Source organism: Lineus longissimus, chromosome 16 (assembly GCF_910592395.1).
Source record: "Lineus longissimus chromosome 16, tnLinLong1.2, whole genome shotgun sequence".
Classification (NCBI taxonomy): Eukaryota; Metazoa; Nemertea; class Pilidiophora; order Heteronemertea; family Lineidae; genus Lineus; species Lineus longissimus.
Window position 1 is genome coordinate 8,685,036 of NC_088323.1, and position 72,089 is coordinate 8,757,124.

The window sequence follows — 72,089 nt, forward strand, 5'->3', positions numbered from 1 at the left end:
AGAGGCCATCACCGGCAATAGAAGAAGATGCAAGCTGAAACCCCCGAATAACGCTTTCTTTCGCTTTCAATTTCCAACTATTGCGTAGTAATGCAATAACAGTTTAGTGTTCGATCTGACTCTTTCCAGACTCTCATCTGAAAGATGATCTCTAAAATACCGCGACCGTCACTCAAAGGAAAAATGTGTCCTCGACTTGCTCAACGTGTTTTTCATATCGTTATATCTGGCCAAGGGCACTTAGTTGAACTCCCGAATATGACAACATCTCATTAACCAAAATATAGTGGTGTTGCACAAAACTAGAGTAGGGGCCTACTTATTATCATTGGGGTTGGCCTAACCAATGCTTCTTTATGGTGTCAACTATCAAATATGTGACACCGGCTGCCTAAGGCTGTGCAACACAACTATAATATTTCTGATCATACTATCACAGTTTAGTGACAACAGACGTGCCACGTAAATATGGCCAGAACTAATGAATCCAAAAAACACTTTACTGCATGTGTACTTACTTTTCCTCACAATACTTATTGCGACAATCATATCTCCCGGAATATCAATGAATTTATTAATGCAATACGGCAATGCCTTACGGTGGAGAGTGAAATGCTACGCTGTCTGCTTTGATCTTGCATACATATAAGGATTTAAAGAACGATTCTGGTGTGAAAGTTCCAAAAAATGATTGATAGTAATGAATTATAAGACCTATTAGCAGTCTGATATATTGCATCCAAAGCTGTGCCGTATCCGTCTCACCTTCATTTCTTAATCAGCTACTGTGACATTTATTCGTACAGTTCAGCTTTAAAAACAATATAATAAGCCCATGCCCACCCGAGTACTTTTTTTACAGAGTAAATACCTTTGCGGTCATTTGCTTACCAGTACCGTATTTGGGCCAGGCAAATAATCTTTCATTCGCACCAACAATTAACCAATGATTAGAGACAAAAGGGTCACGTAACGTCATCAATAACGTATTCTTAGCTTCCACCTCGGATTCATCCAGGCATGGCCCCAATTTCAACCTAAACAGAAATAGAGCGTGATTTTTGGGATTCAGCTTGAAGCTCTCCTCAGGAGCCCCAATTATATTCATGGCAACTAATTTCGACCGATGAACCTCAACGACGACATTATATGATCCGAGCAAGGAAACAATTGCGGAGTCTCCCAATTTTCTGAACAAATCATCACGAAAGATAATCGACGTGGATTTATCATACTCGTATTCTTTTTCCAAGATGGCGATGGAGTGTGTTCTGGCTGATGATTTATAGAGATAACCATTAAAATCACATCGAATATTCTCTAACATAATGTTATCCATATCAAATGATTCAACCCTTTCGACTGCAGGCATAAGAGAGTAGTGCACCTCTTTTAGGCTTTCAACATACCGAAGTTTAAGAACGATTCCTACGTTTACCATTGTATACCAATCTAACCAAGACATTGACAGGGTTTTTCCCCTGTTCTTGTGCTTCTGAAATTTGCATCGAAAGGTCAACTCCAAGAAAACATTCTCACCGCATGAAACCATTTTAAAGTATTCGAACCTCGAATTCTTTGGACCGAGGCTTTTCTTAAGTTCACCATACGGTAGAATCAACTCTCGGCAATTGCCACTTCCATTCAAATCGACTTAAAATGCTCGAAACTTTTCAGAGACAGATTTCCGTCCACGACGAGTGCTAACACCTATGAAATTATTGCCATATTCGCCAGCAATGTATGTGAGCTCTTTAGAATGAAAATGATACGACAGTTTAAAATCTCCGCTTACATCATCTTGGCTGTAGACGTAGACATTACGATGAGGTGTCATGGAGTAATGAAAAAGAGCCACTGTGACTATGACACTTAGCCCTGTGTGGTAAAATACCGATGTCGCCCACGGTTGGAACTGGCCATAGATCCTTACATCGCGGTACGACCAATAGGTGCCCCTCTGCTAGTTCGACGTTTTGGTTGAGTATGTTCAAATTATAAAGTTAATAGATTGCATGTTGGAGATGAAAGGCTGTCGCTCCCTCTTGACGCAAGGGCCCAAAGCGCCGCGTAGCGGCAAAAAATCGATGCTGGCGAAACATTTATAACGGGTCACCGTCACTTATATTGGACTTATAGCGCATTTACGGGGTTGCAACTATTTTGCTTTATAGTGTCACCAGGAAAGAAAAGCATGCGACCTAACGCCGATCTATTTGTATGAAGTGATAATTGGAAGGTATATAGTAGAAAATATCAATAAAATAATCATTCCATGTCGTCTTTTGAGGGCATTTTTGATTGTAAAAAATATATGTGTACGTCACCGGAGTCTCTGCAATGATAATTTTATCACAGCAGTCTCGCGCAAGTAGAAGTTCTTTACCTATTAGTTCTTCACTTATTAGTCTCAATGTCTGGCGCAAAGCCATACGTTTTCCATTACAATTTCACTACGATGTTTGACAAGAAGGAGCAGTGCGCGAGATATGCAAATAAGCAGACTTCCCTTGCTTGAGTTTCGGAAGAATGTTCCATATCGCGCTAAGCTGACCACTGCTGACCATGACAGGCGTGCATTGGACTGGTACAGGTTGGAACTGAACATTGAATATGCTGGTGGTGACGCTTTCTGATGAGAAGTTGGTCGTGACTGATGCAGTATCCTTGGACTTGTCCACAGCATCGTTCAATCATTGCTCTCTGAGCTGCCTTGATTCTGTACTTACCCAAATACTGAGACCAAATGCCTGTTGACTGTGCTTTAAGAGAGACTGGCGCCATGCCTAGTCTCTCTTAAAGCACAGTCAACAGACACCAACCCCCTCAGACTCCGAAACCACAAACGCCCAACCCGTCCTGCTACCTTAATACTTCTGGATTAGACAATCGTCATAAATAATGCATCTTTATTATGTAAACCAATTATTAACGTCAAGGCTTATAATGCCTCTTTAGGATACCCTGTATATATAATAGAGAGGTTGAGCTCCACCATGCATCTCATCTCGACGACTAGGGCAGTTCAGCGGAATCTACGAAAACTGCGGAATCTGGAAAAAAAGGTGGGCCCAAACACCCTAGTGAAAATAAAAAGATCGATATTACATATATGATATTTATTTGTAAAGATTGCTTCGTTTTTCCTTCTCCCCACCACGACCGATAGGGAAATAGACCGCGAGAAAAATAATGCAGATCATTGTTGTCATGCATGTTGGTTTTTTTCCTCAGTCACCAAATACTGAGGTTTGAACAATTTGATACTGATGCTGAAACATTTCAAATATTTATTGCATATTTCGAAGATATGCAGTAAATATTTGTAATATTCCATAAGTATCAGAGTGTTGATATAAGATATCGATATCCTCATACCGTTTTTAGGCAGTTTCCGCAGATTCCGCTAAATCGGAGCCATGGCCCGTCCGAGTCCCACTCCGACTTCATCTGCGAGGTTGGATTACGTACAGGTATCTAGAAATACATGTATATTCAGTTAATCGGGGAACGTTTTCATAGTGCCATTTTATCTGGATTTTGTCAGAAATTGTTTTACTATCAATTTGGATCGGTGCATAAGATGGTTATCCAAATTGCGGTCCACAACTTGGAATATGACTTTGTTATATACGCCTAAGACTCAGGCCGGTTTGGAATTCAGAGTAGTATTGTGCAGTTTTACGTAATTTATCAATGTGAATGTTTACCGTTCAGTTGAACCGATAAGTTATCATCAGACGACTGCAATTCAGGTACATACTGTACGCCGTGCTTTCGCACGAGAATTTTGTTTCTGTTTTAACAGCTGCTTAATGTTGAATATTCCAGTCTAATCTGGGACCTGGTTTTATAAGGACTAGTCCTACCAGCAGTTGCCCATCTGATTTCATGACTAGTCATATCAGCTTGCTCGTGGTTACCGAAAAAAGGTTTTGCACAGCTTGCCCAAACTACCAAATAATACACTTACCGCTGGTTAAGGCAGCATGCTAGGCCTATATGAACATTTGCAAAGAGGCAAATCCAGATTTATTTAATGAAATACATGTTGAGTCATTAAAGGGACAACTTGCATGGGCGTGAGATTTACCTAGCTAGGACCGGAGGATACGCCAGTAAGAGGCTTTTTCCGACTTATTAGCGGTTTCTCTACCTTTTTCCTGATTTATCCGACATTTCTCCGACATTGTCCGACTTTTTTCCGACTTTGTCAAAAAGGTTTGATTTCCAGAAAACCTGTGAAAAATACTAGCTAGGGCTTCCCAAAATAGGCCAATAGAGATCAAAGGCCTTAGTTGAATAGGATTGATGAGGTGTGATGCATACACCCAGAGTGAACCTAAGTGTAAATAGTAATTAGCTCATCTCCTTCGACCCTTTTCATGTGATGAAGTTTAATACAAAACACCTGTTTCACAGATGGTATCCAACATACATGTATGAATTGGTCTGTATTATGCATGAATATCCTGTGAACTAGGTTGACCTCACGCTGTATCATTTAAAGAGGCATCTTGCAGGAAGTTAAATTGTTGTTAAATGGTAATGATGCTGTTAACTTCCTGCTATAGGTGGCGCTTGACTAGGCTGAAATCACGATATATCTCGATCGATCAAAATATTACTAGTAGTATCTTGGATGGGCGATCGAGATATTATCGCAGGCGATCGAGTTTCGAAATCAACATGTATACCACCGTGAAAAGTCTATTCCATCTCGGGCTTAGTCAAGCTGAAATGTGCTCTGTTCTCGCTCAGAGATTCGATTATAATGTAAGTAAATGACAATTACGTAGAGTTTTTTCAAGGCTTCGTTTGTAAAGGCGGAAATATTTTCTGATTTAGATTGAGATGAGGTCGACTTTCTTGGCTACCGATTCATGCAATTGAAGTGCATTACCGTGTAGTTAAGAAGCTGTTCAAAAAATTCTGAAGCTTCTTGATCCAGAGGGTGTTGGGTTGAGAAGGCGCAGAAGACTTGTGAAAAGGAGGTATCGTGTAAAGGGGCCAAATTATGTATGGCACCTTGATCGCTATGATAAACGGAAGCCATTTGGTATATGTTTACATGGCTGTGTTGACCGGTTTTCAAGGAACATTTTGTGGCTTAAAGCATATAAGACGAACACGGATCCCGCCGCCAAAAGGGTTGACCTAAAAGCATTCGAGCCGACCGTGGAACGGAAAATGGGCATGCAGAACACATGCAAACGTTTCTTCGAGAGAACAACGTAAACGACCCTCATGAGCGCTATTTTCAGTACGGAAAAAGTACTTCAAATCAGGGTATTGAGTCATTTTGGGGATTCTGCGAAGGCAAAATGCTGAATATTGGATCGCCTTACTTTAAAGGAACTGGAAGGACAAGGCCATTTCAGTGGCAACTAGAAAGACAAGGAGATGGTACGATTCTGCTTCATGAATCTGATGCAGGTAACGATTGTAGCGTAAAACCGGGTCGAGCGGTAAGGCGTCAGCTTTAAAGAACAAAGACCATGTTACAACCCTGGGCATCCAAATATCGACGACATTAACTTGTTCATCGAGTACTATGTCACCAATGGTTTGTCACCAATCTTATCCTAACGGACCAAGGAACTAAGAAACAGACGACTAAGACTTCATATCTAATCAATACGTTTTAATGATAAACTGAGTTAGTAACTACTTACACATTTCTACAGCATCATAATTCCAAGCAAAACACTTACGCACACTGATATCTCCCTCATAATCACCAAAAAATTGTCCTTTCGGAAGAACGCTCGCAAACAAGGTGGCAAAACATTAGTCCCAACAGGCTCGCTCGTGAGGCCTTATATAGTTACAAGAGCCCATTAGGAGGAGCTGCGGGATGAATAGCTGGCGAGTGCCCGTGGTCAACTGTCCTGATATGTTTCATGGCTAAAATACTCTCATCTTAATTGCATAAAAGTGTGGACGTGCAAATCATGTTCTGATTACCTCATGTTTATTTGAAGAGACAGTAACATCGTTAATGTCATCAAAAGAATAACCAATAATCAAGGCCCTGATAAAAACCACATACATACGTAAGAGGCCATATTCCTAGTTCAGTGTATTACACATACCTCAATCATCATCCCCGGATTCTATACAGGAGGTAGTAAAACAGTCAAGCAGTCTCAAGTTACATAATTCAATACTCACTTGATCTCTCAATGTATGTGCATGACCCATGTAGATGGAGACAAAAAATAATGACCTGAAGATTTTAACCAGATTGTTCAAAATAATGTGTTGCACTTAATACAACCGATTTTACACGGGCAGACAAGCCATCCCCAAACACGAAAACCAGACCGACCACAGTTAAGCCTTATCAACACGTTTTGTCCAATCAAGCTAAATCCTGATCAGATACTCTATACTATCTCTTTCGCTATCGTTCTAGCGTGCACTAATTATTTCGGATAACGTGTTTTGCCAATGTCCCTGTGACTGTGTGAATTTCGTGACTGAGACACACAAAGATGTAAGTTGTTGTCATGAAGTTGAGCAATGGTTGGCCGGGGATAAGAACGAGGACACCCTTAGAGTCAGCGGAAAGCCAGACGTGGTACTGCGTTATGAATAACTGAAAAGAGACATAATAATTGTGTGACTAATAGTTTAGGGAGGATACCAACAAATATCACGTCGTGCTCTTATATCATGTAAAATATAATCATAGTCACGTGCAAGCTGTGTTCATTTTATCCCAAACATACCTAGGTGGAGGATGATGTGTTCCAGCTTAACGCTTGGTTGACTTAGGTGGTTCTTTCCATAAAAACCATACACGTAGAAAAAATGCCGTTTTTGACAGATTTGCGACGAATGAAACAAGATACACTTTGTACCTTTTGGTATTTTCATATGACAAACCCAGTGTCCCCAAAGCCTAAATTAACATGCAGCAATCGGGGAACATCTTGCATGCACCAATTGTATGCAAATAACACATGAGCTTGCATTATGACTGAAGGGCGCTGCCGTTCGTACGAAATAGAAACGATGTTTAATATGAACCAACAGTAAACGTATGTGAACAAATGCAGTGCTTTGAAAGGGCATCGGCTGAGAGTATTAGCGTCCAGCCCTATTGCTGATAGGAAATTTAGTGTCACACAGTATGGCCTCTAGACAACGTGGAGAAGGCGTTGGATTCAACAGCAGTATATCTTTTGAAGTGAATTCGGATCGGAGCACCTTTTTGCAGATTGGCGCAGAATTTGGTCTTGATATCATTGCAAAGTATTATGATTGTTGGTAGTGAAGTGATGTTGTAGCCAATGTACGCTGGTATTTTTCGATAGAATGAGTGACAGAGTTGCCGTATAATGTTGCGGCTAAGGTATTCATACAGTCCTCGCAGTGTCGAGGAAATGCTCGGATTCAACATGTTGATTGGATATAGTGATAACAATGACAACTTACCTCTAGTGATATCTTCCCGACCCAGGCAAAAGCAGCACTATATTTCCTCCGGATGACATAAAACGTATTTCTTAATAATATAAAGGAAAGTATCTGGAGAAAAAACAAGGAATATTACAAGTCAGTTACGGTTTTTCATCCTCCATATAGCAGGCCTCGGATCGTAACTGAAATGTACCCATCCCCCATTGACATTTGACTAGTACACGAGCTCGTGGTGGTCAGAAAGTCGTTTTCCTATTAGAAGGCTCGATCAACAAACAACATTTTATCACAGCCTAAGAAAGTGCATGCCACACGTCAATCTGGCCAATGGTGGTGTCAACCATGTAAACGACAAGTTGACGTCGCCTCTCTGTCGACGTGCACCTTATAGAATGGAAGTAATTTGCCAACTGGCACATACAAAATTTGATCATCAGAGTTGCTGCGCTAGTAACTAAATTTATCAAAACTTGATGCATGTTTGAAATATTTCAATTACAGACCTGAGCATTGGACGTAGGGTAGTGCAAATTTGTTGTAGCGGAGGACCTTGTGGGATCGTTCAATCGTTAGGAACGATAGAAAGGCCTGCTGTGTAAGGTAATTTTACCTATCATGATCAATCCCATCATGCGCGTCTCTGATGGGTCTAGTACTGCAGCCAGCAACTAACTCCATCCCCATGGTTGCTATGAATACATGTTGCTTACTATTTGCCCTTGAGCATTTTTTGAGTAGTCATGAAATAATGCACCTCATTAAGGCAGCCTAAACGTGGTGATGACTTACTGGTACGAATGTTATGTAGGGGTGAATTCTATTGCATTCCTCTTTAGTATGACAGAATGAAACGAGAATGGCGTAACTCTGAAATGAAGAAAAATAATCAGCAACATAAAGATACAATTTATTTACGTTCTATATAACATGTATGAGATAGAATGGGGGTATTTGTAGCCAAGGTCTAATTTTCTGCATATGATATTGATTGATATCCCCATGCATAAAATAATGCAAGGGCTACAAATAAAACGGGGTTTCAAATACCGCATTTTACACTTTTTTTCACCCCGCTCAACTACGATGGGGTTGCATCTAAATTTCTCCTTCAATAAACAGCCTCTCATCACAAATATTTAAAGGGAATACGTAAGTAGTCGTTTCAAACAGCACCTACTTAATATCAAGCACTATGATATCAGACCTCACACTGCAAAAAGCGTCATTTTAAAAATATTTTGAGAGCATAAGACATTTAGCTAGAATTGATAGACACTTACAAATATACCAAAGACAGATAATACTGTCACAAAACAAGATATACATTTTGAGAACAGCATATTTTCTTCGCTGTCAGTAAGAACTTTGAGTTTCTTGAGCAGAGCACAACAGAAGGCAAATATCATGCCGTAGATGGCACTCTGAAATGACAAGATAAGTACATATATATATCACAAGTAAAATCGCTATTCGTATGCAATGAAATTCGCGTATGGTGCGCAATATATGACGGATTAACTGTATTGTTGAATATATTCATGGGAATGAAAACAGCTCGCTTGAACCATGCGCAATAATACTGATTTTAAAATGACATGTCAAAATATGTATTGTCCAAATTTCACAAAATCCCTCAAAGACCAAATGGTCTCGCGATGTCCAAATATCACAAACATCGTTAAAGACCAGATGTTCTCGCAAATTCAGAGCGCTGGAATCAAAGAGACCAGGTAAATCCGTATAAAAATTCATACATTTCTTAACCTATATTTTTCCTTTAGTGCGTGTTAATTTCATCATGATATTTTTATGGGTATTTAGTAAAGTCAAATAAAAGAGTCGGCCTTTCTAAATGCCAAAATCATGGGCAAAGGCTCCTTAGAAATCACCAAAGACGTGTTTTCGACCATGATTTTGGCCGAAAGAAATTCAAGAAGTGTCATTCTGAACCCCGCCTTTTTCCCACATACATGACACCTGCATGCAGCGTCTCGGTGACCGTTATGGACATTGCAGTTTTTTACGAGCATTCTTCAATCGGGGGCCAAACAGAATATCACAACTTTTAGCGCTAAATTGAGCAAAACAAATCCTTAACTTATTGGTGGATAAAATTTATTACCGTGCAAGAAAATTATCAGAGGTTATCAACCCTTCACGAAGTTTTGCGGGTTTTTTTATCCACCCAATGCAATCATTGTCACGTCATGATGGAGGTGACGATAATCCCATACGACTTGGCGAGGCCTCAATCCGCCATAATTGCATTATACATGTTATAACCCAAATAAATTTACTCACGTATCTGTCCAGCTGCAACCGGAACATCCACTCCCTAACAGAGTTTTTTCCAAGCACGAACAATGTCCTAATAGGCGGTAACAGAAATATCTTCTCAGTTGCGGCCTGGAAAGATCAGGTTATGAGTAAAACAAAACAACGCAAATGAAAAACTAACTGTTGCAGTTTTTGCGTCGTATAATACATTCAGAACTTATCAGTTTATTCCGAGGCGAATGTTGTGCCACGACGAAATGCTGACAGTGGCCAATCACCGCCACCCATTGCCACCTGTGGAACATAATGGTTGAATGACTCTGGCTAAATATATAACAATGTACTTACCGAGGTTAGAAACATGCCTGACACAGCCATTATGAGAATAACCAACTTGACTGTTACATACATGTACTGACGGCTATTTGCTGGAATGAAACATTGGCAATAATTAAGATACTAGGTTACATGTAGTTCACTGACCCGATGTCCGATGCCAATAATGGGGAGGCTTGGCAAAAACTGTTTGGTTTTACGTACTCGGGTTCGTTATCCCTAAGATTCTAGATTAAACAAAAAGTAGTTGTTTTTCTTTTCTGCAATTAAGATCATAAAATTGAGTGCAAAAACTAATCTAAATTATCAACCAATGCCGCAGAAGATTTAAACCATAAAACAATGGTCTGCTGCTGTAGCTGTTACTCGCAACACTATAGACTCTTGCGTTAATAATGAACGCTCGGGGGTTATTTTTTCCTGACCCAGGAGTGCCCGGCTTCACGGCAAAACGCATTCATTGTTCGTCAATACGCCTGCAGAAAAACTATTTTTTGTGCTCCTTCGCGAGTGATAAGCATTTTCCACCGGCTTATCGTGTTGTATATTTATCACAATATACATGATGGGCCAACAACGATACATGCTTCAATATTATCAATTAATGCGAACCAACATTTCGGGTTGCAGACATGACGTGATCGGTAATGGCACTGAACTGTTTTCGTCCCGCTTAAGCTTTGTTTCATTTAAACCGATATTCTTATCAAATGTATAATATTGGAAAATATGTGGATGTTACACATGTGATAATTAGAGAACAGAATAAACTTGTTGGAGTACTAACAACCAGTAAGGAGATACCGGAAATTTGAGAATTTGTGAGGGAGTGAAAAAATGCTACTCGTTTTACTTAAGACCGGGGTAGTCTGGGCTATTTCAAATTGGAGGCAATCTTTTTCGCTGGGCGTATATTGCCATTGGCAACTAGTCGTCGTCTGACTTAATACTCTTTCTGCAACTCTAGAATCAAACCAGAGAATCGCATGCGCATACAAAGCTTACCGTCTGCTTCTGTTACCGTTTGCTTACCTTCTGCTGGCGTTGCTGTCGCACGCGGCCATACTGCCATGGTGGCACAAATAACAAGAAACCAGAACGAGATGAGTGGAACAAAGTAGTAGTGTTGATACGACCGGTTCATCGTAAAGCACAGACATACCGTCAACAGGTTGAGGCGGAATAAGACCTAAAATTTGAAATCATGATGGTCTTTATCATGATAGGCAGCTGGTTGTACTGGTTGTACTCGTATGTGCTTTTTGCACGTCTAGTATTATTAATAATTTTAATGAAAATAGCTGATAGCTTGCACTCCTTGAATGAAAGTGATAAGATCGTCATCAACTAAACCAAAATATCCAAGTGCAGCTGCTTTTAGAAATGCCGTTTTCCAGGATTATTGGCAAAAAAATGATGATCTATATGTGGTACTTATATACACACGTAAGCAAAGGTAGCATCTCCAAAGTCCAATCAGTAATTCGGTACACCGATGATAAAAAACAGCATGCTGTTTTTTTGCGGTCGTGACCAAAATGCATTTAAACTAAAACCGAAAATAGATTTAGACAAGCGTTGATGTTAATAGCCAATTTATGTTATCCACGTCGCATCGGTCTCTGGAGCGCTAAGTGTTGGTGGGATTCAATCACGGTTTTTTGGCTCTTTAATTAACGACCAAAAACAATATTTGTCTTCAAAGAATGCATGTGATATGATGTCGTTACTATTTCCACCGATACCAACCTGAAAAACGCGGTGAAACTCGTACGTTCCCTTGTTCCAAAAAAATGAGAAATGGCCGTATCCTGACAGAAAAAGATATGCAGCAACCAGTACTCGGATATGCATGTAAATAGGTAGTATCTATAATAAAGTGAAGAAGAAGAAAAATTAAATAAAGTGGAAAAGAACGGGTAGCGTTACAATTTTCAAACTACTGTTCAGCATTGGGTGGCTTTACAATTTTCTTCGACCAAACTAAGGTTCAGCATTGGGTGGCAATACAATCTTCTTTGACAAAACTACTGTTCAGCATTATTAATAAAAAATCCCAAACAAACCCTAAAAAGACGCGGAAATTTCACACTTTCAACATTCATTACCGTTTCTAAAATATATATAATTGCTTACCAATAGAGGACTCTACCAGCTAGGAGACGCGCATAATTTGCACTTGAGTTGGGTATTTTGCCTGCTCAAGCAAACCGAAGTAGGTACGGCGTACCCAATCAGCAAGTATAGTGATCGATACAGGAAATCTCAGTGAAGTTGATACAAGAATAATCATAAACATAGATTGATTTCAACAACTTCACCTGCCAAGGGTCAGGACAGACGAGTCAGCGTTGAGATTATTAGCACGACAATTTGCTGTTTTCTCTATGGTCAACTTACTTTACTCGCGCCAGTGATGTGGTAGATGAGAATAATCAACTGCATCCAGCCCTTCCATTCATCGGTTTGGTCTCGATGCAGCAAAGTTGTATGTCGTGAATTGCTTGTGAATAATAGGCCAAGTGCCATCACAATACCCAATAGTACGAGGAAGGTAACAAAACTAAAGTATTTGCTCTCGTTCATGAAGAGCGTCGTTCTGAAACAAGCAACTCTGCATTCAAAGATTACTTCGCCAAATATATATAAACGATGTTAATATGCTTTTGCTTGGGGAGACGGTCGCTGCATGGCCTCCTTAACCTAGGTGAAGGCAACAAGTCTAGGGGAGACAATTCTAAAATTAAACCGGGAAAACTGGGCTCGCGATCGTCAGCCAGGAATTGGCAGCCAGACTATAAGGAGACGTAATCTCCTATAATCAAACTTGACAGTAGATCGACGAAGCACCGTACACCGGCCATACTGACATCCAACTGGGTTGGGGGCAGAACAAGAAATGGAATTTAGGAATGTTTCGCCAACTTTCATTAGAGATTCGAGTCGGGAGGTTTATCTGAGCCTCATTATACTTATCGATCGCATCTTACCTGTCGCAAATAAAGAAATACATCATAATCAGCCCAAGTTTGGCCAATGCTAATGATATTACGTAATAGCAGTCATCATCGCACTTTTTTGGCTTCGGTTTTTCGTGGATAATCGGAATTTCTTCTGAATGGAGAGAAAATAAGACTACATTAAGTTGAAAATGGGTTTCATATCCATTAACAATTATTTGCAGAAAAACAAACAAAAGGTTTTAATGTTATAGAGAAGGGATATCGGATGCTCTTATAAGATTTGGAATTTTGGTTGGCCTTGTGAAAAAGGTTTGAATTAGCTTTCATTGGTACATCTTAAAAATTTAAGGACCCAAAATGACCAGTTGTAAGTTTTAAGGAATACTGGACAAGTGATTTATTGGTTTACGTTTGCGTATAATTTACATCACTTGCATGTTGAACAAAATTACAATATGTCGATCACGCCGGGTAACTGACCTTTTTCAACAGAATTGCTGAGCAGATGGCATATTTTACGATACATCCACATCAATGAAAAATGGAGACAACTGCAAAAAAGAATGACGGTTCAAGATAGAATTCGAATGTGTGTTAATCTAATTATACCCCGATCAACTAGAAGAGTATGTCCCTATATAAAGGATTGGACAATGTATCAGTAAAGGCTGCCGCTATGAACTCTAAACCAATCGCTATAGAAACATGACAGTTCCTATACCCTCGTCAAATATTCAATTACCAACGTCTTTCGCTGAAGCCGATTGTGGCGTAAAACCTTTTGTTGCTCCCCGTATTTCAGTGTTTAGATACTATAGGCAGTCAGGGAACCATGTTTTCTCTTATAAGGGGAAACACAGAAAAAAACATGTCAATCTATCTTTCAGCGTACCAGGGGATAACTCTCAGAACCGGGTACACTGAAAAAAAAGTAACAGCGGTTACCTTCGTTTCGCACTCGAACTTTGCTGGCTATTATCACCATGATTGAGCAACTGTGCAAAGCCAACGTATTCTGTCGATTACACAGACTTTTAACAAAAGCTAACTACTTGCAGGTTCACGGGGAGGACCCCGGCGAATTTGGAGAGAAGGTGGTGAAAGCGACTTGAGAAAGGCACAGTTTACATTATTATGACCAGGTAACTGCAATTACACTCGTCTAGTATTTCTCAGTGACCAGGCAAAGACAGTTACCTATAGCTCAGTTTCCTTGTTTTGTATGAAAAAAAACCCTAAAAACATTGAAAATAAGACAGGGACCTAATCATATGAAGAGAGTTGCAACTTTGTATGTGCGTTGTTGTGACATGCTTTGTGATAAAACTCTTGGGCTAGGTTAATAACGAGCAGAAATTATGCATGGCAATTGTACTTGTTTTTACCATATTGCAAAGAAGATTGCAGTCCCAACTTGCAAGTTGGTGACAGGTTTAGCTCCTCTGCAACACGTGCCGGTATTGAGGCCCATTTTGTTACAATGTACGTTGACGATCATCTGCATATCCTTGAAAAAAGAAACATTGTTTAACTTACTAGTATTCACGACTATAATTATTGTAATTTTTAGGATGAACGACTATAGGTAAGTCGTCTATTTATCTCGGAGATTGACTAACAAAAACGAGGCTGGGCTTATTACTTAAAGGGGTACGTCGTTCGTAATTACTTGTGGTCCAGTTAAATAGAAATGCACTGATACACAATGCCGTAGTGCAGTTATTATGAATACGAACTAGTAAAGCCTTTAATTGCATGTTATTGCTATGTATGAGCTTGCTACATGTTTATTCGATGTTATCAAGCCTGTAATTATTTTTGCACGTTTTTGTTATCCGCCTGATACGAACAAAGTTTAGTGCGTTTGGACAATATGACTTACAGTCTAACCAAGCAGCGATACATACAAAATATGGGCTATACATGTACTTGCCGTGCTACAACTGTTATTATACTGGTTGATTTTAAAGAATATAAACCATTGAACATGTGATTTCCGATGCACCACCTACCAAGTTTAAGGGTCTTGCTAATATATGAATTCCGTCACGTGTACGATTTGGCTTGCTTTGGACGAATTGCTGACGGGAGGTGTTCCAAATCATTGCCGCAGACTTCTGCCTAGAAAAGCAAGAAATATATCTCATTACAGATTCACAAGTAGACTATAAACTCACAGCCTCCGATTCGAACCATTCTCCTGATCGGACAGGCCCGCCTCCGCCCCGGGGTTCAATGTGCACTATTCAGACCATAAAGACCTGAATCATTGATTTTTGTCAGGCTGATAGTAATACTAATAATATTAACTTTAACGTTCACGAACGAAAGAAAAGGAATCTTCCTGGACTCGAAACCGTGATCCCATGGCCCGATGACACGCGCTGGCCACTGAAACATCGGGTTGGTGCCATAGGCCATCCTTAAATTGCTTTTGAGAGACGCGACAATAGACAGGATAAGCAGCCGTTAGACTCCGACTCCGAGTACGAGAACTACTGGGAAATGCACTCGAATGCTCAATACGACCAGTTCTAGCACGTTACTCCTCTCCGACTGACTGGATGAACATGAATGTAATCACACCAGCTTTAAAAACAGATCAAAACTTTAACCCGACAAAAACTTCCATTTCACAATCTGCTCATTTTGCCCACAGAAGCACGTCGATGGTGTATTCGTGTATTACCGCCTCACAGAGATCAAAAGATTTAGAAGCACTAAATATATGTTGAAAAAAGCCGATCGACTGCGGGTCTTGTAAGATTCATGTAAATTGTTAATTAACGTATGGAGCCTCATAACCCGTCGGGTACTGACTCGGGTGTTAAACGCCGTCAAAAATCACCCTCCTAACTTCAGACCCCCCACCCCCCACCCTGAAATTATCATTTATAACGTACAACGAAAATGTCATGGTTTGCATGACAGGCTAGGATTGATCAGAACGAAACTTACAAAACGTGGTCAGCTGCATCATTGTATCGATCAATCCAATAATTGGTAATCCTCAAATATTTACCAGACAAATAATAGTATTCCACGGGATCTGAAACAATAGAAGGTAGCGATGGCTATTAGTTGGTAATTTGGTTAACTCGGTTACTTTTTCGATCCACTCTTCGGTTGAGGCACTCGCTTTCTGTGCCTAAGTCATTAATTCTTTAATGTCAAAACAAATCCCTTACTCTTGCGACGACTTTCCGACTGAGCCACAGGCAAAAGCCTGCTACAAAACTAGATTCAGCATCAAACGTACTCTGGCATGATGATGTTTAAAAATATCAAAAGCTTATTAAAAGCTTAACAGAATACAATTATCCACATTTTAAGCATTTCGGGCAAGGAGTTGGCAAGACGAGTTGGAAATAGGTGGTGATACACGCATCGAGCACACTGTACGTCTATTGAGAGGGCCTCGGGTGGATCAAAATGAATATCAAACAACCTTGTATCCTCCAAATGACTTTGGTAGTTTTCCTCAGTGCGTCGATGTATGGTACTATTTGTGTAAGATTGCTTCTGTAGTATTCAAGTACAGTCGAGTTGCCCTCTACTGGAGCAAGAAAAAACTGAAAGCGAAGACATAAAGTGCAAGGAAATTTCAAGAAATGCGCAAGGTGATTGCAAGGACGTAACAGAACTATCTTTATAAAACTTAATCAATACATAAAACAAGTAGAAATTCGTCTTTTGCATAAAAAATAGACATCATGCCTACAAAAAGGAACTAACATTTAAACTGAATTCAATGTAACGAAAATGCATTCGAGGTGCAAAGTAAAATGGTGATTATATCGGAGAAGTTTTCAACACAGAGCAAGTCAGAAGCAGTTCCTATACACCTTTCATAATCCTAATAATCTAGAAGAAGCTTTACGTTGGTGAGTCAAGAAATGAAAGAGTACTTAAAGATCGTATATCGCTTTTTCGAACTTGGTAGTGATTGAAAAATTGGTCAACTATGGAAAGTTATCTTCCAGTTGCGGTCATTGAATTTCATGTACTTTGTTAAATATGATCGAGCGACTGCATTTTATCGGTAGTAACGGGATTGGCAATGTTCGAGTTCTTTCTCATGTTACTGTAGCTGGTCTGGTATCATTGGGTCAACAATGAAATGAAGGTAGAACTTCAATGTCAGGCATTCGACTGCACTCACAATTGAATGAATAGCCACACCAGTTACAATGAGACTGGGTCTTGCTGATTCCGACATGTGTTCCCATTTTCGATATTCGTTCAACATAACTTTGTCCGGGAATTGTCTCCACAGAAAATCCTGAAAATATATCGAAAATCACATGCAAATTCCGTTCTTCGACAGGCATGTCGCTGTAATTAACATCGTGGTCATCTTGCATCGATACGTGTGGTAAAATAGAACGTCACTTGCTAGTAACACGATAAAATAGGCCATTCAACCATTTTGGTTGTGTTTTCGATCAAAAGAAGAAAAGAAAAATGAAATGGCCAGGGCCATTGCGCTCACCTCATGTGGAGGAAAGATGGATGAAGAGCATGGTATTGTGTCATGTAGTGTTAGGTTTGATGTAGGTCCAACCAATTACAATTTCCCCAAAATGGCCAATTTACAGTACATTTGACCTCTGTGACCTTGAAAAGTAGGTCAAATAAAAAAAAAACCCGGGTGACACATTGATTGGTTGTAAGAATTAAATATACCTGTGATATAAAATTGGTGCCAATCGGGCAAGTAATTAAGGGATAATAGCATTTTGAAGAATTTTTGATTTGGCCCCCTCCCTGGAGGCCAAACGGCAAATCAGATCGCACCAAACTTCGGTACCTGAGATCACCTGACCAATGGGTACATATGTACTTAATTTGTGATCAATAGTCATTGCGGTTAAGAAACGTACCATAGTTACGGCCTGACGGCCAATTTACGCCATTCGACCTCTGTGACCTTGAAAAGTAGGTCAAATTAAAAACCTGTGTGACATATACTATATGGTGGTTAGATGTACCCATGATATCAAATTGGTGGCAATCGGGCAAGAAGTGAAGGAATAATCAAATTTTTAAGGTTTTTGGATTTTGCCCCCTGGTGGTCAAGTGGTGAATCATATTGGACCGAACTTCGGTCCCTGAGATCACCTGACTAATGGGTTCATGTGTACCAAATTTGGGATCAATAGTCATTGCAGTTTAGAAACGTGCCATAGTTACATCCGAACGGCCAATTTACGCCATTTGACCTCTGTGACCTTGAAAAGTACGTCAAATCAAAAACCCGTATGATATGTGATGTATCCTTGATGGAGTACCTGCCATAAAAGTTTTATTGAAAACGGATCATTAATAGGAGACATATCACACTTTTTATGTTTTCAGTTTTGGCCCCCTTGTGGCCAAGTCATGAACCAGACCGGACCGAAATTCAGTGTCAGAGTACCTCTGACCTAGGAGGTCATGTGTACAAAGTTTCAAGTTCATAGCACAAGCGGTTAAGAAACGTGCCACACAGGATAAGGACGACGACGGACGACGACGACGGATGACGACGGACACAGGGTTATCGTACAGACTCCCCTAACGGTGAGCCAAAAACTAATTGAAAAAAAATTGCTGCAACAAGAGCTAGCTGGTACACAACAAGAAATATGACTCGCGCCAAAGTCAATTACTCCATAATGTAATTGGTACTTGAGTAGAGGATTTGCAACATCTAATTAAACAAGAATCGCAATATGATCCGTGATCGATGAGATACCATTTTTCGTACATATGGGATAAAACATCTCCCGGTTTATGATAATTTGCATTTTTCTAAGCTTATTGTATTAACTCACTCACTCACCACTTTTAAATTGATCTCCTCAACGTCGAAACTCATATCATAAAAAACACCTTGTCTCCTTTTACCATATTTTGACGTAAACAAAGCAGAAAACTCGTAAAACAGGTTCCGTATTCGTGAGTCTCCAACGAAGACGATCTTGGACGTCCTATTTTGGGATGAAAAGCATCTTCTTGCGTCACTGGTTAAAGATAAAAATACCCCGAATTATTGTTTAAAACGTTTCAGCGCGGTAACCTATCGCTTATGCGGAGATCACAGCGTTACCATTGATGAGCGTGTCATGCAGGCTTAGCCAGATGGCGTCGACTTTAGAAATAATCACCGTTTTGAGACTCAACTTATTCGTTAAAATTGCTTTTATATTTCAATATGAGAGGAGCAAACAACATAAACACTCACAAGTTTTGGTAGCGGCTGATATACAGTGAGAATTCAATTAATCGGTGGTCGATTGGAATTTTACAAAGTCCAATATGGGGCCAATATGGGTAAATGGTAAGTTCAACCACTGGTCGATTTATATAGCTCCGATTGTTGCAATTGATATAAAGTGTGGGCACAAACGAGGTCCAGGGTTACATGATTTTATGCACTATTTAAGGCCAGGGTTTATTCACCCCTCCATTCTAAAAGTCCGAACATGTTGAGATATAACCTTGTGATTTTGATGGTGTTGGTGGTTTTATTGCCACGTCTTATAAATTATGTCTTGCCAAGGCATTCCAAAATTGACGACGAGAAAATGTTGCAGAAAACCACGTGAACACCCTCTACAACTTTAATGAGACTTTTGCTCAGCTTGACTTCCCTCATATGTATATGGCAGAGGTAAAAGGGAAAGTCTATGTCAACGCCTGGTGTCCGAGAGGGAATGCTTAGCTCAAGTGTACCATGGGACTTGCTATCGGATCTAATGGGGAGAAGCCACCGGTCCATAGTGTTCAGGGAATCAGGTTTTCTCCGTCAAATTCGTGCTCTAAATGACATTCCAGCAAACGTACGCGTAACCTCATCACGATCTGGATGGGAAAACACATACTCTTTACAACACTGGTTGCGACACGTCTTCTTCCCGTATAGTGTCGAATAGAACCCAACCGACATCTTGATTCTTGTGGATAGGTTCCGTCCTCATCATGCAGATGAGTTCTGCGAACCACTTGTTGAAGCTGTAATTCTGCTGGATGATATCCCAGCTAAGTGTACTTCTTTGGTACAGCCTCTGGACCTTACAATAATGAGAGGTTTGAAAGCCCTAATAAGAAGGTACTGGAAACAATAGAAGATAGAAAATACTGACAATGACGGGAACTGTGATCAAATATCATTACAGTCATTGTTAGTCGAGAGTGGGATGCAGTGCCCCCGGAATCTGCGGCCTAGGCTTCTCGATCAAGTAGCCGGGTTGACACCTGAGTCCGATGGACATTACCGTGATGCAAACGCAGATGAGTTACTTTGGGGGTTCGACGAACTGTCCGACAATGAAATGGGGAACAATGATGTTAATTTTGAAGAACATTGACAGTAGAAACACGGTTTCGTTATATCATATGCTTGATACACCACGGAAAGAATCAATATTTTTGAAAATGTCTGTTGTGTTATTACATTTTATTAGTCAGGATTGTACGGTAAGATTTCTTTAGGCTCATACCGTACAAGGAGTGTGAATTACCCTTCCCACTGCTTTGAAAAGTGATCTGAGTCGTTGTGCCAATAGCGCACATTCAAAAATAGAGTCAAGAATTTTTGACAAAATGACACCATGTGGTGAGAAAACAGACTGGTGTCAAATTCCATGTATTTTGTGGAAGTTTTTTTACTGGCTATGCAGAACTTTACCAGACTACCAAAAAGGCCTTAAATGCATAATAACTTTCCTTAGAACTTGTTCACCACCAAACACTACTGCAATGCAAGGCAAGTGTTTGCTTACAAACAGAGGTATACGATGCTGTACCAAAGTGTACACTGATGTACACAAAATATATTTTTGATCGCATCAACGATTTTAAATATCTTTTTTACACTTGATGTAAAGAAGAAAAAAATCGCAAAATGTTGAGATTATTTGGTCATGGCACATCATGTGACCAAATTTTCTCAACTTTTTGAGATCATTTTCTGTATTGTAGTACTCACTGTGTATATTATTTTGCCGTGCCTGGATCGTTACTTTATTTTTTTGTGTATTGTGTTATTTACCAAAGAGGCGTGCTAATAATAAACTGTACCATTGTAAAACTGTTCTTATATTTGAGAAAATGTGTGCGTATTTGTGAGAAAAAATATGCACTAACGCTGAACTGTCTCCATAAAAAGAGCCTGCGCCATGTTTTAAATGAAAAGGCCAGGGGCCATTGTATTCACCGTATAGATATTTGATGCTTTGGAATTCATCCAGGTTAAGAAACGTTGTACATGTATAGTATATAGGTCAAACCAAAGTCGGTATGACATGTGATGTATCGTTGCTTGGAGTAAGTACCATAAGAATATCATCAAAAACATGTCAGTAATAAACGAGATATTGCACTTTTTACCTATTTTACTTTGGCCTCCTGGTGGCCAAGTTGAGTACCAGATCAGATCGAAAGTCGGTGTCCGAGGTCACATGGCGTAGGGAGTCATGTGTACCAAATTTCAAGTTCATAGCTTTAGTGGTTAAGAAACGTGCCATAGTTACACTCAAACGACCAATTTACGCCATTTGACCTCTGTGACCTTGAAAAGCAGGTCAAATCAAAAACTCATATGATATGTGATGTATCCTTGCAAGGAGAACCTCCCATAATAATGTTATTGAAAACGAATCACTAATAAGGGGGTCCTTTGCACAAAGTTTCAAGTCCATAGCCTTAGAGGTTAACAAACGTGCCACAGTTACGCTCAAATAGCCTATTTACGCCATTTGACCTCTGTGACCTTGACAAGTACGTCAAATAAAAAACCCGTACGATATGTGATGTATCCTTGGTCTGAGTACAAATCACTAATAAGTGAGATATCACACTGTTTATGTTTTCAGTTTTGGCCCCCTAGTGGCCAAGTCAAGAATCAGACCGGATCGAAATTCATTGTCAAAGGTCATCTAACCTAGAGGGTCATGCATACAAAGTTTTGAGTCCATAGCCCTAGCGGTTAAGAAACGTGCTACTGTTTTAGAAATAGGATACGACGACGGACGACGGACGACGGACGACGGACACTGCCGTTTTGTATAGACTCCCCTTCGTTGAGCCAAAAAGGAAGCCGGGCCACCGCGCGACTACCTGTAAAAAGCAACTGCCATCAACCTTTACATCCGGGGTCTACTTGATTAGCATTAAAAATGGCTGCACTTCTAGACCCTGGATACTCGTGTACGTCATATCCAATCATATCGCTCATCACCGCCAGATACCTTTGACCGGGCACTACGTGTCAGCACTGTTTCAACATGACCAAAAACCGTTTGTGGCGACCAAATGATTGTAAAATTGACCAATCATCTCAGGATGTATACAGATGGAAGAGCCTTATAATCGAATATGGAAATAAATTATCAAAAGAGATTTTGTAATAACATGTTAAAAGTGCTGGCGCGATTGGGTATTGTAACACGTGCTTGTTCGGTTCTATTTTGCTCTGAGTGCCCGAATGGCTCGACTAAATGACGTAATTTGTTTTTGTAGAGTAAATCAATTCTTCATATCAACATTAGCTCATAAAATCATCCGTGTCCAGGAAGATCTATTAGGCGGCCAATTGATTTCTGATCGCATCAGGGTAAATGGTTATGTAGACTGGAAGTCGCCCTTTTTACCGATTCAATAATGCCATGAATATGCCAAGTGTCAAAACATTATTTACATCTTATTTGCATGTCGAACGTTATTCGTTGACCAATCGAATATGTTTTAGCTCAACATGACACCAGGGGTAGCGCAAGTGACCATACGAGCGCGCAATGACCCCTTGGTAAACGAGGTTGCAACTATACCACCACCCGCCATGTTTTAAATGCCCTCATATATGATAGACCACCTCCCTTTGTAGGTGGCGCTGTCATTCAACATTTCAGAAGCCGACACGACAACAACTCTCAATGGATTCCAATGTAAGTGCTCGTTCCTGTCCTCCGACATGTACACGGGCCACAATCGAAGCATTCCCAACGTACATGCAGTGTACAACTTGCGACAGGCCCTGTCCAAAACATGGCACGGCTCCTGAATTGGTGAGCGACAGCGCCACCTACAAAGGGAGGTGGTATATCATATCAGCGGGCGTTTAAAACATGGCGGACAGTCCTTTAAAACATTGAAGATGGTAGTTGCTATAGTCGCACGATGGCGCGGCTTCCTTTTTTTAAAACATGGTGCAGGCTCTTTTTATGGAGACAATTCAGCTTTAATGAATGTAAAGGTGTTTCTAAATTTTGGTGAGACGTACTAACCTTTTCGAGTAATTATGCATCATACACCCAAAAGGCTGCCACGTTTCCCCATAAAATCTTCCATACTCGAGTAGTCTCCGACACGAGTCGTTCCCTAGATAGGAAGATACGAAAATGAAAGAATATACATGTACACCCTTGTCGGAAAGTTTAAGAACACCAGTTTTTTTTACAATTTTCTCAAAAACTACTGGACCAACTTGAACCAAAGTTTTATCATATCTGGATAAGCTTCTTGGGTATCATTTACAACAGGTTTGGTTTTTATAGTCAATTAGAGGCATGTTTTTAAAACGTATTTGTCTGCAGATTTTTCTGCCGTTTTTTTTTGCAATATCATCTGGACACAATAACCAAAGCAACTTTAAGAACAGTTTGTTGTTAAAAGATTGTTGCAAAGCAATTTTTTGAGGTTTTTGTCAAAAAATACTCCCAATTGCTATGACTTTTCAGCAAATCTCGAAATGACCCCTCGGACCGACTTGCTTACTGGCATTGTCTGTCTGGGAGTTTGGTAACTCGTGTAACTGAACAGTGTCCTACCACAGTGTGTGGGCTGAACAGGTCAGGACAAGGCAATTGGAACGATTCAAAAGTGTTTTACATGATGGAGTTCTTGTCATACTGAAGAAGTTTTGGTTGCTATACCCAATTCAATCGCAAGCGAACTCATGTCCTGTGTATTTCGGCAACAAGCTAGGTCACTAAACCCTATGCCCCTGATTGCTGTTCATTGCAGACCATGCCTTTACAGTTAAAAGTAATAATTTGTTCCTGGGCTTTGGTCATTTTTCAGGCTTAGTTTTAGAAAAAACTTCTTGCCTGTGGTGGATGTTTACAGTAGAAAGAAACAGCACTGCAATTGGCTTGGCCTGTTGTCTGTGGTGAGGTAATCTGACATGGGTTGAGGCCCTGACCCAAATGCACATCATATTGTTAGATGTGGTCTCGTAATCTGACATGGGGTGAGGATTTGACTGGAGTGCACATCAATGATTGTGACCAATAACCACTGTAATGATCATTGGGCTAGTGTCAAAAGGTGTCATCTGGGCCAGCAAAATATCATTAAGAAAATGGCAAAAAACTATATCTTTTTCTTTAAAACCTTTGATCAAACTTACTATTTTTTGCTAGAAATTGCTTTTAGTTAATGTGTTCAGATGATGTTGCAAAAAATGGCAGAAAAATCTACAGACAAAAAAGTAAAAAAAAAACACATGCCTCTGGAAAAAGGTCCATAACGTTTTTACCCAATTGACTATAAAAAACAAAGCTATTGTTAATTACACACAATAAGTTTATCCAGATATGATAAAACTTTGGTTCCAGTTGGCCTCCTAGTTTTTGAGAAAATTGTAAAAAAAAGTGTCCTTAAACTTTCCGACAAGGGTGTACATCGTATTCGAAATAAACTATTGAATTAGGCACCGATGCTATTTTTTATGGCAACCTGGAAGATTGCCTAAATGAACCAAAGAAGCATAATTCACCTTTCCAAATAAGTCTGTGCGTGCACGTTATGGTAACCAAAGCTTCACTTCCATTGATTAATATTGTGTACAGCAATAACGACGCTTTCAATACGTACGGTAAATGTATGTTTGGAATCCGTGATGAAATGATATTAGCGTTACCACCACACACACTGCCACAAATTGGGCATACTTCACGTTAAAAAAGCGTTTGGTTGCTTGACACGTAGTCATATCGAAATGAATCACTGCACTGTACCAGGTGCCAACTAAAGCCAACTAAATGTGTGCTTCTGAATGATTATTTCGACAGCTTGGATTGGTAGATAACTAGAGGACTGGCGGCCTGGGAGCTTCGCTTGATGGATGGCGGAGAGTTATGCTTGATGAATGTGTGAGGATGTTATACATACTTTAAGTAATCAAAGCCGTCAAAATGCAGACAAATATCGCTAAATAAAGATATGGCAACACACTGGTTACGTTCCTAAACTAATAATAATCAGAGTACCTGGCTTTGAATAAGATATTCCGTTGATAAAGTGGTGAATTTAGATGCAGTTTACTTCAAAATATTTCAGGGAATTTAAGGATACGCCATTTTGACAGGAAATCACATGACCAATTGACGTCATCTTCGCCTCGGTTCGGGATATCCTGAGGCGGCATTGGATTGTTGACGTTAAAATGTTCCTAACCACATCAAAATTACAGATAGTATCATGGCTAAAAAGCATCCTGCAATTAGTGCAGAATATTTACAATCCCCCTAGATAAAATTACATCAACAACTCTATGCATCATGCACGTGTAGTGAATCAGACTATTTTTACCGGTTAATTTCTTTTTGTTTCGAAATAAATTATCCCAGTTAAAAATCGCCAACACCGTTGTATTTTTATAAGGATACTTCCTCGTGGGTATTGGGTTTTCACAGGTTTCTGGTAAGAAATATGTTCTAATGTCAAGGTATACGCCTCCTTTGTACGAATTTATGCTAAAGTAATGTCCTCCTCCTAGATGCAACGATAAAGTTGTTTCATTTTCTTGTGATGGTGTCTTTGACAGTATTTCATTTATTGAATCCATGGACATGAGCAAATGCAACATTTGCAATTTATTCAATGCGACTCCTTTTTTCGTAGGCACCCATTTTGTTTCCTGCGAATTATCCTTAATTGAAACTTCCGCATATGACCGAAAATGAAAGAGCAATTGTTCCTTCCATTCCTTGATTTAGAAGAAACGATCTCTACCCAAATGTATTCTATACGGTAGACAAATCTCCTGCTGCTGACCACCTAGATGTTCTTTTTGTTGCTGCTGCTGCTTTGGCGTCAAGTCATTCTTGTTATCGTGATATTCTGGTTTATAATCCACGCCACTGTTACTGACAAATTGAAAGTCTATTTTTCGTTTCAAATTCGCGAGTCTTGGATCAGTCATCCCGGTCCCCCTTATTTTCCTCCGGCTTCGAGTCGTTTGACTTGGCACATCAGGCGGTGAGGTTGGCTTTCTCTTTCTCACTTCTGCTGGCGATTCAACGATAATTAGATCAGCAGGCGAAGACATTACGATTGCTCCTGCTCAGCCTATTGAAAACTCTGATGGTGTTTTTTTCCTCGCTCTAATTCCAATCTGTTCTCATGCAAAGGCTCTTAAATAATGATCGATCTCTGCGTATTGCACACTTTATCATACTTTAAATTGTTTATTCAAAAACACGTCACGGTCTTAGAAACACTTCATTGATAATGTCGCCTCTGCGTCCCGAGGTATTTATGATACGTAGGAGATTTGCTTGGACATTGCCCACAGCAGACGATGCTACTATGTCCGAATATACAAAAAATTTGTACCAACCCCTGTCTATATTAATCACACGCGATGAAGTAAACGTTTTCTTCTCCGGCTGTAAAGTGAGATTGTGATCGGTAGCCACATCTTCATTATTGAAATATGACACAAACTCACTCTTGTTAAAACCTAAAATCATTGAGAGATCATCTAATTTGACAGCAAAATCTAATCCAAGTATGATGGAGACTTTCTGAGTGAATTTATTGTATACGAAAGCCACATTTCCTGCATGATCTTTCTTTATTCCATTATTCAAAGCTTTTGTAAGTGCTGTGGGATGTTCATATTGTCCTGCATCAATTTCACTCCCAATACACACACCATCGGGTAGGTAATATTTGAACGTTATAAAATGCATTTGGATAGTGAATTTCGGATAAGGCACATTCCCATTCACCTTGCAATCTAACCATCTCCCTCAATCTCACCTTAAAATCACTCTGAGTATTCCCGGGATGAATATCCATATTTGAGTTGGTCGGTAAGGTGAGATAAAAATATTTTCTGTTGGCATACATTTTCGTAGTCTTTTCTTTATCAGTTAATGTGCGAGATCTTTTACATTTACCCAACTATTGAACGACTCCGGCCAATTTAGCCACTTGACGTACAGTTCTTTCCTAGCACCACTTCCACGTGTCTTGATCACCTTCTCTATGTCATAACTACTGTATCTCCTTCATTGATTATGACCTTTTGCAATTCCTCTCTATTAAATCTCCCTTTTATGTTAGATGAATTTGAATCCGATATCTCTTATACAACAGGACCTAAATAGACAATTTTAAGTATCTTGAAAACCTCATGACTCCAAGTAGGTAGGGATGATGGGTTGCTAAACTGATGACGGGTTTTACTTATTCTAACAAAATCCCCCACTTTCAATGCAGATAGTGTGCCAGAACCTGTTGGTTTCTTCTGCCGGGAACTCTTGTAATACAAACGCTGCCAAACATCAGCTTCGTTTTCCTTTGTCACCAAATTTTGGCTAGTTCCTATGCTCCTATGATAACTCTGATTATAACCTTTCACCAGTTTGGGTAAAGCGTCAACATATTTGCGTGTTCTATTAGCCGTTAGATACTCTGATGGGCGACTTGCATATCGCAACGAATCATGGCATTGGCTCCAAAACCAACTGTTCCAAATGCGAATAGAATAGTACTAGCCGCAATGACTAGTACGTGTATCCTCTTTCTACTCATGACCTGATCATTCTCGATATATATTTCTTCCCGATCTCGTATGGGAGCTAACAAAGGCATGCTGATAATATAATGAAGGTTTTGTTGATGTTGTCGTATGTCTCACTCAGTCACTTATTTCGATAAGGAGAACTACGCTATCGGCTTCCTCTCTCATCGCTTTTATGCTCTTTCCACCGGTAATGATAATTTTACCTCGCTTTGTGATTGAGAAGTGTAGTCCATTTTGCCTAAACATCACAGTTGGAAATATTTCTGGCTCAAATGAGGCGTTTGGAAGGAATCTAGATATGGTTTTTAGATTCAATGACCTCTTTAGATTTCTAACTCCTGTCATAGTCTGCACTTTGAAATTCGTAATTTTGACATCATTATAAGACATTTTCTGCAATAGGCGAGCATACTGGCGAATATGTTTTCTACTTTCATCGATGGATCTCGAACCTGCATGGACTATTTTACCATTTTGAAACAGTAATGCACTTCCAATAATCTTCGGGTGTCTCCAATTCAATCTACTGATTTTTTTCGGATTATAAATTGCATTCGCTGTATTATGACAAAAATTCCTCAAATTCAGAACACAATTTAAATCGGCTGTGGATACAACATTTACAATTTTCATCTTTAAATGATGGACAGCATGAACAATATGACGATTATGGTATCAGAGAATTGTTTTATTCAAAACAAGCTAAATTTACACAACATGTGCCAGCATGTCCACGCATTATTTTGAACCTTACAACAAAAGGAATAATTATCCAAATATATTCCAATAAATATAAACATTCTTTCAGCCCTAAGGTCAACAATAACTTTCTATGAAGCCCTTTATTAATAGCAGTCTGTGGAAAAAAAACCCATTGGTTTAAGGAAACAGCTAATATTGAATCCAATTGTGGGGCTACTTTCAAATCGCGTACTCTTGCCTGTTGTCGCTTGTTGGTGATTTTAGCCAGAGGGACACTAGAGTCGCTCAAAGCTTGTAAAACATCGGACATTCCAAGTGGATCTTTTTCAGTCGATTTATTGCTATATGAAATTTTCATTAACGAATTGAAATGATCTACTACTAGTCCACTGTACCCGTGGTCGCCATCAATCAATACATTTAATACAAACCTTTTCTTCACAATTTGATTCCGAACAAAAATCGATCACCAAGCTGTGTGTGAACGCGCAACAGCTTTTGACTGAAGTGACAGGGCTCGAAACGTCGCATTGTAACGTCTCTTTTCCTTTGTAGATCATGTTCTCATTCTTGTACCAACTCAATAAGTGGTTCTTGGTCTTTAACATTTTAATGATAGTCTGCTTTTTTCTGTTTTTCGCGGATATATTATCAATGATTAGCTGATCAACAGGGTTATAGTCGTCGCTGGCAAATTCGTTATCTTGGTGTTCTGTTTTTCTGGCATTATCTTCAACCCCTTGTTTCTCACCTTCAACTTTCTGTGGATTGGCTACGCTGAGTTGTGTTGTATCCTTATCAAATAATTCATGATTCCTCGCTATCGTTTCAGTTGTTCCTTTTTTCATTTTGCTTAACATAGCCATAAACCTTTGCAATGTATCGTTGTAAAGTTTTGATTTTTCTTCCACACTTATATCTTGACGTGTCAGTATAGCATTCATTTCATCGTCTAGACTTACAACTTCATTTTTTTCAATTGGTGCCGTTATATGTTTGAATTCTCTTCCTTGTCTCTGTGTAAACTGGTGTTCGGGAACCAAAATCATTTTTCTCGTATTCTGCATCTTGAAAAGCTGTTAACTTCTTAATTACACAGGTCTAGTAATCCGAACAAACCCGTTAATATAGGATTTAATAAGATGTTGAATCATCCGTTTTGTATGACTACTTCGCGTTTATGTTTTAACGGCAGACTTTTATCAATAAGTGTGTGTATCCACTTTTTATGCCGTTTCAGTTTCCTTTTATCATTATCGAAATGTTCAATATTACCCCTTAGGGAATTGGCACACACCTCACTCAAGGTTTTTATAAGTGCTGGATGACAATGTTCAATTAGTCCTCTCCGCTGATGCATTCCTTTACACCCCGCAAGTACGTGCGGATGTGGAAGGTATTTTCTAACCTTGTGTAGTTTATGTTTAGAGTGATTCTGCAGTTCATCACCGTTTGAACGTTTTGCTTTTCCCATAATTAGAGAATAGCCTCATCTCTCTCTCTCTCTCCTGCTCTTGCTTTTGAAATAATCTCAAAGATTGATTCCTTTTATAGATTTTTTTGTAAGATTGAATTGTCATCATTTGGCTTGATACACTACTGTGTGTTGGTCTGAAGGGAAAATGTTTGTGTGCAATCGTAACTGTTCCGGACAGTCAGGCTTCAAATCGATGAGAAGGTAGCCATAGGGTTCCGATGTAGAATCTCTGAATGCTTCTGTAACCGTCTTGGCCATTCCAATCTGCTGTCCTATTCGAGAAATTTGTAATTTATCCCTGGGATTCTTATACAGTACTAGATATTGCGAATTGAGTGATATATTCCTGAAATATGTACATTTGAGAAAAAGATTCTGAATTATCAAGATCACCGTGATACGTTTATGATGGCTTTGTTCGGTAAACAATTTAGATAGCTTGCTATTCGATACCAATTCATCCATCATATCATCGCAAACCAAAAGTGTGTTCCTGTCTCCAGTCAATCGTTCATGAATTTCATCATTCATTCCTTCAATGAAAGTCACTTTATGTTTCAATTCCTCATAAGCAATTTGCCAGGCTCCGTAAAACCAGTAAATATCATCGACTTTAGGTTCGAAAAAATCTTCCAGTATCAGTCTTTTTACCCACTGAGTTTTGCCCGAACCAGTTGGTCCAGACACTAAAATTGTTGCCGGAGTAGTAATTTCCATGATAATTCCTATATTGCTGCTAGCCTTCCTGTCACAAATTTGCTATAATCATCCCTTCTCTCTTCAGACTACTTCGATGCATCGATATCGGATTCGCAGTGTCTTCGCGAGGAAAAACGCATCAGACTAAACGAAGGTGAGTGTCTTAATACTTTTATATGAATCGTATATTGCCAGCACTCCTTTGACACAGCTTATATGTTGTTACACAAATCAAGGATATCGAACCTAATGAAAGTGACTGCATGCCTATCTTATTACTTACATTTATCATGAATAGCCTTCCTATGACAAACTTGCTAATTATCTTTTCTCTCTTTCAGAATTATGAAGCATCATCGAATACGAACTCTCAATGTCTTCGCGAGGAAAAGCTAGTAATTCAACACGAAAAGGAGAAGGCCGATCAAAAGTTTTAGGAGGAAATATGTAAAGAATTTGCTGAAAACGAATTCGATGCTCGCAAGACTACAGCGATAGAATGCTCCGAATGCGACCGTCGAATAGATGCTGGGCTTTTTGAAGCGCACGAGAGAGTGGTGCATCGAGAAGGGCACCATCTGTGCACAAAATGTGGGCGAGTTTTCATCCAAGAACTTGCCTTGAACCAACACGTATGTGATATTCATCACACTCGAATGACCGATAAAGAGAGAGACTATAAATGTCCAAAGTGTGACAAAACATTCCGATTGAGATCTACGCTTCAACGCCACGTGGGATACGTCCACACAAAAAGGAACAGGACCATGGAGCACAAGTGCTCCATTTGCAAGAAGACGTATACGGGAAAGTCGTCCTTGACCCGTCATCAGAGAAATGCTCATGCCTCAAACGAGGGGCAACCTTGTATGATGCCGTGCGAACAATGCACAGAAACATTCGCTTCACACTTTCAATTGGAGGTGCACACGCGGAGAGTTCATCACGACCACCTTGCCCGAAAGAAAAGAAGACATGAACTAGAAACTCTGTTCTAGGCTGATAGTCCTTGGATGAATGAGAATGGTGAGATTGACGAAGAATTGCGCGAGGTTTATTTGAGTAATGCAAATGTGATCTTAAGCGAGCCTGAGGCAGGTACAATTCAAGACGTGTACAATTTTCCACTTCATCAGGGTTCATTCTCCGAAGACACTTTGCGTTCCCAAATTACCGAGATCTTCAACGCGTAAACGCTCTCCTTCAAGATCAACATCTCATTCTCATTCATTCTAAGAGATATTGAGGATGGCAGTTACAGGTTCTTTTATGCGCATAACAATAACAGCATTTTAAATGTTCCATTCACGATTACTAGCCTTGAGGATATCAACAGATTGATTGAACACATTCAAACTGTCGATATCCTCCATGAGATTATGAAAGAACAACCCAATTCAAAGTGGGTAGTGTTTCGTGTAGTATGCGCTAGATATGTGGTCACCCACACATCCTTCTCGTTAGGTGCAGGCTTCGAATTACCCGGCTTTATCAGTGCCAACAAGTATATTATTGGACTTGATAAAGTCAAGGGAAAGCCTTACAACGATAACTTGTGTTTTTCCGGTCGCTAGCCCTTTTTAGGTCTCGGTTGCAGGACCATAGCTGCATCATTGTTTCAGAGCAGGACGCAAAGGCTCTATGCGTTGAATGGTTGGAGAAGGAAAGGTCGCGTGAGACGATTCATTCGTTCACAGGTGTTGATCTGGTGGACATTCCACGATTAGAGGATTTCTTCCAGATCAACATCAACATCTATTCGTCTTTTGTGGATAACAGATCGGGGGAAAATCATGAGTCAAACGAGGGTGATGCTAGGTGGATTGGGGGAAATGCGTGTTTGGACAGTGATCCAGATGGGGATGAAAAACCAAGCCAAAAACAACAACAGACCAGTGTTCTGGTAGTGTTCAGGTCACAGTCACATTATACACAAAATATGAATCTGAACGTGCACGAGAAGCATCTGAGTTTGATAACATATCTCAAAAGGTATTCGAAGCGTTTCAAATGTCGAAGTTGCGACAAACTTTTCAAATATGTTAATCCATTGACAACGCACGAACGCACATGTTCCGCCGCTGCCAAGTTGAAATTTCCTGGCAGATTCAAAACTACCCCGACCACCGTGTTTGACGATCTGGATAACATTGGAATCAAAGTCTGTGATGAGAAACGATTCTTTCCTTTCTTCATCACGTACGATTTTGAATCTATGCTTATTCCAAACGATCAACAAACAACAGAAGCAGAAAAAAGCTGCATTGGACCGCCACCCATAACCCCATAAGTGTTTCAGTATGTTCAAACGTACCCGGTTTCACTGATGAGCGTTGCTTTGTCAATGGACATGTTGACAAACTCGTTGAAGACATGGTGCTCTACATGCGCACTATCTCGAAAGCATCTTTTGAGGTTATGGTGACCACTATGGCCTCCGCGTTTGAAGATATTTTCAGTAGAGTTCTTCCAAACACTGATCTTAGAATTAGTGAGGAAAAACATAATCCTGTTGTTCATTTAATTTAATTTAATATAAGTTTATTGAGCACCAATATACAAGAGTACAGAACATAAACAATAGAAATACATGTACAAACAAACGAAGGAACACAGTGATGGCACTCAATAGGGACTTCCAGAGGGATCATATACCCATAATAGGGGTCCCCTAAAAATTAATACATATAATGATAAAAATCAATCAATATTGGACTTTAAAAAAAAAGGCACAGAGAGATTTAAAATCTACAGTTAGCACATCTGCAGCGCCCAACCCATGTGCACGCATTGTCCGGGTCAAAGCGCCCCGTCAACAGCTCATTGTAGTAAACACCGACAGAGCGCCTGAACACATTAAGACTCGCCGCACAACGGGGGCGCATGGGCAGGGCGTTCCAGCTGTAAGTGACACGATTAAAAAAAGACCGGCAAAACTTTCCGTCCTAAATGAACTGCGGCTGCGAATAAAAAGAGGGTCCCCTCTCCTTTCTCTAAAAAGTAAATAATTGGTTGTGTCAAAATCAACCATACCGGGAAAACATTTGAATAAAAATGACAAATCTGACATTTCTCGCCTGTGTGAGAGTGGCGCTATGTTGAGGGCTAAAAGCCTGTCCTTATAGCTCAGTTGGTCGCCGAGCATGTGCCTAGTTGCCCGCCGTTGAACACGCTCAATTTTAGTCAAGTTGTCTTTTGTGAGGGGATCCCACCAGGACACAGTATTATATTCGAGTTTAGACCTGACTAGAGACTCGAAAAGAGGACGCATTAACCTAGGATTATTTCTCTTATCGAAGACCCGCCTCACCGTAGCCCAAGTCTGGTTGGCTTTCTTAACAATAGCAATAATGTTAGAAGAGAAAGTCAGGTCGCTGCTCACAACAACACCAAGGTCCCTGACCTCGTTCACCTTTGCCAAAACTTTGCCATCGATGTTGTAATAGTAGACACGGGGATTAACCCTTCTGGTAAACTCACTACTTGACACTTGGGGGCATTTAAGGTCATTCCCCACTTCTTACACCAAATGGCTACCTTCTCAATATCGTCTTGGATAAACAAACGGTCATGAACCGATTTTATTACTCTATACAACTTTGAATCATCTGCAAAAAGTGACATCTTGGTATCAATATTCACGACTTCAGGCAAATAATTAACACACAATAAAAACAACAGTGGCCCAAGAATGGAACCCTGTGGGACACCAGAAGATACACTCTTGATAGAGGAGAAAACACAATGCAAAGCAACCCTTTGTTTTCTACCGGTAAGATAACCAGAAAACCACCTCAACAGTCTGCCATTGATACCGAAGCTCTGTAGCTTATGGATAAGTAAAAGATGCGGTACTTTATCAAAAGCTTTACTAAAGTCAAGATATACTGCATCAACCTGGTCCCCTTTATCCAGTTTCTCACCAATATCATGTAAATATTGCACCAACTGGGTGCTGGTGGAACGTTTGGCCCGGAAACTGTGATGACAATCATGTAATCTAGGCTGAACAACATTAAGGAGTTTGGTATGAATTAGCCTTTCCATGACCTTAGAAATAACACACAATAAAGAAATTGGACGATAATTTTCAACCTTTCCCTTATCATCCTTTTTGAACACCGGTGTAACATTGGCCAGTTTCCAAATGTCTGGCAGTTCGATGTTAGCATTGTAACAACTACGAGACCTAGTTCTAAGTTTATTTCTGAGCGTCCTAAACTTGGCCCAAGAACCCTCGCGTCCGTCTCTTCTAGCCTTGCGGAGCGAAGTCTTAACTTTGTTTGACAGGTGTTTTAACTCGCCCGTAATCCAATTTGGCCTAGACCTACTTTTTACTAAGCGTTTCGGTACAAAAATTCCAATACCCCGCTCAATAACCGCAATCCAATCCTGCCAAACCTGCTGCACGCTGCGGCCATCATTACGGCCACTAAAGTCTGAGCCTTGACCAAGCTCATTACAATAGAAATTACTCAAACCATTATAATCCGCACGGGTCCAGTCTAAGACAGACCTAGGCCCCTGATTTGACCTACACACATCCGTACCCAACGTAAACACGACCGGATAGTGATCAGAGCAAAAGGCATCTGGCCAAACCTCCAAAGCACTGATTAGTTCCGGCCTATTTGACAAAACAAGGTCAAGCACGTTTCCTGCTCTATGCGTTGACTCAAAAACTAACTGCCACAGGGAAAATCTAACAAAAGGTCACAGAAACCCTGGGCTGCATCGTTTACCGACTGACAGGCAGCAATAGACCTATCAATAGTCGGAAAATTAAAATCACCCATTACACATACATCAGAAAACTCACTGGCACAATTATCGAGAACAGATTTAAAACGAATGTTAAAATGCATGAGATCGCCATGCACAAAGCTCTACGGTAGATTGCGCGGGTATTGTTTTCAGATTCCAGTGTTGGGATTCAACAGTGCCAAGTACGACTTGAATCTAGTCAAAAAATAGTCTGCGTAGGTACTTGAATAACAACCTCGATGACGAGAACGATGAGTTGCGCGTTTTAAAAAAAGGAAATGCGTACTCGAGCATCTCGACCTTTCATTTGAAGTTCTTGGACATCTCTGATTTTCTCGCAGCTGGCTGCAGCTATGATGCCTTTCTCAAAGCATACGATTGTTCAAAGAAGCAAGGTTTCTTCCCATACGAATGGTTTGACTGCATTGCCAAATTAGACTTTGCGGAATTACCAGACTGTAAAGCATTATTTTCCTCTCTGAAGAATCACAATGTGCTCGAGGAGGAGTATGATGTCTGCAGTCGCCTGATAGCGCAGGGTATCACACAACCCGAAGCATTGAAACGCATGAACATCAAGGAGGTTCCACGGACCGGAGACGAGAACTACACGTACCTTAAAGATTTGTGGCACTCAGAGAGCATGACGTCGTTTGAAGATTATCTGAAGTGGTATAACAATCTGGATGTTAAACCATTTGTGGAGGCTGCCTCCAAGATGCGTTCTTTCTATGAGGACAAGGGCGTTGATGTCTTCAAGCAGGCTATTTCTGTTCCCGGTATTGCACGACAGTTGATTTTCAAGAGTGTAAAAAAACCAACACATTTTAGCCTGATTGATGACAATAATGCCGATCTCCATCATCAAATAAAAGACAATATCGTTGGAGTAGAGGGCCTTCAATTATCTTCACGCGATATCATGAAGTGGGTAAAACATTCATTCGAGGTAAGGATAAACCTGTGAGAACATTGTCGGTTATGACGCGAATGCACTCTATCTGTGGAGTTTTACTCAAGACATGCCCACAGGCCCATTCATACGCAGGCGTCTTGAAAATGATTTCAAGCCAGAGAAACGTGATAGATATCTTGCCGCCTTCCGTTGGTTGGACTATCTCTCCGCGACTAGAAGTAATGTTCAAATACAACACGGAATGAACGGCAAGGAAGTATACATTGGTCCTTATCCCGTTGACGGCTACTGCACCAAAACCAAAACGGTTTTCCAATATGATAGTTGTTATTTCCATGGGCATAGATGTCACATGACCGAGAATCAATTCAGAAATGGTGATGAGAAAGCCATTGAGGCCATGGAGGATAAACGGATCCGTTCTCAAATCCGAGATGATTTCATTCTATCCAAGGGTTATAACCTGGAGATCATGAGAGAATGCAAGTTTCTAGATATGGCAGCGAAAAATTCCAAGATGAAAGAATTCCTTGAGCGTTTCAGAAAACCTTGCGATGATATTCGTTCCATGACAAAATATGATGTGATCAAACATGTTCGTTCGGGCGCGATCTTTGGTATGGTGGAGTGTGACATTCACGTTCCTGATGCGTTGAAAGAAAAATTTTCAGGGATGACACCCATATTCAAAAACATCGACATTTTCTATGACGATATAGGACCACACATGCAACGTCATGTTGACGATAGCAACATATCCAAAAAACCGCGTCGATCCCTCATAGGAAGTTTTTCGGGGGAAAAAATACTATTAGCTACACCCCTTCTAGTGTGGTATCTTGAACACGGTCTAGAAGTAACGCACGTGTACGAAGTGGTCGAGTACGACCGAGAGGCATGCTTCAACACGATGAAGTTAGTGACGCAAGACGTCAAGGCGACAAGGATCCTGCCTATTCAATTCATGCTGACACCATGAAATTGATAGGCAACTCGGCATACGGATCCATGATAATGGACAAGCAAAAACATAAGGAAACCATCTATGTGAACGATATGCACAAGGCACATTTGAAAATCAACCATAAACGCTTCAGAAAACTTACTGAATTAAAATAAGTCAAAGAATCAACACAGCCACCAGCGGAGGCCGCAGCAACAGTAGAAGCACCAGCAACACCATCAGCACCAGGAGCACCAGCAGCAGCAGCAGAGGAAGATGGGACTAGACCAAACACCGATGAAGATGTGCTGTGGGAGATTGACATGGCAAAACGACAAATATCCATGGATCTACCCATTCAGATAGGATTCTTTATCCTGCAATACGCGAAACTGCCCATTTCCTTACAAGAAATTGCCATTTTGTTAGTTCATACTTACCTATGGAACACTTTTGCATGTTACTCCATTTTGGGCTCAAACACAAGAGTATCCCTTTAATTTTATAAAGGGAGAACTGAGTTAACATCTCGGCCGCCAGGCGGCGCCCTGACCAATCCCGCGAGATCGCGCCGATCTCATGCCGCCATATTCAGCCTTACTCTTGAGGGTTAACAAAGAGTATGTCCCGTTTGTGCGGACGGCGGGAGGGCCGTGTTCCATAGGTAAGTATGAACTAACAAAATGGCCATTTCTTGTAAGGAAATGGGCATTTTGTGTCATTCAAACTTACCTATGGAACACTTTTGCATCGAATCCCAGCAACCTATTGGAGGTGGGAAACGAGGACTTACCTAAGGCTGAGCTGTTGTTCCATCAAGGAGGCACCACCGGCATAGTAGCTAAGGAGGACCGCCAGGGGAAAGAAATGGGGAGAACCAGGGGACCGGTATTTTGATCTCGGTATTACAATTGTATTTATAGAGAGTAATAGACCCATTCTCCGGAAAGCGCTAGATTGCATAATAAAAACCATCTTGTTCCGGCAACAGAGCTTAGAGCAAGTAAGGCATGTTCAAGGGTGTAGAATGAGTTATTGCTAAACAACAATAAGGAATTGCGTCCTTTCAAGTCTACTAGGGGTTGCCTGGCTTGTTGAAGATAGGGCATATCAAAAATGGCGCAAGATGCGCGTTTGACTCTTCAATCGGGCTCCCCCCCTCTTTTGATCTAGACAGGATCAAACAACATGCCCTGCAGACACAATCGGGCCGATTGCGTGCATGCCATCTACGAGGGAAGAAACGTCTCGTAGGTAGAAACGAGAGAATGTGGAGTGATTACTCCAACATGCAGCGGAAACGACTTCTTGAAGAGCAACTCCTCGGTAGTTAGCCCAGGAGGTGGCTAGTGCTCTAACTTCGTGCGCTGAGATGTTAGCTAGCGCACGAAGATCAGAGGAAGTCTTCAAGGTGTTGTAGGACAGACGAATAGTCTCCACAATCCATCTTGAAATAGTGGCGGCCGCTATCTCTCGTTTATTTCCCTCCTTATAGGACAAAAAGAAACGCTCTCTCCCCTGGCGGATACCGGGAGGTTTTGTCCTATTTATGTAGAACTTTAGGGCCCTGACGGGACATAAAGTTCTGTCAGAAAGATCATAAGAGATCGTTCTTGACAGAGAGGGAATAGTAACCGGGGCCGAGAGGCGGCCGGTCCCTGGTTCTTCGCCAGAAAGCCTGGTATGAAAGCCAGGATAACCTCCCCTCCCTCTCTAAAAGCCAGCTTCTTAAAAGAAAGTGCATGGAGCTCTGATCTCCGTTGGGCGGTAGCCAAGGCTACTAGAAAGACCGTTTTGAGTGTCAGATATTTCATGGATGAAATAGACATGGGTTCAAAAGGATGCCTCATGAGCATCTTAAGGACAACAGAAAGATCCCATTTAGGGGTGTTGTGAACCGATCTAGGACGCTCTAATAACATTCCTCTGAAAAGAGGGGTTATTTGGTCCCCCCAACGAAGATCCCAGGTGCTTAAAACACGGAGGGTAGAAGCGATGGTGGACTTGTACCCTTTTATAGCCGTGACAGATAGTTGTCTTTCCGTGAATAATTCAATAAAGAAATCAACTAATCTGTATATAGAGGGAGAGATCGGATTAACTCTATTCTCCCTGCACCAGGAAGTGAAGGTAGACCACTTTCCTTGATACAAATCAAGGGTTGACCCCCTTTGACGTGCGGACATGCGTTTGACAGCGATGTCAGGAAAGTCTCTCTGGTGGAGATGCAACTGGACAAGTTCCAGGCGTGAAACTTGAAAAATCCAGGGTTCTGGTGGTAGCATCTCCCCAGGGGGTGCCACAGGAGGTGCTTCCAAGTAGGAAGACTCCTGGGGTGATCTATCAGGAGCTCCAGCAAGGCTGGGAACCAGGCCTGATTTGGCCAGCAAGGTGCGATGAGAGTTATTCTCACCGGATGGCTGGTCAAGATCTTGTTCAGGACTGGTTGGATGAGCGGGAGGGGTGGAAACGCATATGCGTTCAGCCCGACCCAAGAGGCTGTAAGGCTGTCGACTTCCAGGGCCTCTTCGTCCGGAAGTGGAGAGTAATAGATGGGAAGGCGATTGTTCAGCCTGGTGGCGAACAGATCTACCTTCGGAGATTGCCAAAGGCGACAAAGGTCGTCTACAATCTCCTGATGGAGTGTCCACTCTGTCTGGACTAGTTTGTCCTGACGGGACAGGGCGTCGGCAAGGATGTTGCCTTTGCCCGGTATGTGTCTGCCACATATCGATACTCCAAGGTCGGCACTAAGATGGTAAAGTTCCCAAGTTAGCTGGCAAAGAATGCCGGACTTTGTGCTTCCCTGTCTCCTGACATATGCTACAACTGTAGAATTGTCGGAGAACAGGGTTACTCTCCGATTCTTCAGGTGAAGGGAAAGAGCCCTCACGGCAAGAAGGACAGCCTTCATTTCCAATATATTTATTGAAAGATTGGCCTGCTCTCTTGTCCATAGACCCCTTATGAACCTGTCCCCGTTGTTCAGATGTGCTCCCCACCCTAGTAGAGAAGCATCTGTGAACAGGGACACTTCTGGGGGCGGTGGAGAAAGATCTACACCGCTTTGGAGACGAGTCTCCGACTCCCAGAAGTTCCAGACGTTCTTGAGTAGGTATTGAGGTATCAATACCAACTTGTCTAATGGGTCCCTGTGGGGTTTCCATAGAGACATCAGAAACATCTGGATGGGACGCATATATAGACGGCCGACAGGGATTTGGTCTACTGCCGAATTCAGAAGGGCTAAAAGGCTTAAGCATTGCCTTGCGGGAGCTTGAGTCCTTCCTCTGAATTCTGCGACAAGATGAATAATTTTCTTTACCCTGTCTGGGGGGGGGGGGGGGGCAGCATTTTCCATACGGCCGTAAGGAACCAAACTCCAACGTTAACGAAGTCTTGGGATGGCGCGAATTCTGACTTTGTTTCGTTGATAATCCAACCTGCAGAGACTACTTTTTGCTTTAGAACATGAAGTTGTTGTAGTAGTAGTTTCCGCGATTTGCAACGGAGCAGCCAATCGTCTAGGTAGTGATGGAGCTTGAACCCCATCACGTGAAAGGGGGGGACGAAGGCTGTGACTACCATTGTAAAAATTAGGGGTGCCGATGCCAGACCGAACGGCAGGGCCCTGAATTGATACGTCTTTCCTTCGTAGTGGAAACGAAGGAAGTGTTGGTAGTCTGGATGGATCGGTACATGTAAGTACGCATCCGCTAGATCCATCGATACCGCCCAATCGTTGGGCTGTATCGCCGTTGCGATAGACCTGGTGGTTTCCATCTTGAAATGAGGAACATTCAAGAAGGTGTTTAACCTGGAAAGGTCTATGATCAGCCTCCGTGTCCCTGCTTTCTTGGGAACAAAGAAAATGTGGCTGTAAAAGCCGGGGGAACAAGGGTTTTGAAGGACCTGGATAGCTTGCTTCTCCAGTAATGTCACGACCTCTGCTTGGAGGGCAGAGGCCTTGACTGGGTCCTTCGGTGGCTAAACTGGGGTTGGATAGATGGTAGTCGGGGGAGTACTGGTGAAATCTAGTTTCACTCCGTACCTCAACATGTTTGGGACTGGGGACCCCTTTGGGCACCAATCGTCCCAAACGTCTGCAAATGTTTGCAGACGGCCCCCGACTACAGGAGTCGGCTCCTTTTTGCGTCCGGGAGGAGAAAGGAGGGGGGAGTCACTTCTTCCGGCCTGCACCCCTTGGACGAAAGGAGTGCCTGGTCGGACCGGATCCACCCTGGTTAGAGGAAGTATTTTTCCTCTTCCCAGTCCGGCGACCCTCCGCTTCCCGTCGGAAGGATCCAGCAGGAGCAGGCTGACTAGGCGGGGTAGGCCTAGGCAGGACCTGCCTGGCGTACGGGATTGAACCCGATGCCTGCTGGGGCCTCTCTATATTTCTAGCGTTAGGTAGAGAGGTCTTGGCCCTCTGTGTTGCAGTGGGGGCATATAATTTGTCCCAATCTTTCTGTACTTGAGCCGCCTCATGTACAGAATCTGCGAACAGGAAAGAACCGTCCATTGGAGCGGTTCTTAAGGCCCTTCCAGCTTGGGGGATCTGATGACATTGAGAGAGCCCAGGGCGGTGTCTCTACGGAGTAGGACGCTATTTGCTGCGGTCTTGGTGGACAGAGCAATAGCGTGCCTAATCGAATGTGACAAAGATGTCACAAGCGATTTTGTGTCATCAGATAGTGACTCATTATCATTTAGGGATCTGGCTAGGGCCAGGTTAGTGTGCTCTGCGTAGGAGAGCACCGCTAACGTGTCTTTGGCCAGACCCTCTTGTGCTCTAAGTTCTCGGTAAGCCGAGAAGGAGGTCACCTAAGGCACAAGTTGGTCCAGCTGTACATCGTCCTTTAACGTGGAAGTCGATGCTGCAGCTGGACAGCCAGCCGAGCTGACTTGGTAATAGTCAGCGCGGTACTGCCTAACGGGAGGAAGTTGTGCCGTGAACAACTTCCCCCGTTTACACCAAGCTTCCGGTCCGGCTGCCGGAAGGACAGGGACGGAAGTACGTTGGTGGGCGCCTCGGGAGTCTCTGATTGTACGCTCCAATAGTTCAGAGACTGCTACCACCGACGGGGAGGGAGGAATGAATTCAAGGGCCCGAGTGGAGCCCTGAGAGACCTGTGGATTGGGATCCACTTCCTGTCCCCAAAGTTAAAAGGTCGGTGCCGATAAGGCTGGCAGTTCCGGCGGGGTAGGGCACAGATCCTGCGGGAGGTACGCTCTGATCAAGGATCGGAGTGTCCTCATATCCGACAGGATACTGGCCTCCTCTGGTGACAGCTCCTCCTGATTGGGGGAGTGGTAGCCTGGCTGAGAACTCTCGTTCTCCGAAAATTCCTCTAAAATAGAGGAGTCGGATGGTGGGTATCCGATGGGACCAGGCGCACCAGAGGAACCGGAACCCTGCTCCAGATGGCTGAGTCTATCAGTAAGACCCGCTACCATCTGGATGAGCTGGAACAGTTGCTGTCCCGACTCGGGTTCCGGGCCCGACGTGCGGCTTCTCTCAACGACGGGCGGTTGAGGAGAGGGTGGGCGCATAGGCGAACCCTCGAAGCCGTATGTACGGGCGAATGGGTCTTCCGGAAGCGGAAGTTGCCCATATCCTGACAAGAGTTCAAATGTCCCCTCTGCGTAGCTCGTTCCATGGGAACGACGCCTCTGCTACGAGGAGGGGGTGGCACTTCCGGTTGGCTCCACCTAAGAGGTTGGCCAACGTAGGGAGGTGCCTGCATTTCCGGCAGGACGAAGTCCGAAACCGGAAATGCCCGTAACTCCTTCGCCGGTATGGAGCTACCGGTTGCCCTTTTAGGAGGAGGTACGGGGGGGGGGGGGCGGAAACGCTGTTACCGAAGACGCATGGCGTTTCGGAGGTGGCGTTTTAAGGTCCGTCCCTACTCTACTGTGTCCGTGAGGACTGGGGTTATTTCGCAGTAAAGACTTAGAAAAACCCCCAGTAGGGTCTTCGGTTACTGATACGTGGGAACCCGCGTCAGCAACTGGAACTGCAATCGGCGGACCGGAAGCAGGGTGCTCCCGCGGGTACAAAGGGCTTGTATTCGGGGGAGCGGACGACGGAGAAACCGGAAGGTTCCCTGAGGTCCGGGGTATAGTAAACCCTTGGAGACTTACTGGACGTAAGTCTCCCTTGGAACCACAGCATTGATAATGTCTGATCCCGCATCCTTCGCAGCCGCGGCCGGAACCGGAACTCGGCTGGCGGAAGCGGTGGTGGCGGAAGGTCTGGTAGATCTCCGGGTTTTTTGCCCGGAAAAGAAACCGGAAGAGGGTTTAGGCGTCTTCGCGGCCCGTTTCCCGCCACCAGACGAAGTCCTTTGTGGTGAGACAAAGGACGCCGTCGGAGGGGTACGCCATATAAAAAATGGTACCAATGCCAATAAAAACACTGGGAACCCCAAGTAGGCCAGAAAGGACGCAATTATCAAGGGAAACGAAAACATGCCTACTTGACTTAATCACTATTGCAATGGATCTGAGTCTTGTTCATTACAATAGAGAGGAGAATAGCCTACGTAAATCTACCCTACCAAGATCAAAATAGTGGAGCCGGTGTAGAAGTTTAAAATGTCCTAGGATAAAATGTCCGGGAACAAAGGATTCTATTATGAGCTGAGCTATTGACGGTCATTGCCTCTTTAGAACCATATGCCATAATCTGTCAGAATACAATAGGCCCGGACACTTTTTCTAGGGGGACACTTTTTACTTTTACACCGGGTCGACTAAGCTAGCTAAGAACGTTCTATAATTGAATAGACTGGACAATACTAATGCCAAAATTAGTTTGGCGGTTTACTCCGTAGGTGAATGAACCCAAAGATCGTCTGGACTTAGCTAGTTCAATTTGGAAAATCGAATTCACGGCAGCTTTGAAAAAACGATGTGCTTCGTAGGAGCACAAGAGTAAAGACTGAATATGTCGGCATGAGATCGGCGCGATCTTGCGGGATTGGTCAGGGCGCCGCCTGGCGGCCGAGCTGTTAACTCAGTTCTCCCTTTATAAAATAAAAGGGATATTCTTGTGTTTGAGCCCAAATGGAGTAACATGCAAAAGTGTTCCACAGGTAAGTTTGAATGACACAAAATGCGGATGTTAGATTTCTACTATTCAATTATTGATCAGTACGTACCGCGCGACTCTTTCGAATATATCGAAATGGATACGGATTCGGCATATATCGCCATTGCCGATCCGACTCTCGAGTCGGTGATTCCTTCCAACAGGAGGAGTAGTTTTGAGAAAATTAAATACTTGTGGTTTCCCAGCACTGGTACAGAGGAAGAAAGGGCTTTCGACAAACGAAAGCCCGGTTTGTTCAAGATCGAGTTCGAGGGAGACGTCATGGTGGCGCTCTGCTCGAAACTGTATTGCATTGTTAAAAAAGGCGCCGAGCAAAAAATGGACGCCACCAAATTTAGTTGTAAAGGCGTGAGAAAATCCCAATTCTCTAACACGATTGACATATATAAAAAGGTGCTAGCCAGTGAAAAGCCATATGTTGCCACTAACACTGGCTTCCGTTTACACGAAGGCCATATAAAAACGTACAATCAAGCCAAGGTTGGGGTTGTATTTTACTATCCGAAGAGGATTGTCCTTGACGATGGTGTTAGTACGATTCCCTTGTCTATTTAGGAAGCACCTTTGTTTTTTGGAGGCATTTTATTTTATCGGACTTTTTTGCTTCTAAACCTCAGTCAGAGTGATAAATATTTTATAATGCATGTATGATAATAGTCACAATTGACCCAAACTTGTTATATATGTTGTAGTATTGCAACTCCCCCACCCCATAGTGTAATCAAAGTCAATTCACTTCTTTATAAGAATATCAATCGTGTTGTAACATGTTATTATATTGCCCGTATTATATTCTATGTATACATGAATGCCATTAAACATAATTTTCTTGTACATACTTGTAGTCCGATATATGCGGATTCATCATTGTGAGGAATAATAAAATTTCAACTGTTTCAATAAAATTTCAACTGTTTCAATTTAAATCGTAAACATTGCATATTTCTTTGTTTTATCAAGATAAAGTACATTGTATTGCTAGCAACTATTGCACGAGCCGCTCATGGCAACACATCAAACTACAAACTAAACATTCTTTAACCCCTTCAGAATTGCCATCAAACAAGAATGTTTAGTTAACGCTTTCTCAAGGACTTTCAAAAACCTGCACAAACATGCACGCGACCATGGTAACACAAAATGGCCGACCACCCCATAAAACAATTTAGTGAGACAAGACCACTAATGAATATTCATAGGTTTGAGGGTCGAGGCCTATCAATTAGAAGAGTGCATGTTTTTAACTCTCGAGTACATATTTGTAGAGGTTTTTTTTGCTGTGGCAAGTCTACAGATATAAAGAAATTTTTTTTGATGAAAATATAATTTCGAATTTTGCTAATTGGGTAATAGGGGGCGTGTTTTGAGATTTTTCTGCCAGTTGGCTGAAAAGAGTGGACATATCAATGTCTGTCTGATTTGTCGATTATCAAAAAATTTCCGTGGTCAACTACCAGTTTATTTTTCACCATTTACTTGCCCGACTGTCCGGAATATCATATCAAAATTTCAGATTCACAACCCCACGCAGTATTTGATGCGTCGCGGTCAAACATTGACAATTTAACTGCTAAAAGGCTTAAAAAAATAATTGTGGTCTTGTCTCAAGTACTATAGTACACGACCCTAATCCAAGATGGCCGACAATGTGCAAAATGGATAGTGTGTTAGCATCACTATACTACTTTTACTGCCAAGCTGTTGCCTAGACTGCCAAGACTGACATAATAGATACATCTGCTGCGATTCTTTGTGTTACTATTTTCGCTTGTGAGCGAGCTCTAGAACCCGCAGGTTCTAGAACCTTGAGCGATAGATCTCGTGAGGGACAGAAGTTCCAAATAGTCCGTTATGTGGCGCCACAGTCGCATATTGACGTCGTCGTATTGTTTTTAATGTAAGCGACACTACTGTCAGTTGGCCTCAACACGTGGTACTTGTCACTGTCAGAAAGCGCGTACATGCGTAGGCTATTTTTTTATTTGCAATTTTAAAAATGTGCGACCAGTCGCAGCTGTAACAGGCAGCACTACTGCTTCAGCATTAATAAATCAAAGCAGATGGTACCACACAACTGAATACATGTAGTAGAACAGAATAATCATTGTAAATCATAAATGGACGAAGTTGCACAAAAATGATAAAGTTGCAGTGTCGCTTACAACAAAAACAATACGAATATGCGATAGTGGCGCCACATAACGGAAATTGTTTGAACTGCTATCGCTCACGAGATAGTGGCGCCACATAACGGATTTTTTTTGAGCTTCTATCCCTCACGAGATCTATCGCTCACGCTGCGGATTCTAGAGCTCGCGTTATCTATAGCCCTCACGACGATTCTAGGAAATGCAGATTTTAGAAATTACAGCTATACGCGCCAGGAACTATACGCCTCATCGGCTTCTAGGAGTCACTTGCTATCCCTCGCGCGTTGGTGAATATTTGTGGCAATAACCGCCCATACAACTGCTGGTAGGACTAGTCCTTATAAAACCAGGTCCCAGATTAGATCATGGTTGCCCACTCCGACACTTTTTTGCCAGCATTTAATTCGTCGATACCCACGTAGATATATTTTCTGAGCGGATTTCTGAATCCCTCTTATAGTTCTGTTGTACCATTCACGGTGAGTGAACATATTACAATTTTCTTCAGTTATCCTGTTTATTACGCGTCACTTCTAGAACCAAAACTTATCTCCAGCCCGAAAAACCGAAGATCGAAGGTTGAATAATAGCTTTACACTCTACTAAAAGATAATTTGCAAATCACGAGACAACGCTCATGTTTGAGTGACACATTTAAACCGTATTACTTTCTGCGACTACTACGTGCCTCCGTACCAGAGACTCTAGAGTCATAATGCCACACGTGTCGGCTTTTCAAAACTTTGGCGATATGTGGTTTAACACGTTTTCATTATAGAAAAAAGTGCACTTTTTATAACCCAAAACAAAACGTTTTTAATGGTTTTGTTGTAAATCCAGTATGTGGTCCTATACGACATCTCATTACATGCTCAAACACGAAGGCCAGTGTTGAAATCTGTATATGATCAGGAACATTTCATAGTTTTTTTCACCAAAAATATCATTCCCAACATATCAAATTTAAAGCATTAAAAAAACAAAACCCTTGGTGACAAATATTGATTACTTCTAAGATTATTGGCGATCTTTGATTTCGGTTTTATTCTGTTCATTAGTCTGATGACATGAAAGATAATCAGACTGGAATTTTATAACAAATTGCCAATTTTATGATATCTGTATGCAGTGCTGTTTATGTGTCTATAACACAATTCTTCCTACTCGTGTTTGATGTCGGCAACCTCAACTATACTCTTTTTTTCCAGACACTGTTCCAGAGCAATTTCTTGCTGGGTACATCATTACGTTAAAACGTAATGGTTATAACGTAATGGTGAACCCGCAGGAAATGCTTGAATTTTCATTACGATTGTATGGGTGCCTTTTGAGATACCGCGTTCTGAATTTCGGGGCGAAATAATTCTGGTTATATTATGACACCGCATATTTTGACACAACAATGAAAAAAAAACTTATTATGCCTATCTTATACGAAACTTTAAAACACTTTAAAGAGCATTCATGACTTATAATTCGCTAAATCTCATTGCCATAGACTATATCAGGATAGTTATCAACCCTTAAATAATGTTTATGCGATGTTTTATCCACCGATATTCTAGTCACAATTCACTTTTCACAAATTAATATACTCTGGAAACCGGTCATCCTAAACAGCGTCCACCAGGTTTAAAGTCAGGTATAAAGTTATCGAAATAAAATGTAGTTGCCATAAACGTAATAAGTACACCATAAAACACATTTTCTGAAAATTTCATGACATTTGGGCGTAAGATTAGGGAGATGTTGTATTGAAATCACAGGGCTCCTGTTGTATTCGGAAGCCCTATCATTTCCTCCAAGTCGAATCCAACATGGCCGCCGACTTGGTGGTGGACGCTGGTACATTTAAGACAACAACTCGCTAATCTAGCACACAAAAGTCTTGAAATGATCAGGAAATTTGGAAACTGTCTTGCTTATTTCGTTTATGACCATTTTATTTTATTTTGATGACTTGTAATTTATGCTTTTAAACCTGGTGGACGCTGGTGGACACTGTTTAGTATGACCCCTGGAAACGGCTATATCTTATGTGCATTCCGCGAAGTTACTATTTATAGCTCTTTTAAAAAACGTCATCAATATCTTATGCAAATCACCTTAAAAGGTCATTTGCATAATATCTTATGCAAATCACCTTAAAAGGTCATTTGCATAAGATATTGATGACGTTTTAGTCACGTGACAGTCGGACATCGACACTTATTTCTACGCATTTGAGCTTATTTTAAAGTCAATTATCTTTGACCCTGCATTGTTTTTAACATGAATGATACCATAGAGTCAGAGAGAGAAATATTTAGGACAATTATGTAGTATTTCCAACACTCGGACATGTGCCAGATTGAATCTAACTGCCCTAGTTAGAAAGCCTGAATCCATTACGAAACCGCATGTTTGTCCGACATTGCCTGTTATTCAGCGATGGGGAAATAGAGGACAGCAGCTGCAGTGACGTCATCTTCGCGGAATGCTATTTAAATCGCAACTTGCCCAAAACTGTCTTCGCCACATTCATCATGACGTTAAAAGTGATCAGTAAATTGGAGAAAAGTACGTCGACCACCGCATAAGAAAGATCCCAATGGTTGACCGCGAGATGATCCTCACTTGCCCAATGGTTCGGTAATCTGGTGATCGTCAGAGCACCAAACACTCTGTGTGTACTCATGAACAGGACTATTGTCATAATTACCAATTTGGGTTCTGAACAATGGTCGACGCCTGAACTTTTTTTGATCGCAAAGTATTTCACATCTTAATGTTCGGTGGAAGTTACTTGAGGGTCATGCAGTACGTAGCAGATCAAATGATGTCTTCAAAGTATTGACTAAATCGGTGAAAACCATCTTGACCCTCAATGTATTGACATACTCAGCTTACAGACAACGCGCGTTAATACCTGGACGAAAAGTACAGCATGGATTTATATGCTATATATTTCTATATGAAGTTGATCGGTTGACACGACTCGATAACTCGATGACGCGATCGTTGCTATGGATTTTGCTAAAATACAGAATCCCATGACCCGGGCTACCGCGCACTCCAATATCAGGGGTTTTAGCTCGGGTATGGAAAGGCCGAGCTAAAACCCCTGCTAATTGAGCACCAGCTGTAGAAAGTTACGATCTTACTAAAGGAATGCAAAATATATTATCTTTATCAGCTGTATGAGCTGCATAAAGATAGAATTTCCAAATATGGCTGACCCTCCATGCAAGAGAGAGGTTGCAACTAAATGTATATACACAAAAAAATCGGTTATCGCTTCTCTCCTTGGCCAACATCCAGATAAGATTTGTGGAACATTTTAAGATTTTATTCAGTTTTCTGAACATTTGCATGTGCATTCTATTCTGTTGCATATTCCTGTAAGATTCTTAGTATTCATAAAGATCCTAACTATAGTCTTTCGCTTACTAAAGGAATTCAAAAGCTATTATATCTATCGGCTTATCAAATGTTTGATATATATGAGCTACATAGAAATATAATTTCTGGTATAGCTGACCCTCCATGCACGCAGAAGAGGTTACAACTAAAGATATCAATGGATTTCTTCATGAAACAAAGTCTTGCGTACTATTGAAAAGTGGAATGGTTCGATATTTAGTCAAGCTTAGATGTATAGATTTACACCAAATTCGACTTTGGGGATATTAACATTATGAGAAATGATAACGGTGTGAAAAAATGCATCCCCTCGGAGGTGTGCACGATCAGTATTCTCACCTTCTTAAACATGTTGGTCCCGTCATTATACAGACGAAAGATCATAACCAGTGATGATATGAACGAAATGTTCTTTAACTAATACTATGGAATGTTTGCCAGCCAGGATCTTGGTTGATGGTCTGAATAAGGTTGTATGATACAATACATGCAAATCTAAACCGTGATACATGTACATGAAGATGTGTAGTCACTAAACGAGTTATTTGCATTAACTAAGATGAGCTAAGAGTTGCCAGTTATGAAAGCTTTTTTGATGACATAACATTTTGATGTGCGAAGTTTCGATCATGGCCAATGAATTATCCCAAGCATCTTAATATACTTTGAAAGATATTAGACAAAAACAATATGATTATTCAACTGGTCCATTTTGTCATCCGCATGATATCACAGTATCAAAAAGCACATTTTGATAATTAGATCAACATATTTACGTAAAAAACTAAACTGTTTGCATTAAACGTTGTTGGGGAGCTAAAGCAGGGTGTACACTAGTAAAATATTAGCAACATTTTACCAACATTTTTACAACAATTTTGCAACAAGCCCTTCATGGCCCTGTGTACACTAGCAACAAAATAGCAACAAATTAGCAACATTTTTACAACATGTTGGTATAAATTGTTGCAAACTTTTTAGGGGGAACAAAGAGAAAATAGGTATTTTGGAGGGAAAATTGATGATTCCAAGGAGAGAAGATGTGTTTTGAGTGCTTCTGCAGCAATTTTAGCTGTCATTGTTGAGATGCAGAAGAGGCGGCGAAATAAACCAAAGAGAGTATGGACCAGGCCCTGGATCAAAATGAGGGTGGATCATGGGGCATATCACTGCCTGTTAAAGGAGTCACGGCTGACTGCATGACAAGCCATCATACAAAAACTGCCTGCGAATGGATGAAACTGCATTCGAAGAACTTTTTGAAAAGGTTTCACCACACTCTCCTGAGAGTTGCCATACCAGCCGCTTGTTCAAGTCACATGACATCAGGTAGATCACATGACGCAAATCCTATTTTTGATTGGCTGAAGAGTTTGCAACATTTTTACAACATGCAACAAAGAATTGCATTGCATTTAATTTGCAACATTTTTACAACAATTTTACAACATGTTGTAAGACGCGTTTTGCTCTGTACACACTATGCAACATTTTTGCAACATTTGTTGCAACCGGAAATGTTGTAAAAATGTTGCTAATATTTTGCTAGTGTACACAGGCCTTAATGGTGTGCGATTCACGGGATAAAAGTAAAAGTGAGGACTTTCCAGCCGTCCTCAAAACTGTTAGGATTTATGATTAAGAACTAATTTCTATCTTGTTATGTTCTCCTGGTTCCATTTCATTCAATAGAGGCAAGTCCTGGTTTATCGTAGAATATCACTTTATTATTCGAAATGACAATCTCCATCACATGAACAAGCTGAGCGCGTCGCTCCTTCTCGGTAGATCCCGGATGCACAGGGTCTACACAACCCGTGCCCTAATTAAAGGAGTCTGGGTCTGCTCTAAATATTGTGCTATTTATACATCACATCCCCCTTATTTACTAAAAAATCTTTAACAAAGATTTTTGATTTTTACCTAAACAGCCTACTTTACTTCTTAACATATCATGTTTATGAAGTTACACTGAAGTCTAACTAAGATTACATGTACCTAGATTCAAAGTACCTGGATTCAAAAATAGCTTATAACATGTATCAAAGTTACATACCAATGCAACCAATTACTTCTGTTTTACAACAATATAGCTAGAAACTTACATAATTACTATACAATATTACTAATATTGTATTATTAGACAAGACATCACTTCTAACTGTACTTGTTCCTTCCTGCTTGAAATGTGAACTTGGCCTAATTCACCTCTCTGTATAAATTCAACTACCAGACAGATACCTGTATTTCACACAAGATATTGCTGCATCACATAACGTCACATCAACACTTTAAAATGACTGTCGAGTTAAATTCTATACGAAACTCAATTGATGCAACTGGAACTTAGAAAACAACTTGCTCATTTACTCAAAATGATCACCTTAACAGCATGAGGCATCGAGCATTTGGGTACAACCACAAGATAAAAACATTATTACAAAATCATCAACAACACTCTACACTCACAATACCTACATTATCCTTATGAAAAATGGAAAACTCAATACACAAAAACAATGTGCACACAAGACTGAGACACAGTTGCCATTTCAAACCACATAGAATGTTTAGGACCAATATACACATATACATGGTTTAGCAATTGAACTACTATACTAGTTCTTCTTGAAATGGCTTCAATCCTACCTCTAGGAGCTGAAAACCTGGAATGTAAAATAGTAATACTATTATCCCTGTGCAATATGTACTTAATGTAGCAAAACACTGTTCTGAACACAGACAGTAGTATATTTTGTCACACAAAGAAAGGATGTTTACCAGAATTGCGTCTATTCCATCCCCCTTGGGAAGGAAAGTTGTACTACAATCAAACTAGTCTGTAAAAGACATACCGTACAATACAAACAACAACGTCACAAGACTGAAAATTACAGAATGAACGATTAGTAACTATAAAACAAATTCTACACATATGAACTTAGATGCACTTTCTGTTAGGCTAAATGCACAGTTATCAAGTAGAATGGCTATGGTCGAACCATTCCATAAAGATGTCTGGCAAACCTTTCGGGTGAACCCGAACATCTCACTTTACTATCTTGTCCAAGGATCTTGCTAACAACCTCGGCACAGTTTCGTACACTGTGAGGATCCCACCAGAACCTGAAAATACCAGACTGCAATGGAAGAGACAACAAAATTCGCAATTGTCCTGCTCGAAACTTGGCTCTGACAACAGTATAGTCTGTGTGAGACGGAGGCGCCATCTGCAATTTCTGCACCAAGCGCACCTGTTGCTCCCTTGACATAGGAACCGGGGCGGCAAACCCATTATTCACCTCTAGATTCTCCTTGTGCACCGACAGATCGATGGGCTGGCCCTGTGCTGAAAAGACGAAATCAGACTCATTACAAGAACAAACATTACTTATTTCTTTACCTGTCTCATCAACAAAATGATACTTAGGTGTGTCCTCGCTGTTGAGATGACACTCGTCCTCTTCAACATCAATCTTTGGTTCGTTCATAGCCAAAGCTTCTCTCAACTTTTGCAAGTTAGAGATATTACTACACTCAGTGGCTCTCATAAATGCCGGCTTAATTCGGTTTACATGAAACACATCTCTCAATATTCTACCCTTGAGATCTGCAAGCAATACATGGCTAGGATCCAACACTTGATGAACAACAAACGGACCCACATACTTAGCAGTGAACTTCTTAGCATTGGATGTAATACTAGAACTGCTGGGTTTATGCAAATAAACAAGCTGTCCTTGGGCATATGTTGGACTCTTGGACAATCGTTGCAAGATCTTCTCATTCTGGGTTTTCTGCTGGTGTTCCTGCAACTGTAACATGAATTTAGACACACTATCAAATCGGTGTTTCAACTGTTCATCTGCTTCTTGATTAACAAACACGGCGAACTGTAGTCGGAACAACCCTTCTTGAGAATCCCTAACTTCACCAACTTCCGTAGTTCTCTATCCATTATGGGTTTCTGTACTTCTGGAATTGGATATGGTTTGATATAAAATGGAGTTGTGTCCTTCAATTCAATATCCACTTCAATGTTTGGACAATGTCCTATCTCACCATAAAGACTAAAAGCATCTTTGTGCTTTAAAATCATCTCCCTTACTCTTTGTTTCCCTTCTGTGTCTAAAATACAAGTGTCCGAATCAAGATCAATGGTATCCTTTAAAATCTCTTGAGGTGTCTTCCTGGAAAGGGGATCAGTACATTCAAGGTGGGGATACTTTTTCAGGTTTTTATATTGGACATCTGACTCACAAGAAGCTCTTGTCAAATGCGTCTGTAACATCTCCTGTGGAACTTGCCTGAAAGTATGAGAAAACTCACCCAAGTCAGTAAACGCTACTGGTTTATCAGAACTTAGAGAAATTGATCTTTTCCCCGTATTAGTGACTTGAACAGAACACGTGCCCTTCTTAAGCTTTACAAGTATATGAGATGGACAAAATATGGTCAAATATTTACCAGAGAGTAGAAGGATCTGAGAATTTGTCAATACTTTTGGCAACTTACCTTTCACCAATACAAGTTTTGTTTCTCCGGGTTTGATGATACTACGGTTGACAGGTGTGAACCAAACCTTCTTTGGTCTCACAGTAAAAGTACGGGTTGCAAAATCTAATGAACCATTCAAAGCGGACAACGTAGAGGCTCCTACCAACACATCTGGGCCAGTCAGGTTGTCTACTATGCAGGCATAAATTCTCAACCTACAACCCTGAATAGAAACTTCAAATGATAGTGCTTGATTGGTATGTAGATATTCTCCATTACCAATTTTGAAGCAACGTGGTGCAATATCAAATGCTGGCAAGCTACTAAGAAACTTCGATTTCTGTATACAAGAACCTGAAATAAGACTAGAAGTTGCTCCTGAATCAAACAATAAGAGAATACCCTCTTTACTATCAAGATAGCCTTTGGCATAATTATTAGCTGTTAACTGTATGGCTGTAGTGTCAGTACCTAAAAATTCAGATGGGTCTTCAGCTTTTCTAACAGTTTCACGGGGTAACTCAGTTGGTCCTTCTGAACCACCCCCTACTGAAAATTCTGATCTCTATTGGGTTGTCTGGGTCGCCATGACTGTCCTGACCTACCTGAGCCTGGGTCTTCCTGAAAGGAAGACTGGTTCATCATGTGATCGGCTTGCGTCTGGAACATAGGGTGCTGACCTTGTTGGGCTGGAAATGGAGAGGGTTGTCCCTATTGAGCTTGAAATGAAGAGGACTGTCCCTGTTGACCTTGTGCCATCTTGAGGTAACTCCAACACTTTCTCCATCCATGACCAAACTTCCCACAGAAATGACACTGGAACGGACGGTATCCCTTGCTTTGCGGGCGATCAGTTGACCTTCTAGGACTAGGTTCTCGTTGTTGATCCTGGGTGGGAGTACGAGGACGAGAGGGGCTATTAGATCGATGACGATACCCGTGTCCGAACTCATTCCTCATTCTCTGTCTTCTGGGACTCCGACTATTTGGCCTATGATCATCATGACGACGACTTCCTGCTGCATTGCTGGCAAACTGCACCTGTAGGTCTCTGATGCTTGCTTCTAGTTCTTGAATGTCACTCTTGATGTCCCTTACATCTTGGGAGGGAGCTGCTACATGCACCTGATCTGTAAAGGATACACTTTTCGGCATTATATCTAAGTACTTTTGGGCTAAATTGGCAAGAACTTGGGCATTGGCTCCAACTGGAGCGGCCATGACAACTGCTCTCTGGCATTCTTCTGGCAGAGAGTGTAAAAACTTTGTTCGGATCTGTTGATCATTGTAGTTTATCCTCTGCCCTGCAATTCTTATCTTCTGCAAGAACTGCTCTGCCGATTCACCTGTTTTGTAAACAATGTTGTCAAAGTATTTGATATTGGCAAACTCGCTATGGTGTTGGCTAAACCGCTGGATGAATGAGTCTCTCATATCATTCAGGTCTGTAAACATGCGATCATGTGCCCACAATCTTGCATTTCCTGCTAGGGACAATCTAAACCTAACTGTTACTGCTGGCATTGCTGCAGCATTGGGGTTGTCTAATCCATGGACCTGCAAATAGTCTGTAAAGAGATACCAATGACTGATCGCTTTCTCATTAGATACATCTTCACCAGTAAACTTAGGGTCTGGAAGAAAATCTGCTGGTCTAAGTGCTGGTTGAGCTGGAGCTGGAGCTGGAGCTGGGGCTGGAGCTGGAGCTGGAGCTGGGGCTGGAGCTGGGGCTGGAGCTGGAGCTGGGGCTGGACCTGAAGCTGGGTCTGCCATCTGTAGTGCTATAAAGCTGAAAAACTAAGAGTTGACAAGTAGAAATCATAGTATTTGAAATGGCAACGCGTCACAAACTATAACGACACACAGTGTCAACACATTAAGTCTTCTCAGAGTTTAAAACTAAAAATGAAATGACCGTGAGTATGGCATGCCAATGGTTAGAAGTAATGCATGAAGTTCCCTTGCACTACCACGCCTCAAAATGAAAAGCTGACCATGTCGGACAAATGAAACGTTAACTTGGTAATAAGTAGGCCTATTCCTCCTAGTAAATCAATTTAAGATAGGACTAAGTATAGCTACCGGACAAGGAAAACTGGCAACGCTGGAAATCAAGAACGTTATAGCGAGCAAAAAGTTGACACAAACATTACAATGTTGACACAAACATATGTAATAATGCGACTAAAAGATACCACATACCTGTAACTTGATACCAATTGTCTATGAAGACGGAATATTATACAAACAACAATAATGATCTAGAAACAGTAGAAGTGAACTAGTCTCTCATACACAAAAACAGTGTGCATTATTCGAAGACATCTAAGGATCACTCCTGAAGATAACTGCATAGCGGGTAACAATGTCCATCACTGTTTGACGAGGGGTTGATCACGTTGAAACCTCCGACAATCCTTGTAGGTAGTACTGCAGTAGATAACCATCACCTGGTTACTGGCTATCACAACACCGTCACTGATGACGTCGACACTCACATACACTGGCAACATGAACTTCGTAAACCGCAGATTGACGATCACGAGACGATAAGACATAGACCAGTACGAGTTTCACTATAGATCATGCACAGTTCGAGTTGACAAATACCATTCCTGGTGGTTGGAGTCTGGTGAGACTAGATCTAGCGTAGGTATAGACAGTTTGAAGGAGCTTACACTTACTTCCTATCTCATGAAACATATCACTATCAGTGTTCCAACATTACACTCATCACTCCCTATCAGTAAAGCATCATCAGTATCTGAGTATGTGCTGCAACGTAACGTATAAGGTACACCATGTACACGGATAGTTTCAGTCACCTCTCTCCGATCCAATGAAGAAAATGATAACAAAATGTTATCGTCAACAACCAGGTCACGATTGAGTGCACCAGCCACCACCACGTGCCACATGTACACAACACAGTAGTCAGTACATACTCTACATTTGAGTGCCCCCGATCCAGAAGTATTAAGGTAGCAGGAAGGGTTGGGCGTTTGTGGTTTCTGAGTCTGAGGGGGTTGGTGTCTGTTGACTGTGCTTTAAGAGAGACTAGGCATGGCGCCAGTCTCTCTTAAAGCACAGTCAACAGGCATTTGGTCTCAGTATTTGGGTTTTGATTGCCATGACTGTACCCCTGTAAAAGTCAGAGGAGGAGAAGTTTGGAATGATGAAAGCATTGAAGAAGAAAAATTGTTATTATTGAGGAAAGCAAAATTTATTATGAGACTAGAAGGCAGTGTCCTGACTTGATTATTTTGAAAATGGCGGTCTGAACACATTAAAAGGTGGAACATGGCATTTTATCGACTTTGAAGTGTTCCGCAGTTAAAGGGAGACTATAGGCAGCAGCTAGGTAGGCAAGATAAAGTCATACAAATTTGCCAATAGGGGTCAGTCATATCTCTAGGCATGGCGCCAGTCTCTCTTAAAGCACAGTCAACAGGCATTTGGTCTTAGTATTTGGGTAAGTACAGAATCAAGGCAGCTCAGAGAGCAATGATTGAACGATGCTGTGTGCATCAGTCACGACCAACTTCTCATCAGAAAGCGTCACCACCAGCATATTCAATGTTCAGTTCCAACCTGTACCAGTCCAATGCACGCTTGTCATGGTCAGCAGTGGTCAGCTTAGCGCGATATGGAACATTCTTCCGAAACTCAAGCGAGGGAAGTCTGCTCATTAGCCTATGTCGCGCACTGCTCCTTCTTGTCAAACATCGTAGTGAAATCGTGGTACAGTGGGGCGTCCTCGAGGATTGCAGCTGGTCGGACAGACGTGAGGTGGAATGTGGGCGGCTGCACTTCTTCGTTGATGTGCGATGGCAGATAGCACAGTTGTTGCGTTGCATGACAGCTGAAAGTGAATGTGATATCATAGAACTGAGGCGTTTGCAATGAGACTATAGGTGAAGTAGAAGCAAGGAGTGAAATGGGCCATCTTCCAGTGACTAATATACAGAGTAAGGGCACTGGGTGTTGTTAGATTCAGCATTGAATGTATTCCTCGTACAAGCGTGAATAGTGTGGACATACAGGAGAGGTGAGAGACCCCTATTGACTACTTCTTGTAACTTTATCTTGGATATTATATGAGTATTGAACTTCTAGCCATGGAATATGAAGAAATTGAAGTTGTAGGCATGGAATATGAAAAATTGTTCAACGGTGAAAGACATTATTCCATGAGGCTTTGCCGTGATCGCAAAGGACGCGACGCGATTGGTTCACATGCTAATGAGGTATGATAATGATAATTACCTCTATAATGCTACTTGGATAGCGACTGTGTCGTTGATTGCAACAGTGGTCTATGTCAATGTGTGCCTGTAATGTCAATGAAGTATGATGAGGTGATGACGATAGTGCAATTATTAAATATTGGCAAGAGATCATACTACAACATAGGTCTTGTTTTTGACAGATGACTGTGCGACATTCCCATTGGGTCTTGTTAGAGTCAGCGCTGCATGTATTCCTTGTACAAGCTTGAATGGTTGTGACGGACTTTGAGGGGTGAGAGACCCCTATCGGCTACTTCGGCTAACTTTATCTTGCCTACCTAGCTGCTAGCAATAGTGCCCCTTTATCAAGACTGAAACCCACTGTGCGGGGCTAAGAAATTACCTTTATAATCCTAGTTGGATAACCACTGTGTAGATGATTTGAAGAGTGCTCTGTGGATGTGTGCCTGTAATGTCAATGAAAGTATGATGAGGTGATGACGATAGTGAAATGACGAAATATTTGAAAGAGATCTATTCCTAGAAGAACATATGTCCTGTTTTGACTAGGTGGCGCATTTTAGAATCAGCAGTGAGCACTGTGTGTAACATGGTGGAGGCAGCGGAGATAATAACTGTGTCGAAAGTATTGTTATAGGGCCTTCCCTAGGCCCATGGGGTTAAATTTACAATCCACGATTGAAAAGACGTAGTTTGATCGCATTCAACTATAAATCCATTGAACAGTTGTGTTCCTTTAGTCAACCGATGACCTTTTGTTGGGCCAATGGCCATGATCGGGGATTGTAAACTGTAAATGTATTATGGACTGGGAGACGGGGGAAACACAAGTGAAATAGACCAAAACAAGTGATTTTGGGGCTTTGGTTTAGACGCATGCCCCACATGCGCCATGCGGGATTAGGCCTATACGGTTCATGTGAAGTTGTTGACATCTACATGATCCAGAAGTATTAAGGTAGCAGGAAGGGTTGGGCGTTTGTGGTTTCTGAGTCTGAGGGGGTTGGTGTCTGTTGACTGTGCTTTAAGAGAGACTAGGCATGGCGCCAGTCTCTCTTAAAGCACAGTCAACAGGCATTTGGTCTCAGTATTTGGGTTTTGATTGCCATGACTGTACCCCTGTAAAAGTCAGAGGAGGAGAAGTTTGGAATGATGAAAGCATTGAAGAAGAAGAAATGTTATTATTGAGGAAAGCAAAATTTATTATGAGACTAGAAGGCAGTGTCCTGACTTGATTATTTTGAAAATGGCGGTCTGAACACATTAAAAGGTGGAACATGGCATTTTATCGACTTTGAAGTGTTCCGCAGTTAAAGGGAGACTATAGGCAGCAGCTAGGTAGGCAAGATAAAGTCATACAAATTTGCCAATAGGGGTCAGTCATATCTCTAGGCATGGCGCCAGTCTCTCTTAAAGCACAGTCAACAGGCATTTGGTCTTAGTATTTGGGTAAGTACAGAATCAAGGCAGCTCAGAGAGCAATGATTGAACGATGCTGTGGACAAGTCCAACAATACTGCATCAGTCACGACCAACTTCTCATCAGAAAGCGTCACCACCAGCATATTCAATGTTCAGTTCCAACCTGTACCAGTCCAATGCACGCCTGTCATGGTCAGCAGTGGTCAGCTTAGCGCGATATGGAACATTCTTCCGAAACTCAAGCGAGGGAAGTCTGCTCATTAGCCTATCTCGCGCACTGCTCCTTCTTGTCAAACATCGTAGTGAAATCGTGGTACAGTGGGGCGTCCTCGAGGATTGCAGCTGGTCGGACAGATGTGAGGTGGAATGTGGGCGGCTGCACTTCTTCGTTGATGTGCGATGGCAGATAGCACAGTTGTTGCGTTGCATGACAGCTGAAAGTGAATGTGATATCATAGAACTGAGGCGTATGCAATGAGACTATAGGTGAAGTAGAAGCAAGGAGTGAAATGGGCCATCTTCCAGTGACTATAATATACAGAGTAAGGGCGCTGGGTGTTGTTAGATTCAGCATTGAATGTATTCCTCGTACAAGCGTGAATAGTGTGGACATACAGTGAGAGGTGAGAGACCCCTATTGACTACTTCTTGTAACTTTATCTTGGATATTATATTAGTATTGAACTTCTAGCCATGGAATATGAAGAAATTGAAGTTGTAGGCATGGAATATGAAAAATTATTCAACGGTGAAAGACATTATTCCATGAGGCTTTGCCGTGATCGCAAAGGACGCGACGCGATTGGTTCACATGCTAATGAGGTATGATAATGATAATTACCTCTATAATGCTACTTGGATAGCGACTGTGTCGTTCATTGCAACAGTGGTCTATGTCAATGTGTGCCTGCAATGTCAATGAAGTATGATGAGGTGATGACGATAGTGCAATTATTAAATATTGGCAAGAGATCATACTACAACATAGGTCTTGTTTTTGACAGATGACTGTGCGACATTCCCATTGGGTCTTGTGAGAGTCAGCGCTGCATGTATTCCTTGTACAAGCTTGAATAGTTGTGACGGACTTTGAGGGGTGAGAGACCCCTATCGGCTACTTCGTCTAACTTTATCTTGCCTACCTAGCTGCTAGCAATAGTGCCCCTTTATCAAGAGTGAAACCCACTGTGCGGGGCTTAGAAATTACCTTTATAATCCTAGTTGGATAACCACTGTGTAGATGATTTGAAGAGTGCTCTGTGGATGTGTGCCTGTAATGTCAATGAAAGTATGATGAGGTGATGACGATAGTGGAATGACGAAATATTGGAAAGAGATCTATTCCTAGAAGAACATATGTCCTGTTTTGACTAGGTGGTGCATTTTTTAAAATCAGCAGTGAGCACTGCGTGTAACATGGTGGAGGCAGCGGAGATAATAACTGTGTCGAAAGTATTGTTATAGGGCCTTCCCTAGGCCCATGGGGTTAAATTTACAATCCACGATTGAAAAGACGTAGTTTGATCGCATTCAACTATAAATCCATTGAACAGTTGTGTTCCTTTAGTCAACCGATGACCTTTTGTTGGGCCATGATCGGGGATTGTAAACTGTAAATGTATTATGGACTGGGAGACGGGGGAAACACAAGTGAAATAGACCAAAACAAGTGATTTTGGGGCTTTGGTTTAGACGCATGCCCCACATGCGCCATGCGGGATTATACGGTTCATGTGAACTTGTTGACATCTACATGATCTAGTGCTGTTATTGGTCATGTCATGGTACATGGTAGGCCTAATCATCATGGCTATATGTTTCAGGAAAAGCTCGGAGTAAAATGAACTGCCGATGAATAATGATGTTGTTCATGTTTACCATGTTTACTAGTACATAGCCATAGGGTATGCACTGGCCAGTGCACTTTCTGCACGTCGTCATGGTCATGTACGTGATACCTTGCATATTTTGATTTTTGAATGCACATGCTTTTTGGGCAAAATCACTTGTACCAACACTAATGAATAATGTCTTCTTATCCCTATGACTCCATACACAGTGAGGGCATTGTCCCATTCCCATCAAATGGTAACTTATTGTACCGTATTAGGGTGGAAGTTGGGGAGCAAATACCTACCGTTGCACGCCTGTCATAATCAGCAGTGATGAGCTTAGCGCGATATGGAACATTCTTCAGAAACTCAAGCGAGGGAAGTCTGCTCATTAGCATATCTCGCGCACTGCTCCTTCTTGTCAAACATCGTAGTGAAATCGTAATGGAAAACGTCTGGCTTTGCGCCAGACGTTGAGACTAATAAGTGAAGAACTAATAGGTAAAGAACTTCTACTTGCGCGAGACTGCTCTGATAAAATTATCATTGCAGAGACTACGGTGACGTACACATATATTTTTTACAATCAAAAATGCCCTCAAAAGACGACATGGAATGATTATTTTATTGATATTTCCTACTATATACCTTCCAATTATCACTTTATACAAATAGATCGGCGTTAGGTGGCATGCTTTTCTTTCCTGGTGACACTATAAAGCAAAATAGTTGCAACCCCGTAAATGCGCTATAAGTCCAATAATAAGTGACGGTGACCCGTTATAAATGTTTCGCCAGCTTCGCTTTTTTGCCGCTACGCGGCGCGTTGGGCCCTTGCGTCTAGTGCTGTTATTGAATGGTCATGGTACATGGTAGGCCTAATCATCATGGCTATATGTTTCAGGAAAAGCTCGGAGTAAAATGAACTGCCGATGAATAATGATGTTGTTCATGTTTACCATGTTTACTAGTACATAGCCATAGGGTATGCACTGGCCAGTGCACTTTCTGCACGTCGTCATGGTCATGTACGTGATACCTTGCATATTTTGTTTTTGTAATGAATGCGCATGCTTTTTGGGCAAAATCACTTGTACCAACACTAATGAATAATGTCTTCTTATCCCTATGACTCCATACACAGTGAGGGCATTGTCCCATTCCCATCAAATGGTAACTTATTGTACCGTATTAGGGTGGAAGTTGGGGAGCAGACACCTACCGCTGCACGCCTGTCATGCATAATCAGCAGTGATGAGCTTAGCGCGATATGGAACATTCTTCAGAAACTCAAGCGAGGGAAGTCTGCTCATTAGCATATCTCGCGCACTGCTCCTTCTTGTCAAACATCGTAGTGAAATCGTAATGGAAAACGTCTGGCTTTGCGCCAGACGTTGAGACTAATAAGTGAAGAACTAATAGGTAAAGAACTTCTACTTGCGCGAGACTGCTCTGATAAAATTATCATTGCAGAGACTACGGTGAAGTACACATATATTTTTTACAATCAAAAATGCCCTCAAAAGACGACATGGAATGATTATTTTATTGATATTTCCTACTATATACCTTCCAATTATCACTTTATACAAATAGATCGGCGTTAGGTCGCATGCTTTTCTTTCCTGGTGACACTATAAAGCAAAATAGTTGCAACCCCGTAAATGCGCTATAAGTCCAATAATAAGTGACGGTGACCCGTTATAAATGTTTCGCCAGCTTCGCTTTTTTGCCGCTACGCGGCGCGTTGGGCCCTTGCGTCGAGCACGCCATCGGCAAACTTGAAACGTTCGGATGAAAACGAAAACTACCGTCAAATTAACTCACTATGCCCGGTGTTCGGCACCATGTTATGTTCTCCTGGTTCCATTTCATTCAATAGAGGCAAGTCCTGGTTTATCGTAGAATATCACTTTATTTTTCGAAATGACAATCTCCATCACATGAACAAGCTGAGCGCGTCGCTCCTTCTCGGAAGTTCCCCGGATGCACAGGGTCTACACAACCCGTGCCCTAATTAAAGGAGTCTGGGTCTGCTCTAAATATTGTGCTATTTATACATCACAATCTTCGGCTCTTACCGACCCGATCAAACTCTCTATTATTTACATTTGTAAGTGTTTCGCTGCAGGTTTCTTTTAATCAGATAATGAGGGTTTTAATTTGTTCGCGCAGACGTGTCTTTTCTTCACACAATAAATACTTTTGCGGTCAACGGTTTACTATCACCAACTTTTGGCCAGGCGATTATTCTTTCATTCGCACCAAGAATAAGCATATGATGTGAGACAAACTTGGCACCTAAGGTCATCAATAACTTAGGCGATGCATCCACATTAGATTGTTCAAGGCATAGCCCGAAATTTACCTTAAAAAGAAATATAGCGTGTTTTTTAGCTTGAAACTTGTATCTCTCCTTTGGGCTATAAACGGTGTTGACAAACTTCGACCGATGAACCTCAACGACAAAGTTATCGAATCCGAAGAAGGACACAATTGGAGAGTCTCCCATTTTTCTGAAGAAATCATCACTAAAGATAATCGACGTGGACGTATTATGCTCGTACGGTTTTTCTAAGATGGTGATGGAGTTTGTTCTGACTGATGATTTATAGAGAAAACCATTTAAATCACATAAGATATTTTCTAACATGATGTTATCCATATTAAGGAATTTATCTCTGTCGGCTTCAGAAATAAGAGAGTAGCGCATCCCTTTCAGGCTTTTGACATACTGAAGTTTAAGAACGAATCCTACGTTTACTATTTTATACCAATCTAACCAAGATATATATAGGGATTTTCCCCTGTTCTTGTCCTTCAGAAATTTGCAACGAAAGGTCAACTCCAAGAAAACATTCTCACCGCATGAAACCATTTTAAAATATTCGAACTTCGAATTTTTTGGACCGAGCCTTTTCTTCAGTTCATAATACGGTAGAATCAACTTCTGGCAATTACCATTTCCATTCAAATCGAATCGAAATGCTCGAAACGTTGTATAGGCAGATTTCCTTCCACGACGAGTGCTTATCTCTATGACACCATTGTTCAGAATTCATTAAGTAATATTTAAATTTCTTTTCCTCCAAATTTCTAGGCCTAGATTCTGTGTCAACCTTGGCCTCTATTGATCTCCTGATTATTAAGTCCGTGGCCACGGTATGAAGTTCTTGATCAATGGGGACTAGGGTTGACACGGTTGTTACATCATTTTCTGGGCCGACTATAAATTCGGCAACGCCTCCCCGACATGTTAGTTGGCATTTTTGGTCTTTCACTCCGGGTGTTCCCACGTTGCACTGGTGCGGGCAAATTCGGTAGGTAATTTTCGTATCTTTAAATTTGTCATTTATTGCCCAATTTGTCATTTATTGCCGTTTTAACCGTAGGTATCTTATGCTCCCTGATGCAAAGCTTATGTATGTTTCTTTGTATATTTTAGTTCACTTGTTGCGTTGTCCTTGTTGACCCCGTCGTCGCGGAATAAACGTTAATGTATCGTAAACTTCCGACTCTCTCAATCCTTAACAACGTGAACGAATCCGCAGAAACCCAGACCGGCTCCACGCAGACCAGAGTTCCCGTGAATGCTGCTCACGTAAACATATTAGTCCTACGCTTCGTAACCTGTGTACCCGTCGTCGCCATGAGTGGACCGAACGGACTAGCTAAATGTACATCACCAAGGTAGGCAGAGTTAGCAAACCTCCGGATAGGTTTACGCCGTCCACAATGCCGCCGAGACGGCCTAAATCGGCTAGCTATCGAGAGAAAGTTGTTGATGAACTTGAAACGGCTGAGCACGAGTTATCTCGCGTCGAAAATGAAATAAAATACTTGGAAAACAGTATTAATCGAAGCAAGGTTAAGGTCCTCGGAGGCGAGCTAGAAAAAACTGTTCAGGAATTAGATAACCTGAAAACTCAATTCGAAACATTAGCGGAACACAAAGGTGTTTCAGGTCCAGTCGAAAATGCAGCTAATCGAACGTGGATTGACAATCTTCCTGAAGACCGTCGTTGTCCGTTGGCTACATCAACTCCATTAACTCCAATTCCAGTCAATGCAAACAATGCTGTAGGTTTTTCGCCCATTGGGTTCCAGGGTCTTCCCAAATTTCAAGTGGACATATTTCATGGTGATCCGGCGCAATGGCCGGAATGGTCTTTGAACTTCCGAAATCTCATTGAAGAAAATTCATGCTTGTCTCCGTCACAGAAACTTGGGTACCTGAAAACCTTTTTGGGAGATGGACCTAAAAGCCAAATTTATGGCTTATTGTTAGATGGTGCTAATTACGCCAAGGCTATGAAAGAATTACAAACTAGGTATGGTAGCCCTGCATTGGTTGTAGAGTCTTTCCTAAGGAAAATTAGGGAATGGCCGCAAGTTAAACAACTCTCCGAGATTGGTAATTTCGCCACGAAGGTTGCACAGATGGTCCAAATTTTCACAACTATGGGTTATTCAGCTGATTTGCATGCAATGGGTCTGTTATCAGATCTTGTGGCCAAATTGCCGATCTATATGAGAGAATCCTTGGGCGCCTTCATTGTAAAAAACGGTAGTAACCCAACGGTTCAATTATTCAATTCCTGGTTGTCCAAGAAAGAGCAAGCCCTGAGATTTGGTGGGTTGAAATTTGACACGGGCTCCCAAAGTAAGCAAAATAATAAATCTAGGCCTTATACACCAGTCAAACAGTCAACTTTGTCAACAACTAGTGCTGCCACTCCAAAAGAGTGTTACTTTTGTTCTGGCCCACATTTCTTGTCATCCTGTAGTGTATTCAAAGAAAAAACCCCTGCACAAAGGGTAGAATGGGTAAAATCCCAGGGCAGATGTTTTCTGTGTTGCCAGAAACGTTGTAAGGCCTCTGAATGTAATTCTAAGTACAGGTGTACAGTCAATAACTGTGGCCGTCGTCATTCTTCACTATTACACCAAGCGCTAGTGAACCAGCAGGACAATAGTTCTACTGCGAGTGTCAATTTCAAGGTAGGTGTTGCGGTGCAGAATGATACGGTCCATCTTCAAACTTTACCCGTCAGAATACATACACCAAATGGTCGTGTAATAGATACGTTCGCTCTTTTGGATTCTGGTAGCCAGGCAACTTTAATACAAGAATCATTTGCCAATGATATAGGCCTAAGTGGTCAGAGCACTACTTTAGTGCTTGGTAATGTAAGGAATAATGAACAGCCGGAAAATTCTTCTAAGGTCACATTCTGGCTTAGTGATCCTAAAACTCAGTCCATGGCCCCTTTGAAAGTGAGGGACGCCTGGACATTCAAAACTCCGTTCAATTTCCCGTCACAAAAGATTTCAAGCGGGAAAAAGAGTTGGCCTCATACCAGAGATTTAGATCTGGTTAATGTAGATTCTTCGCAAATTATGATTCTGGTTGGTGTCGGTGTCAAACGGGCATTTGAGCAATTAGAAACTAGACTGGGCCCTGACAACTTGCCAATGGCCGTGCGTGGTCCGCTTGGATGGACATTGTTGGGGGGAGAGAATTCGGATCTGAAATCTAACACGTTAGTTTCGGAGCATGTTAAGTGTGGGTATGTAGGTCTACCTGACGACAAACTAGAATCTCAGGTCAAACAATTTTGGTCAACAGAAAGTTTTGGTTGTTCTTATGCGCATGCATCATCAGTTTCTATTGAAGATCAGCAGGCCATAAAATTGTTGAATGACTCTGTTTGCATGTTACCTGAAGGCCATTACCAAGTTAGCATGTTGTGGGCACAATCTCCAGTTGAATTGGTGAACAATAGAACTATGGCTGAAAGTAGGTTTGAGTCTTTGTGCAAAAAGTTGAATAAAAATCCTGACATGAGAAGTAGATATGAAACTGAAATGAATGGCTACATTGCAAAGGGGCATGCACGTCGTTTGTCACCTGAGGAAGCTGAATTGAAATCTGATCAGACGTATTACCTACCGCACCATGGGGTTGTAAATCCAAGAAAACCCGAAAAACTACGTGTAGTGTTTGATGCTGCCGCTAAGTACAGTGGACATAGTCTGAATTCTAAGTTGATATCGGGGCCAGATTTGACTAACAATTTAGCGGGAGTTTTGATGCGTTTTCGTAAGGGTGTAATAGCCATGGCCGCCGATATCGAAGGTATGTTTCATAATGTGCGTGTGCCTACATCTGATCAGGATTCTCTTCGCTTCCTCTGGAAAGACCATTTAGAATCGCCAGACCCACCTTCTGAATACCAGATGTGCGTCCATATATTTGGAGCAAAGTGCTCTCCATGTTGTGCTAGTTATGCTCTGAAACGTGTAGCTATTGACAACTTAGAGTACAGTCGTTTAGCTAGGGAAACAATTCTCAGACAATACTACGTTGATGATATGCTTAGAGGGTTTGATGGTACCCCTCTGGAAGCTACATCACTAGCGTTGGAATTGATCGACTTGAATAGCAGGGGTGGCTTCAAACTTACCAAATGGGCCTCCAATTGCCCAGAGTTGTTAGAGGCTGTAGCAAGTGTAGATGGTATCAAAACCCATTTGAAATTAGATTTAGATGGTAGTGTGATTACTCGAACTCTAGGAATCGCCTGTGATTTGACGCATGATATTTTCATATTTGACACTGTGAGCTTACCAACTGTGGAAACCCTGACTAAGCGTATCCTACTGAGTATAGTCAGTACAGTATTTGACCCATTAGGTTTTCTAGCCCCTTTCATTGTGAGAGCAAAGATTCTTTTACAGAGTCTATGGGAGAAGGGTCTCAATTGGGATGATCCCATTCCCCTCGATGAGTATTTGAAGTGGGAAACATGGTTGTCAGAGCTTGAAGATTTGCGTCTTTTCAGTTTGAGGCGATGTTTTTGGCCAAATGGTTTGATACCAATGATATTCAATCTTCATGTGTTCTGTGATGCCTCTGAACAAGCCTTTGGTGCTGTTGCGTATCTGCAGCTTATTTCATCCCAGGGATTGGTTCACTGTACTATTATTATGGCTAAGACACGTGTCGCCCCTGTGCGGAAGAATAGGTTAACTTTACCTCGCCTGGAGTTGCAGGCTGCTGTACTTGCGGTACGCTTGTTTCGTACAATTCGTGAAGAGATAGATGTTCAGCTGACTGCTGTTTATCTCTGGTCTGATTCCAGTATTGTTCTAAATTGTATCAGAAATGACTCAAAAAGGTTCAAAACATTTGTGGCAAACCGCATAGCTGAAATCAGACAAGAAACAAATCCATTTCAGTGGCGACACGTGCCTAGTCAATTGAACCCTGCAGATGATTGTTCACGCGGATTGTTGGCCAATGAAATTCGACCTGGTCACCGTTGGCTTGAAGGGCCAGAATTTCTACACTGTGTCAATGAAAATGGTTGGCCCTCACAAAGTGTGTTGAATAGGGAATTAGATTTGGAGTGTAGTGAAGTTGTCAATGAGGTGAAACACACTGCAGTAATTTCTACAGTAGGTCTACAACATTCAGTTGTGGACATTTCAAAGTTTTCCAGTCTCGTGCCCTTGAAATGTGTTGTTGCATGGTGCTTTCGATTTATTCACAACGTGCGTAATAAAAATCGTGAGGTTGGCAGGCTCTCAATTGCTGAATTGAATAAAGCAACATTATACTTGGTCAAGGTCGCCCAACATGAAATGTTTGGTGAAGAAATTCGCTTGTTGTCTGAAGGTAAAACTTTACCACGTGGTAGCCCGCTGTACAAATTGAAACCGGGTTTAAATGGACATTTGCTTCGTGTTGGTGGTCGTGTTGACAGTGCAAGGATGCCCTATGCTGCCAGACACCAGTTACTCTTACCAAAGAAACACGTTGTGACTGAATTGATTGTACAAGATGTGCATCGGAATTTACTTCATAGTGGGGTTGAACATGTTGTTTCATCGCTGAGACGTGGATTTTGGATACCAGCCATCAGGCAGATAGTAAGGTCAGTGATATTTCGGTGTCTCAAGTGTCACAGGCAACGTGTGCAACCAAGCATTCCACTCATGTCTGATCTCCCAGAAGCTCGACTGTCACATTCCATGCCGGTGTTTAACAACACTGGATTAGATTTCTGGGGTCCAATGATGGTAAAAAAGAGGTACAAATCTCGTGAAAAGAGATGGGGCTGTTTGTTTACTTGCTTAACAGTCCGTGCTGTTCATTTGGAACTAGTTGCATCATTGGAAACTGATTCTTTCATTCTTGCTCTCAGGCGTTTTATAGCTCGACGCGGGTGTCCTAGTGACTTGTATTGTGACAATGGGACCAATTTCATTGGCGCTCAAAAGGAACTAAAAATCGCCTTACGTGAGTGGAATGCTAGTGATAAACTACACGCCACATTGAATCAGAAATCAGTACAATGGCATTTCTCCCCTCCAAAGGGTCCTCATATGGGAGGAGCCTGGGAATCCCTAGTAAAATCAGTAAAGGTTTCCTTGCGTGCCGTACTTGGTAATAATGTCGTACATGAAGACACATTGCAAACTGTGTTGTGTGAAATAGAACACGTAGTGAACAGCAGACCACTGACCTATGTAAGTACTGACAGCACGTGTACAGATGTTGAACCACTGACACCAAATCATTTTTTGCTGCACAACGAACATCCAATGTCTTTGCCAGTTTCAACTACTGACACTGATATTTCCAGTAGAAAGCGGTGGAAACAGTCTCGGGTATTGACCGACCACTTTTGGCGAAGGTGGAGGAGGGAATACGTCCCCACCTTATCCAAAAGGGTTAAATGGAATGAAGAGGTCAAAAATCTGAAACCAGATGACGTTGTGCTTCTTATCGATTCTAATGCTCCTCGGTGTCAGTGGCCTCTTGCACGTGTTGTGGAAGTACTGCCAGGAAATGACGGGCGCGTGCGTGTTGTGAAAGTGAAGGCTAGAAACTCTGTTTACACACGTCCTGTATCACAGGTTTGTCTAATTGAAGAAAGTAAATAAATGATGAGTATAATGCTTCCTAAGTAAAGATAACAATATACTTCGTTGAACATGTGGCGTTTGTGTCGGACATGACCTTTGAAACGTTGTGTAACTGTTAATTAATTTGAAACCGACTAATTTAGTCTTTGATTCGCTATGGAGTATTACAAAGAGTTACACTCCCATTTCTTTACTTTGCGGCCTCGTAAGGCCTTGGACTAGGCCTATATTATATCTATGTTTAGATCTACATTATATTTGTATTCCCGTTACTTGTTATTCGTGTGTTTATGTCTTATTTGTGCTGATGTCGTCTTAACGCCGAGCATCAGGGGGGCCGATGTGTTCAGAATTCATTAAGTAATATTTAAATTTCTTTTCCTCCAAATTTCTAGGCCTAGATTCTGTGTCAACCTTGGCCTCTATTGATCTCCTGATTATTAAGTCCGTGGCCACGGTATGAAGTTCTTGATCAATGGGGACTAGGGTTGACACGGTTGTTACATCATTTTCTGGGCCGACTATAAATTCGGCAACGCCTCCCCGACATGTTAGTTGGCATTTTTGGTCTTTCACTCCGGGTGTTCCCACGTTGCACTGGTGCGGGCAAATTCGGTAGGTAATTTTCGTATCTTTAAATTTGTCATTTATTGCCCAATTTGTCATTTATTGCCGTTTTAACCGTAGGTATCTTATACTCCCTGATGCAAAGCTTATGTATGTTTCTTTGTATATTTTAGTTCACTTGTTGCGTTGTCCTTGTTGACCCCGTCGTCGCGGAATAAACGTTAATGTATCGTAAACTTCCGACTCTCTCAATCCTTAACAATGTTAACAAAGTAACCGCTGTACTTCAGAGAGTGCCCCCCCCCCCAAAAAAAGAACCCCTACCAGCCATTCGGGGAGGCAAGAGGTGGTAGGTACTGGTGGCTTCCTTGATACAATTGCATTATTGTGGCACCTGGGCAACGAATTCAAGGGGTTAGAGTTGGCCCCCTTGCTAGGGTCAGAGCTTTCCCCCACCCACTGTTCACTGTATGTCAACAGATACTCTATAGATATCATCTACAGAAAATATATATTATGTTAGGATACGACATGGAGGACCCTTCAAATTTCATCTCTCTTCATGCATTGTACTACAATACACATAACAATGTACAGGAGCGTGCTTTACCAGTTT

General features: G+C 41.5%; 1 protein-coding gene across 1 annotated transcript; it reads right to left on the reverse strand.

The window, feature by feature from the left end:
- Positions 1 to 5,688: 5,688 nt before the first annotated feature.
- On the reverse strand, positions 5,689 to 13,989 carry LOC135500844 (N-acetylneuraminate 9-O-acetyltransferase-like). Its single transcript, XM_064792510.1, has 11 exons — positions 13,950 to 13,989; positions 13,032 to 13,155; positions 12,442 to 12,640; positions 11,791 to 11,910; positions 11,074 to 11,230; positions 10,054 to 10,133; positions 9,730 to 9,834; positions 8,709 to 8,849; positions 8,218 to 8,295; positions 7,444 to 7,536; positions 5,689 to 6,601 (listed from the first exon to the last, which is right to left on the reverse strand). The coding sequence occupies exons 1-11, from the start codon at positions 13,987 to 13,989 to the stop codon at positions 6,425 to 6,427; spliced, it is 1,314 nt and encodes a 437-aa protein (XP_064648580.1). The 3' UTR covers positions 5,689 to 6,424.
- Positions 13,990 to 72,089: the final 58,100 nt, after the last annotated feature.

Excerpts from the sequence above, each read along its gene's own strand:
- LOC135500844 (XM_064792510.1), bottom strand. The coding sequence starts at position 13,989 with ATGGTGATAATAGCCAGCAAAGTTCGAGTGCGAAACGAAG. Across the intron at positions 10,134-11,073 it reads GACAGCAACGCCAGCAGAAG|CAAATAGCCGTCAGTACATG; the intron begins GTAAGCAAACGG and ends GTTTCATTCCAG. Across the intron at positions 8,850-9,729 it reads GGTTGCAGCTGGACAGATAC|AGTGCCATCTACGGCATGAT; the intron begins GTGAGTAAATTT and ends TTGTCATTTCAG.